Raw genomic sequence first — 68,451 nt, 5'->3', positions numbered from 1 at the left:
ATCTTGCTCCTGGGGGGGCCCCAGCTCCCCCCCAGCCATGGCCAGGCCACTGCTGCCCTCCACCGGCCACTGCCCACCCTGCACCCATGGGTGCTCCCAGGCAGGCTGGGCGCTTAGCCCCATCTCCCGCATCCCGCCCTCCCATGCTGCCACCAAAAGCTGCTGGCGCCGGGGTGGGGGGACCCCACCTGCCCCCCTCCCTTCCCCGGAGACCTCTCAGCACTCACCCCAGAAGCCCCCAGTGAAGCCGCTCCAGGTCCCTTCAGAGACAGCGGCCAGTCACGCCGCCGAGGATGCGGCTGAGCCCGGCAAATTCGTTTCATTTGTAATGGGAGTCAGATCAGAGCTCGCCACGCAGCAACGCCGGCTGGCGCTCCCAACCGCAGGGCTGCGGAGCCTTGGATTCTTCCCTCCTGCAGGAAAAGCATCAAAGGGGAGACGCCGTCCCAGCGCTTCCCAAATTTTTTCCAAATGTTCTAATTACTGCAGCCTCCCACCAGCCGCTGCACTCGCTGGCAGGGCTACAGAAAACAGATGATCAGGAATCAAGATGCAGGGGCCTCCCCCTACCCCAAACCTTGCTGACCCAGGGGACTCGGTCACGGGTGGGGGCACGGGGTCCTGGTCCCAGCATCAGTGACAGGACTCATGCCACCAGGCAGAATTGGGAGGGGAAGAGCCGCTCAAGGGCTCGCTCAGCGTGAAAGCCCAGCCTGCAGCCAGGTTGGGAGAGGAGGGATCTGCACCAACATCAGCACATGACGGGGGCACAGAGCCACCTCCGTGTCAGGGGCTTGGCTGGAAGAGCAGAGCAGGGGTTCCCACCAAACTTCCAGCCAACCTTCAGCACTGAATTTAAGACATTGCCTTGCATTTCCTCTTCCTGGTCAGCTTCCGAAAACTGCCTTCTCTTTCCCAAAATCCTAAGAGGAAGAAGAGGTGCAGGATTCCTGTTTTCCCCTTGTCTGCGCAGGCGCTGGACCAGCCTGCTCGGAGCACGCTTACCAGCTGAGACCACACAGGGGAGACAGGCAGCTTGCTCCGAGACCGCAGCTGGCGTTCAGGCAAGAGCTAATTGCTTATCCAACCCCGGCAATTTTTAGACAGGCCTAACACCAGAAGCACAAGCACGGAGGGAAGTTTCTGCACACCCAGAGCTAGAATGGATTTGGGAATCGCACCTGCAGGTGCAGGGATTTACAGCTCCCATGTGAATCCAGGCGAGGCTGCACAGCCGTTGGGAGCGGGTGGCGACAGCACCAGGGCTGCAGGACGGGTGTCTCCACGCAGGATGGGTGTCTTCACGCAGGGCCTCCTCCCAGCCCGCTGCTCCCCGGGGCAAGGGTGGATTTCTCCGCCGAGGGCTGCGCAGGAGGTGCAGATGTTCACGGTGCAGCGAGACGTGCATCGTCCCCACCGGTTTGAGCCTGGTTGCATACCACCAAAGCATTAAGCCTCACCCCATCCACGGCATCAAATCTGCTGCTTGGCAGAAGCAGCTGGCTGTTTATCCTCCATCCAGCCCAGGAACATACGTGCACCTATTACCAGGACTCATTTGCAGAGGAATTACCTTAGTCATCAATCTCTGCCCACTCCTAGATGGGCACCAAGCTCTCACAGCAGCCAACGACCCCTGAAATCCCACAAAGAGGGTCTTCGTAGGATACAGAGTCCTTTTTTCTCCATCCTTTAGGAAACTGATGGCTTAATCCAAACTCCTCTGCACTCAGATGGACGCAGCCCGGATGAAGCGTATCCGATCCACCTATGAGATTAGATAAGCGAGTGCCTGCACTCTCTCTTCAGGCTGCAGGCAAGGCAAGAGAAATCAGAGGCCAACGGGGGAAAATAAAACAAAGAGCTGCCTCAGATAGCTGGGATCAGCACCAGGCTAATTAGCCCATGCTGACAGCAAGTTCTGGCCAAGCTGCCGAGAGGGTAAGAGGGACTGTGAGAAGGCTAAAAGAGAACGGGACTGTCTCATTCCAACAGCAAAAATAAAATCTGGAAGTTCCAAAGAGGAAAAAAAAAAAGTCAGCACCCTGTCCCCAGGCAGTCAGCATATGGTTTTTTGCAGGAAGATGAAATATTCCCTCCCCACCAACTAGTTTGAAGTTGCAGCCAGGTTTGCTAAAAGGGTGTCCAAGTTTTGGCTTCAGCAGCCAGTAGTGGTGGCACGTCCGAGGTGGGGATGGCAACGGCTCGGAAATCAGGAGTGCTCCCATCACAGCACGTTATCCAGCTGCAAGCATCTCCTGCCCTCACCCGTTTGCTGCGGGCACAGGCTACGTGCACGCTGTAGTTTGAATAAAAAGCAGCTGGAAACAACATCACTTGCTCAAAAATTCCTTTGTGCTGAAATCCCAAAATGCAAAGGGATTTGTGGGGGGAAAAAAACCACATATTAAGCATCACTGTCTGTGGATCTAGATGTTGAGGGTGCTGATAAAGATGCAAGGGACAGAGCACAACAGAGTTAAATGCTGGGGCTCCACATCACCCCAAAAAGCAAAATGTTTTGCACAATTTGCCCTTGTCCTTCCCCACAAAGAGCGATGCTCCTGCAGGTTGTCATCAAGGGAGGGAGAGAGACAGAATTTAACAACTTGATAGGGAAAATCACTCCAGACACTGGTTTGGTGAGAAAGATGACTGTATTTCTGCTCTTACTGTGGTGTCACATACAAGTTATAGTGTGATTTAGTACAGGGAGACACTGGGATACACACAAATGAACCCCGCTGTGAATTACATCATCCCACCGCAGGACCAAAATTTTACACCAAGCGTGCAAACGAAGCATAAACAATGTAAAAATATATTATATATTTACATACACAATCTTTTAAAAAGCTGAGATGCAAGTATAAATTCCAGAGCTAAAACACGTCAGGGAGAAAACGGGGGTTAGATTCAGTGAGCTGTTCGTAGGCAAATTTTACAGTCACAAAAATAAACTTTAAAAATCTCTGGGATAAGCTGATAGGACTTTTGGACATGTGCCCAAGAAAGGAGCCCCTGATGTGCTGGCATGAGATGCCAGTGGTGTGCAGACAGGAAGGCTCGGTAATTTAGTGACAGGCAGGGACAATGTTTCGCTGTAAGGCAGTAGCAGAGCTCCATCAGCCTGACCAGCGTCGGGATTTCTGCGTCCCAAGGACACCACAACCCAGTTATCAGAGCTGGGGCTTGCACCGGCACAGCAAACGTGTGGGCAGTGCTGTGTTGGGGAAACGTAAGACGAGAGATGGCTTATTGAAACGACCAATGCTAAAACCACTTGCAGACTCCACAGTGTGTGCCATGGCTTTGGGCAGAGAAGCGAGATGAGCTATTCCATCCCCTGCCAGGCATCCTGACAGCCTGACGGCAGCAGTAAGGGAGAGTTTAGTATTTAAAAGCCTGAGTATCAATCTCATAAGTAAGCGCATTTCACATTCGCAGCCTTTGTCTGGGTTTAGTGACTCCAGCAGGTCCCCTGGCAAAAGCTAGCTGTAACTTTGGCTTACAAGCTGACCCAAAGATGTTCCTCGATCGAGTTAAGTCACCTGAGGATCTTCCTACCCGAGAAACCGGGGAATGCTATCAATGGGTGTTGTCAAACACTTCCAAAATCCCCTCAACAGCTCAAATGAATTACTGTGTGCTTGAACCACTCATCTTCCAAAGCAAAACACAGACCAGCAAAGGTGTGGATGGAGCCTCCAAGTGGGGAGAGGGATTCAAACACGGTTAAGTCAGAGCACACCGCTAAGATAAGGTAACAGAAAGAACAGTCCGAGATATCCCCAGCAGACAGCTGCACAAAACCGGACTGGGAGTTGTGTGCGGCACGAGAGAAAGCTGGGCTGACAACTGAGCACATAGGACCTTCCACTTGCACCTCACTTGGTCACAAAACCCGGAGCAGGTCCCGTCAGCCGCCCTCCGCCACAGGTTGCCAAAAAGGCACTTCAGGGAAGGCTTCAGCAGCACCCAGGGAAGCGGCAGGACAACCGTGTCTGGGAGACACCTGCCTCGTTCATCTTCCATTGGTCTGCAAGGCAAGGGGGCTTCTCCTGCCTCTCTTCTCACCCACCCAGAGAATTATTCACGGAAGTTGCCATTTCCAGTTTGTAGCAGCCAGCACCATCTGCCCGATGTGGCAAAACACGGGTCTGGATTCTGCCAGAGCAGCAGCCCAAAACCTTTAGCTGTTCTGAAGTACACACAGTTAACAAAGGAAGATGCGAACGCTTGAAGGTTTCAAGCTGCTCACGATAGGTGCTGGCAGGGAGCAAAACACAGGCATTAAAGAGGTCACTAAATCCACACAAGTTTTAGGTTTGTCAGAGCAGTGCCATGCACAGACGAAACACAGAGGGAAGGCTTCGCTGCCATCAGGCAGAAGATGGGCTGGTCAAGCCCAGCCATTTCGAGCACACCAGCCCATGAGTGTCGACCTGTCACCTCTTAACTCACTGCACGAGAGCCCAGCAATTTACCTATGGTTGCATTATGCCGACGGCACTCGTTACAGAGGCTTGCTGGAAGCTGACTCCGGATACCTTTCTTATTTCCGAGTACCATCTCTCCTCCCCTCTCTCATCCTGCTGCCTGTTACAGGGAAGCTGAGCAAAGAAAAGGAAACACAGTGCTGCCTACAAAAGGATTTTTTTTTTTTTTTTAGAAGAATCACATTCACGTTTCTCCAGAGGTTCAGGTAGGTAAGCCTTTGCCCAGCACATCTTCCACCCAAACACCTGATTCTACATGCTACAAATTTGAGCGTTAAATATGGTATTAAGCTCCTTTTTAAAATGATACTGATAGCAGCCAGAATCAGCATTCTCCACCTCTGACAGAGCCTTGAGATGACTAGTGCTTCTCTGCTGCTGGCCCGTCTCTTGGGGCTCATCCAGGCCACAGCAGAGACCTGACTTTGCGTACAATGCGTAAAAAGAAAATACTGGAAGATGCGGGGTACTGGCTGGAAGGTACGTAGGGACTTCTGCCACAAAGAAAGGCTCATCTCTCCCTTTCGCTTTGAGGAGCAGAGCAGTGCAAAAGGAGCTGACTTTCACACAGCAAGGTTCTTTGCCACACACATCTGGGACACCCACATGAAGCTGGTGATGCACTGACAAGGACACAATGTCAGGGTGCTGCATCCATGAGGTATGAACCTACAGCTCCTGGAGGGCCCAGGACTTCCTCCCCACTTAAAAGCTCCCCTGGACTTCAGGGCAAGGCAAAGAGTGGATCTAGGCCTGCTGTGTGTAAGCACGTGGAGTCTTTCACTTCACTACCAGACACAGGGACTCCCAGGGAAGTTACAGAAAGACTAGATTGACATCATTAGCCATTAAATGGTTCAGTAAAAGCAATTAGGAAAAACCCCTACTGCAGACAGACAAACCAAGCAGCACTGGGTGGGTTCCTTCTCCGCCTCTTGTACATCTCTTGCATGTACCATGCCTTTGGGGGGCAATTCAAACGTCCAGCACCTTCAGCCAGGATTGCAGTCCAAGTGTTAGAAGTCACTGAGGATACTGATGTCTGCAAACTCATTCCTGTACCGGTAAGCGTACAAACTGAGCAGGAAGGCCCATTTCAAGGACATGAAGCTCCAGACGCACGACAGGTAGTAGCTTCTGGGATCAGTCAGGGCTGGGAGAGAAAAGGATACAGATACATTTAAAAATCCCGTTTATCCCTCACGCACTCCCGTGAGGAAGAATCCAACTCGGCCCGCCCAGTTCCTGGGAGCTTTTCAGCCTGCATCTAAAGATCCTGTTCTGCGAGCAAGGCTTCATCAGTGCCTTATTCCCAGCTCTCTTGACTCAGACTGTAAAATTTCCTCATCTCTGCCACAAGAGAGTATTCTGGTCACAGTCTGAAGAAGGTCATTATTATCTCTTGAGAGGCAGAGCCTAAGAGCTGTAAGGTCACCCACTTGGCCACCTCAAACTCTCCTTGCGTAGGGCCCAAAGGATGGAGTTTGTGTGAATTCCTGGACAGCAGAAACATGTGGCTCAAGAAAATAACCTCAACCTGCAGTTCTTAATTTCTCTCACCCAGCCTTACTACTGCTCCCTTCTCCCCCACCATGGCAGGGAGAGAGGAAATCTGCACATCTCGGGGGAAAACAGGGAATAAAATATATCCTCCTTCTAAAAATGCTTTTACAAATCGTTGTGACCGACATTTAATATGTAATACTGGTGCACGTCAACCTGTACTGCAGGTCTTCAATACAGTGCTGTGATAATCACACATTAGTGAATGACATGAACAGCCTCTTTAGAGAATCTTTGCAAATGAACACATTTCTTCTTTATCTATTATAAAACTGCCTCTACTTAGGGATTACTTTGAAGTCAAGTGGGTACGGCTCGGCTTTTTGAGTGTGTGTCAGCGGTCTTCATATTTATTTTCAATGTTAAGGTTTTTTTGTTCTAGAGATGTCAACAATTTTGAAATACACTTATATAACCTAATGCATAAAACAATTCCACCTCTAAGTACAAGCTGCTTGGTCATTATTAAGTAATAATTTTTTTGAAGAATACACAAAACAATACTTACTCAGTAAATCCCACTCATTTTATGTACCAGTCCTAAACTTTCCATACATAAATAACCTTTGCAGATGTTCTATCTTCCCCCAAAATTAGGGCTTTCCCTAAAATACCTCCGTTTCCCTAAAAAAACCCAAATTTTCCCAAAACCAGTTTTTCCTCGCATCTCCAAGAAAGGAGGTGACGAGAAATACTTCGTTTTCTTTTTACATTTCTATTTCCAACAATTGCGTACGAGTATTTTCATACCCTTCCGCTAGGCTGAAGCACTCGAATCTCCACAGGGAGTGTATTTAGGCTAAGCCAAGGGCTTTTGGTGGGTTATGACCCCAACACAGCTTGCCGACCACCACGAGTACAGCAACAACAGGACTCTTGGTGGCTATCAGCCCAAATGCAGCAAGCAACAAACACAGACAACTTTTAAAAAAACAAACCCCAAACTTTGTCTCTTTGGTCTATTGCCAAGCAAATACTGGGAGCAATTATGTGAACCCTCCTCAGACAATATTAAATATTTTATAGCAACACAGCTTAATATGCTGACTAAGTGTAGAACCCTGCTGACTCGTGTTTGGATTTCAATATCCTCACCCACCTGCTTTATGAGTCCTGAAGAGACAAGGTTTAAGAGCACTCCCTTTATTTGTCAGAGAAATAAGTAAATTCCAGTTCCCATAGGAAACAATGCTAGAAAATGTGGACTGCCTGCCAGCAGTCCTATAGACCAAGCCTATCAAGGCAGCTATCAAATATTAGAAGATGCCTGAAGGGAGTGGCACTCATCGGGCAGCAGAATTACTCTTGTGTCAGCAAGATATGGCAGCAGAAAATTGAAAGGCAATGGCATTCTTGCAGCCCCTCCCAAAAGTCTCTCAACCCCTCTCAGAAGAGGTGGCAGGAGCACCCCCAGATTCACACCCCAGCTCTGCTTTGCAGGCTCTTCTGTTCCTTCAAATCCAATCCCAGTAATCCCAGCATTGCTAGTCACTTCTCCCAGTTGCCTACTGCAACAAAGTACTTACACTGGTGCTTGGTGATGGCCAGAACAAGGAATGTGCAGAATCCCACCACTGAGAGAGCTGAGAAGAGGATCCCGACGAAGAGGAAGAACCTCAGCCCTTTTAACCAGGTCCTCCAGTAATCCTGCACATACATCACATGCGTGATTAGGGCCCAGAGCGCCAGAACACCTGCTCAATTAGACAGCAAGGGGAATCAGTACCATGCATCACACCACAACGCAGAAAGGTGTCTAATAAATATACATCTCAGCAAAAACCCCCCACGAAACGCCAAGGAACACTAATGCTTCATGGCCACGTCCCTGGCAAAGAGAGGGGAAATGGCAGAATAAATGGCTGCCTGTGCAAGCATCGCCCTCCACAACCACCCCCGGCCCCCTCCTTTTGCACGGGCTTTACGATACAGATCTTGATTATGGGCTGGCACAGAGAGGACTTCATTCATTGAATGGATTCTCCCCAATAATGTGTTCGTTTTCCTGGTTTGGATAGACCCATTTAATGCATACTCAGCGCAGTTTTATTTAATTTGCCATACAGCTTTCAGGACATTACACGTGGCAAACCAAGCACTTGGCAAGAATTCGCGCACCTCTTCACAGAGGCCAGGCAGCCCCTTTTACAGATGGAGGCGATGATGAAGAGCACCACTATATAACCACTGATTTTAGACACCTTAATCAAGATATACAGGGCCTGTTCAGTACTTAGCGTTTCACATCGTGTCTTTTAGCTCCAACGTCTCTCTAGTTAACTTCATAAAGAGTCCATTTATACAAACCCCCTCCAAACACTTCAAGCGTTTCAAGTAAAGGGGTGTAGCGGTTCAGCTCCCAGATGATTCCGTCATGCAATTCCCGCTTATGGCAAAGCACGCTCACTAAGTGTTTAAATTAAGGTAGCCTAAATCTAACTCTGTACTTTTGGGTCTGGCCCAAAACGTCTGGATTACATAACCAGACAAATATCTGAGCACATACAGTTTATATACATACTTTTTAAGAACAGCCAAATTCCCTAAGGCTTTAGTAGGCACCGAAAGGCATTTCCCTAAGCTTAGGTGACTCGTCCATAACCAAGTTCCAATGCCCTTGTCAAAGGGGAGGGAACAGGAGGAAAAAAAAGGGATGAAAGCATCCAAGTAACAGCTGTAAGCAGTTTCTGATATAGGGAAAATCAATGCATCCTCCCCTAATCTTGTTCTAAAACCTGCTACCTTTTCACCACGCTTCAGAAAAAAATTAGAAGAGACACTCTATATAAGAACTGTCCGTTCACGTGCTTAAAGCCTGTCCAAGTTTTTATAACCCGCCAGAACAAGGCTGCCTGTCATTCCCCATTACACAACCCCAACTACAAGCAACATCACCAACTCCAATTATAGCAAGCTGTTCCCCTGTTTAAGCGGCAGCGCTGAAGAGTCTGACTAAATCTCCTTAAGCCGCTAACTCAACCTATAGTTAGTGCCACTTTACAGACTTAAAACATTTGACTCATTTTGGCAAAGACCTCTGCGGCACTTCTGAAATTTGAACCTCCGGTGGTGCAACTAACTGGCTTGTATTTCTCCTTCACTGCCACCTCCTTTCCAAATTTTATTTTAAGGGCAGCAGGGGGGAAAAAAAAAAGTAATTAAAAAAAAATGACACCACTGCTAAAATACCAGGCTGCTTTAAATGGTACCCTGCAATAACACAGACCTCCCTCTGCGGCTACTTCTCAACATCAAAGGAAGCGAAAACCAGCCTTGCCCACTACAAGATAAACATTTTAATACTAAGGACAGCCAGAAGTCTTGCCAGAGCTCATTTGTTACTGGATACGGTCATTATACACAAAGCTTCCCAAGGCTTAAAAGAACATATTATAGCACAGAGGAAAACAACTGCGTCAAAACCGACAGATGAGCAGAGCCCAGAGTCGCCCTACAAACCCCTGGACTTGCTTTGCAGCTCCCACGCAGCTTTCAGCTCATTTCTAGCAGGTTTTCTGACCTCGCCGGCCACACGGACAATGGATGCACTGCCGGTGCGCATCAAATGAAGCTAAATATACACAATGTCAGTTCCAGGCTAGACAGGAGAACCCTGGAAATGCTTTTTGCCTCTTCAGTGTCTTGGGATGGGGCAAAGCAAGCTAAAATACCCTCTGCAGTGGCCCACAAAAGAGGTGGGTGGAAAAAGGACAACCTTCAAAAGAAAAAACCCATAAAAGCGAAAGCAAAAGCACCCAGGGTGAACTAAAAGCCCAAAGGTAAGTGCTGATTTCCAGGACAGATGAAGCTCACAGACTTCCTATCACAGCAAACAGGGAAGACAGAATCAGTCCATTACTTCTCCTGCTCAGACCTGCTGTACCTAAGCAGCATCTAAGCATGTTTTCTGTCTCCAGGCAGTCAGGATTTTAATTCTGACGCTCTTGTCAAGTCAGCTACAGATACTCCTTTTCCATGACTGATTCCACACAGGCTACCACTACGCAAGCGTGCTAGAGATGACAAAGCTGGCGGAAGATATTTTGGAGCTCTGCAGATGCAGAAGATCATAATTGCATTGGCAATGCTATTCAAAAAGCCTGCCACAGGATTTGGTGGAAAAGCCTATCCCTCAGCTTGCTAAATCACCACTTCCTCGACTTCGTATTACCTTTAAGCTTGTGCCCTAGCAAGGTCAACCCACATTTAAAAAAAAAAAATTAAAAAAATGGGGAACTTGGATTTTTCAGTCAGCAAAACAAGCTGCTTCCCCCCCAGGCGCTTTCCAATGACTTGGCACAATTTATTTGAACTGCTGAGTCAAGCTGCTGGTGTTTCCACGCCAAAACTGCTGCCGATGCTCTGAAAGGTCTCTGTGCCGAGAGCAGAGGCAGCGCGTGAGCTGTCACTTGATCTTCTCCCCACTGCCGGGCCTGACCCTGCACCTTCCCCTGGCCCTAAAGCCTGACACAGCACGTGAAAGGAAGCTATTTGGCAAACTGTTGCGTTCGGTTAATTCTTAACATCTACAGTAACTGCCTTATATGTGACTAAGCAAAAAAAAAAAGCCTCCTGACAACTTCACCACGTGCTGAAGGACTGAGTTTGGTCACACGGTTATTAAAGACAGGGTATCCTTTTACAGGCAGCTCAGCCAACATCATGTTTGTTACCACACGAAACAGAGGGGAAAGGAGTCTCCTCCAGCTCCAGCCGTACGTTTGTCTCTTTCCCTTACACCCCTACAGCACTCAGATCCTTTGGTGAGGCTATGTAGCTCGCAGAGAAGTTCATTTTCCTTTTTCCTTTTTTTTTTTTCCTAAAATGGCAGAAAAGCATTCCAACAAGTTAAATCATCTCACAACACTGTCTGAAAAAGGTCAACGCTGGCATAAAAAACATTGGCAGTACACATTCAGGGACAGGTAGGAGAAATGAGAACAGGACTTGCTTTTTCAATTGCTTAATTTGCTCATCCTGAGCTTGTGAGATCATACTCGGATGGGCAGCGAACCCCACCAGTGCTGCTCAAAACTAGGGAACAGCCACAAAAGAAAGCAATCCCACCATCCAGGTGTTGACAAACGCATGTGAGTAGAAGGGGCATCCCAAGCAGGACGAAGCTACGTAACAGCAGGGCATGGCAAATCAAACTCCTTCTGAACACACGAGGAAAACGAACAATTATTACAGGGAATCTCATTTAAGCAGAGTATATTGCTAAAGAGAGTTATCACTAACCAAATGCTTAAATACATGAAAACATGTACCTTTGCTAAAAACTAAGCTAACTGCTTATCTACATACAGCATTCAACAGGAAAAAACCCACACTATTTCTAACTTACTCCAGAGGAAAAGTGTCCGTGAATGCTGGAATGGAGCCTTTGATTCATATTTAAATTCAAGTGAAATTGGGTTCAGCAAAAGAAAAATCACCTCCTGTTCAGCAATACCCAGAAGCTAAGTGGTGAGAAGAATAAGTTAGTTGTATTGCTTTACAGACAAGACTTTTGTTATCACACAGAGAAACTAAAAACATACTAGTACTTTTAATTAATGTGAAATCTCTCACTTTGTAGACCTTGAGAGCAAAAGGTTTGCAGGTTTAGTACAAACACATTAGCTATATGTAGGGAACAGAAGAACAGCTAGCTCATTCAGCTGTACAGCGGAAACAGGTTTTACTGGAATAGGAAATAAAGGTTCTGTCTCATTTGAAGTCTGGAATGATTAACTGCAGGACCTCCAGTTTTTCTTTTTCACCTCAAGCGATTCCCCCAAATCCCCTCCTCCTCCACAACCGCAGTCGTATTCTCCAGGGGAATCCCACTTTGCACAGAAGCAAAACCTGAACCTGCAGACGCAGGCCTGGAGCAGCAATGGTGCTTGTCAGCTCCAGTTACATCGCCCGCTTAAAATAGCATCAAAAATGTCTTGCATCCATTTCAGAGCAACATTTGTCTTGGTGGATTTACCCCACACATCATGGTTGGAATGACCCTAAAGTAAGAGCTGCTCAGTAAGACACAATCAAGGGATTTCCGACATAGAGCAATGAGAAAGTTACCTCTAAAGCAAAAACTAATTATCCCAAGTACACAAAGCTCCAGGAAAAGGAAACTGGCCCATCAAACAACCATGAGTGCATCTGAAACAACAGTGACAGGCAGGTTTTTTTAAACAGAAGTTAACAGGTATTTTGACAAGACAAGCTCATATTTAAAATACAAAAACTTACAGCATACTTGGAACAAGTTTAAATAGATTCTAAAAGGCAAGTTCAAAAGCAGGCTCACCCTCAGCCTGTAAGCTGGTACAGAAAAACACTAATATCTAAATATTTTGATAAGCCCTTTCGAAAGTTTGCCATACTTTAGCTCAAGCGAAACAAAACCTTCCCTTTCTCCAAACATAAAAACAAAAACTGTGACAAACAAAAGGTTTTCTCAGACCCCTGCTCATCACTGACTGATTCTTCGGTCCCAGCAAAACAAGCTGCATTGTTGAGGGGGAATAACAGCCCAGCTGCCTCCCCTGAGGTCAGAGCAGCCAGAGGCCAAACGTGTCAGGCCACGTTTGCACGCCGCGGTAGGACACTGTGTACGACACGAATGGGCGTTACAGATTCTAGGAAAAAACAGCAAATATGCAAGGGAGGCCAAAAACCCAAGCAAACACACACACACGGAAGCTGTTCTGCAATGAGCATTCTTATTCCAGCCTTCTGAAGCTCAAAACGCGTCTTGATGACGGCAAAGATGATGACAAACAAAACAACAATAAAAATGAAAAAACAGTATTAAAAACTGCTTGCACAGTCCTGGAAAATATGAGGTCTACGGTGACCAATTAGAAGACTTTTTTTCAGAGTGCTTACAAAGCCTTCAGTCATTTTCCATCTTAAAAAAAAAAATCTTCTTTTATAGGCTCTATTACTCTAGCTGGAGCATTAGAAATACCTACTCTAAAAGGATCCTGCGCTTTGCCAACCTAAGTTCGTTTTGCCATTTCTAAGTTTTAAAAACTTTGCCTTGTCTGGTTGGTTCCCAGAAAGGGTAAAATGTTTTCTTCCGGGAACTAAAGCCAAGCGAGCTCAGCCTCAGCTGGTTTTGGAAGAGGTTAAAAACGGCTTTTCTTGAACAGCTCTTCTGCCAAAATAGCTGGGGATCAACACTGAAATATTTTAGGAAAACAGCTCTCGAAGGAGAGGAGTCTTTGGAGTATTCTAGTGAAAACTGGTTCTCACTTGGCAAAACGTCCCTCTGGACACGTGCAATCGAGTGCTTTACTATTCCAGGGCGTTTCGGTGCGGAGGAAAGCAGATTGGGCCGCACACGTGCGAGAAGAAAAACCTGGCATTTCAGCTGGCTGTTCAGCACCCAGTCGGTCTGCTCAGCCATTTTCAGAGGCAGGAAACAAGATTTACAGATTTCAGATGCTCTGTGCCTCTACCATGCACATTTCAGATGAAACCAACATCACATTTTCCAGCACATCAGCAGCACTTAGGAGGGACTCATTCGCTCCTCGTAACTTAATTAAATTGTGATTAAGCACAAGCCACGTGCGGTCTTTTCTGTGTTTTCTGTTAGTGCACTTTCCCTCCCTTTTCTCCATTTCTTAAGATGACGGACTAAAGCAGTCACAAGCCAAACCTTAATCGAATGATACGTAGCATTTTATATGCAAACCTAAACATTTAAGAATGCTTTACTCCATAAATGCAACGCTTTTTGGCCGTGCTATTCCAGCCCTGGATAGGGAACAAGCCAATTTGCATAAATGTATCCAGTATATTCAAGTTAATTAGTTATCAGAGTCTTCAGAGAATCACTACTTTTGTATGCAACAGATACTGTGTTCAGCATAAACTAGCTTCTACTACTTTCACTTATCGGATATTTTTAAAGTGTCAGAAAAGTACATTTTGTGTTTCATCTTCTTTGCAGCTGCTTTAATATCTGGTCCACATTATATTCGCAAAGCACAAGCTTTATATTTTGCCAGAAATATCTGAGCAGCTTGGAAACAGCCAATAAAATCTCTTTGGAGCAGAAAAAAAACCCCTCTCTTTCTATTAAATTTAAAAAGAGAAGATACATACACAAGAACATTAAAAGCCACTCAGGAAAGGGCTGGATACATCCTGAAAACATTTAATTGCTTTCTTCTCTTTTAAACTGCCTCTGGCAGAATGAAAACATCCAAGAGTTGCTTAGAGATTCATGGCCTACTTAAAAAAAAAAATATTAATTTAAGGCAGTGAGGGGAGAAGGTCAAACATACAAACAAGCAGTAAATTATAAAAGCCACTACGACTAGCTCAAAATTAAGTGGCAAACCACCGAGACAGCCAGTATTAACTCAGGAATGACTTTCTGGGTCCTGTGATTAGTCAATTAAGTTGCTGTCCCTCAGGTTATCAGAAGCACTTGGTAGGGTGTTTCTGCTTAAAACAAGGATATGATACACGAGGTCTGTATCTGATTTAAGATGATCCCAAAATTCCCAAGTATGCATGCCCAGAGGCATATTTAAGATTTTGAGGATTAGTGAGTTGATTTTACTAGGCATTGGGGGGGTGGGTTATTATTATGAAAGCCAGCCGGAAAGACTGGAAAGGTCGTTTGCTCGGCACCTTAAATTACATGCTTCTAGTTTCATAACTAGAGGTAACTGAGGGCTCTAGTTACAGACTCATCAGTATGTGGCAATTTTCCCTCCACAGAACTTTAATACTGGAACTTGGAGTAAGTAAATACCTAAGTCTTTACTTTAAATTACAGGAAGTGTATCGGAGCAAGTGAAAGCTAGCGCAAGCAGCAGTGGAGGGCAGATTTCAATGCAAAATGTAGCAGGAAAGGTTCTTGAGGAGATAAGCAAAAGATAAATAAACTGATTACAAAGAGAAAGATACAGATTCCTAACGAGACAGGAATCAGTGGGACTTCTTACAGAGAGGAAGTATATGGATAAACATCCTAAAACCCATGTCCCTGACAAACCAAAGGCACATCAACAAAAGCTGCAGCAGGCTGCAATCCACCTCCCCAACACAGGCAAGAGAAAAGCAACGACAAACGCACAGGAGGTGATGGGAAAACCAGAAAGATAGTTAAAACTAGATAAGCATGTACAAACACAGGCTCGCAGAGAAGGCTGGCAGGCAAAGCCTCGGCTTAATAACAAGGAACTGCTGCAAAGCTGCCAAATACACCAGCCTAAATAATTTTCTGCCCCCCACACACACAGTGTCAGAGCTCCCAGCCACAACCAGCCCAACCTGCAACTCACACTCAGGTGCTCAGATTGCTTTTTGAAGCTTCTGAATGAAAAAGGCACATATGGGCCAAAAAAAAAAACCCCAAACCAACCCATTTGTGCTAAAGACAGTTAACCCACCCAGTACGGCAAGCACACCACCAGCACCGGGTTTTGATTTCACGAGAACACCAGCTGCAGCAGCGCACACACTGAGCCCCAGCACTTGAGCTGTCACACATTTTGGGGGAGAAGCCGTCTTCCTGCATTATGTTATCCTGTACAACACGCAGAAAGCTGCAACAGGTTTATTAGCAGACTAAAGGGCACAAAACACTGCCTTTGCAGTGTCTACACGGCGGAAAATTTCAGAAGGTCACCCACTTCCTTTCCTGCCATTCTCTGCCCGTAGAAGTAAGCCCTAGTTAGTGTATTATGATAAAAAACAAATGATTTAATGAAGTATGCCAGAAACAAACCCAGTGAACGCCCTGCCTACCTGAAACTGAAGTATCCACAGTGTCTAAGCATAACGCAAACCTCCTACACACCATGATTTTTCACTTCGAACAATCTTACTTCAGCAAGTAGCCTTAGCTTCAATGCATGGAAAAAACATTGCGCTTTTTTTTTTTGGCTACTCCTGCACGACTAAACATGCACCCACTTAGCTCTACCCATGCAGGCTCCTATGTGCAGGACGTGAAACGCCGATTTGTAAAGGCTAGCAATTAACTGAGGGCACAACTTGACTTTAACATCTGTCTGGCGGAAGAATGAATTTAAAAGGTCCTCCCCATACATGAGTGGTTATATTCCCACTCCTTCCTGGCGCCTCCATCACGGGGATAACAATACTTGTGAGACAGCACACTATATGTTCTCAGTTCAGGGGTGGGAGCGTAAAATAAGTGTCTCATCTCAAATGTCTGGAGTGTATTTCACCTATTGAGACAGTGAGGGGATACAAAAGCGAAGCAGAAGGGCAGGAAAAAGCAGCCATGAATTTAAGATGACAGGAACCCCTGAAATCAGCTCTAACACCAAAACATACATTTCTTAATCTGTTTCTCAGGCTTTCTGATCCCGCTGTGATTCTACCTATAGGCATTTCACACATGTTTGAGAGCACACGAATTCCTAGAGCCCAACCTAACAAATGACCATTTTTTTTTTATTTTGTTTCTTACTTACCTTGCTCCTTGTTATCTTAACTAGCTTGAATTACCTGGGAATTAACCAGCACACAAACCTCTTCCTTCTCCCAGCAAACAATAATCTAAATAACTTCAGCACAGAAAGTACAGGATGGTTCCTCTCTCTGCTTTCTCACCAAACTCCTTCTAGAATGTGGACTTCCAAAATTCCTCTGTGAACACAAAGGCAGCACGTGCATGCAGCATAGAATATTACTTGTTATTTTCTTGTGCATTTCTGAGGTACAATGCTCCAACTTTCCTCATGCCACCTAGTAAAGCGAGATACACATGTTGGAATTGCTTAATTCCAGCTGGAATTAAAGCTTTTTGGAGGGAGGGGAAGCAGAGAGAGACAACCAAAACCCTGTACCTCACAGCTGCTATGACAGCACAGCAAATACTGAGAGGTACAGGGGAGCGTTGGCTTTGCCCACAGACCAGAAATGAGCCAGACTCTTTACAAAAGTTTAATTTCACCTTCTACTCTTCCTCCCAGTGTTTACTCTTACTCAGCCAGAGAAACCCGTGAGCTGCTGAGCTGACAAACCAGGAGAGGACTATGTTCTGCTCCAACTCAATCATTAACTAAGATCCATAACTGATGCGGGCATCTGAATCTCACTGATCTCAGTGGATGTTAAGACGCATTTTACAGCTTCTGGCCTCTACAACAAGTAGCCCAAACGCCTATTTCAGAGCATCTGGCACAGATGCTTTCAGCAGGTATAAACGTCAGGAGGCTGGTGTTTTTCTTTTCTTTCCTGAAATTACAGAGCACACGTAAATAGGGGTTGCCAGACCAAAAATTTGCTAGGAAAATCAGCAAAGCCTTCAACTGTAACTTTGAAATACAATCCCCTCCTCAGTAACAACGCTGGCTAGTGTGTGGGGCTTACTCTGATGCCACACGCAACTTCAGCCTCAAACTTTCAGAAGCTCTGATGCCACACGCAACTTCAGCCTCAAACTTTCAGAAGCTTTCGCTCCGCAGCACTGCGAGTTATACAACACCATTAAGTAACGCTATTCCACCACAAACAGCAAGTTTGCTAGATTTCCTTGCAAAAACCTTCTTGGGACCAGGGAGAAGACTGGAACGATTCTGTCTTCGCTAGCCAGGTTATAAAATACACAAATTAATTGCCATTTTCCTCAGACCAACGCACCCAGGGCCCCGCGGCCTGGCGTCAACGCCATCCCGCCCCGGCACCGACTGTTGCCCGGCTCCGTTTTCAGGCCGCTCGGTGACTTCGGGCGAGGCAGGGGCAGGGCCCGGGGGGGCACCGGGGCTCACCCGCCCTCACGGTGCTCAGCGCGGGGCCTGCCCCGCCGGGACAGCGCTGCCCGCCCCCCGCCCCGTCCTCGCCCCAGGGCCCACCCGCAGCAGCGCTGAGGCGAAGGCGCCCACTCCACAGCCCGCCACCCCCAAGGGAAAGCGCTCCTCGCCCGCCCGCCCGCCCCCCCTCCCTCAGCACCCACCGGCGGGCCCCGCTGCGGGAGTCACCTCAGGCGGCAGCCCCCCCCCCCCCGCCCCGCAGCCCTCCCCGCGCCACCTCGTACCCGAGAGCCCCCCCGCCGCCGCCGTGGCGGGCTGCCGGAAAGCCGGCGCCAGGCTCCAGGTGAAGAAGGCCGAGAGGCCCATGAGGGCGCCGGCCGCCGCGTAGGCCAGGCGGAGGGCGAGCGCCCGGCTCACCGCCATCGGAGCGCTGCTGCGCCGCCGCGCCGCCCGCCGACAGCCGGCCCCGCCCGCCGCCCCGCCCCGCGCCAGCGCACCCCCTGGCGGCCGGGGGGACCGAGGCGAGGCCCCGGGGTGGGGCGTGAGGACACGGGGGGGCACGGGGAGGGCGTGGAGGGTGTGGGGACACGGGGGGACACGGGGGACGTGAGGACACGGGGTGGACGTGGAGGGTGTGGGGACACGGGGGGACACGGGGGACGTGAGGACACGGGGGGACACGGGGGGACACGGGGGACGTGAGGACACGGGGAGGCACGGGGTGGACGTGGAGGGTGTGGGGACACGGAGGGACACGGGGGACGTGAGGACACGGGGGGACACGGGGGGACACGGGGGACGTGAGGACACGGGGGGGCACGGGGTGGACGTGGAGGGCGTGGGGACACGGAGGGACACGGGGGACGTGAGGACACGGGGGGACACGGGGGGACACGGGGGACGTGAGGACACGGGGAGGCACGGGGTGGACATGGAGGGTGTGGAGACACGGGGGGACACGGGGGATGTGAGGACACGGGGGGACATGGGGTGGGGACACGGGAGGGCGTGGGGACACGGGGGGACACGGGGTGGACATGGAGGACATGGGGGGCGAGGGGACACGGGGGGACATGGGGGACCTGAGGACACAGGGGGCCACAGGGTGGACATGGAGGACGTGGGGGGCATGGGGACACAGAGGTGGGGACACGGGGGACACGGGAGGACGTGGGAGGTGTACGGACACGGCGGGCGTGGGGGACACAGGCGGACATAGGGGAATGGGGACACGAGGGGGTGTGCGGACACGGGGGTGGGGACATAGGGGACACAGGAGGACACGGGACATGGAGGCATGGGGGGGTGGGGACACGGTGCCTGAAGGTGTGGAGACATGAGGGGACATGGGGACACTGGGACATGAGGGACACAGGGGACACAGAGGCATGGGGAGGTTGGGGTACAGAGATATGGGGGGACACAAAAGAGACATGGAGGGCGTGGGGACACAGGGGACATAGGGGCATGGAGACACAGGTGGACATGGGGGACATGGAGGCGTGAGGAGGTGCGAGCACGGCGACACAGGGGGGACATGAGGAAGACATGGAGGGCATGGGGACACCGGGGGTTGGGGACACAAGGGTGGGGAGACCGGGACATGGAGGCATGGGGGGGACGCGGGGATCATTTGGGGACGGGGCCATGGGGTTAGGTGCGGGGACGCAGGAGGCCTGAGGACACGGGGACGCTGGGGGATGGGGGAGCACGTGGGGTTGGGGACGTTCTCTGGGCGGCTTTCGCTTCCTCTCTCAGGGAGTTCTCCTTCTTCAACCAGCACCATCCTGCTCGGTTGTGGGATTGTGGTTTGGGGACACCTAATAAAAGCTCTTGAATAGTTTTGGGGCTTTTCTGTTCTCTTTTTCTTTTTCCCCCTTTTTTTCTTTTAACCTTTTTTTCACTTTCTGAGCTGCCGGCTGGGTTTGGCTGCGCTTAAACCCAGGGGGAAGAAACTTGCAGCAGGGATGGAGACAAGAATGGGCTTTTTCCACCTATTCCGAATCAATTATTAATTGCACTTATGTAAGCGGCGCATCGTCTACCACTCAAGGACGGCAGGGACGGATGCTCTGCCCAGAGCCTTGGAATCCATTACTTGTTCTAGTCCAGCTCATAAAGTTTTTTCCTTAATTTTCCAGGTTTAGTCTCTACCCAGATGATCTTTCCAGGCCTGGGAAGTGCAGCTTGGCTGCTGTGACCGCACGCAGAGGAGTCGCTGCTCTAGATGGCAGCAGCCTCCTTCCCTTTCAGCCTGAGACATCCCCGAAACAACATCTCCCCTTCTCTCCTTCACTTCATCCAGCGAGGTCTTGAAAACCACCAAGGATGGAGTTTCTCCGTGTATCCCATGTGAACCTCTCTAATTTCAGCCTCCTGCTGTGAACCACTATGGAGAACCTGGCTCCATCTTCTCAATAACCTCTTTTCCTTGTAGGTGCTCAAGGTTGCTGTTATGTGACCCCAAGACTTTTCTCTTCTTTAGGTTGAACAAGCCCCATTTCCTCAGCTTCTCCTCATGGAGAAGCTCCAGCTTCCAACCACGCTCCAGTCTCCAACCGTCTTGGTGGCCCTCCATTGAATTCGCTCCAGTTTGTTGATGTCTAGATCATATTGGTGGTCCAAAACTGGGCACAGCATCCAGTTGTGGTGCAACGAGCGCTGAGTGGAGGGGAACAAGTGACAAACCATCGGAGAACATGGAGAGGACATGGAGGAGCCTCGTGTTTTGGAGGACGCAATGATGAGGACAGTCACGGCATGTCTGCAAAGGTTGACGTTCATCAGGGCTGAGAGATGTGGTTGAGGATTCAGCTCTGCCGGTTCAAGAGCAGGTCATGGGACCTAAGAGCGGAGAAAATGTTTATGCAGTGTGACTGACCCGTGAAGCCTTATCACATTCTTGGCTGAAGAATCGGAAAAATTCATGGGGGAGCTCACCGCAGGGCTCGGAGGAGAAACGGCATTTCTCGGACTGCGCCGTGGGATGTTATTCCGCGCACACCTCACGCCTGAGGTGCTGAACGCGCATCAGTCACGGTCACTGGTGAAAACACGAATAATCTTGCAGCTCGTTTGGGTTCAGCAACGCCAGGTCTCAGCCTGACGCATCCCGGGGCTGAGCACGGTCCTCAAAGACTCGGTGACATTAATAAAACATCAGGTGCCCTTGGGATGGATGGCTGCAAAGACCTGCTTGTCCTGGGTGCCCTTGGCTGGGGGAGGGACATGCTCTTCATGGGGTTTTTAGCATAAAAGCTTTGAGACCTGCAAAAAAACCCCTTTCGTGACGCCTCCTGCAGCGATTGCAGGAATTCAGATGCTGCGTGCACATACCTGACAGTGCAATAAGCGGCGTCAGCAAATGCCAGTCAGCTATTCTGTGCCAAAACAGGTAAAATCAGCTCCATCTCTGTTCTCTCTGCCCAGATTCCTATCACACCTACTTTCCGCCAATTACCCAGCAGAAATTTGGAGACAGCTTCTGTACTGTCATCCCAACTCTGCTGAGTCTGCCCGAATGGCTGGTGCCAAAGACAAAAAGATTTTGTGGAATAATTTTTTACAGGTAGAAAACCACTCTGACCTGATCAGAAACAAGAAAATCTGTTTTTTTGTAGGTGGTCAAGGTTCAAACGGATCATTTAGGGAAGATCGGGCCACAGCAGAAAGTCATCCGGAAGGATTTGGGGAGCTATAATAAGGGGAGCAGGTTTTGGGGAGCAGGTCTATCACTTAGACTAACCTCAGAGATAGTCACTGTGTTTTTTAAAAGGCTGCGGGAGGTATCTGGAGATCACAAGTGCGTAGATCTGTCTCCAGGATGGCTGATGGGTTTGGGAGACCTTGGGCTGTTCCCATAGAAAAAGCAGGACATCGATGTGGGTAAATACCAGGAAAGAGTAAATGCTGCTTTGGAAAGTGGAATAAAGTGGCCTCATGGAGGTAATGTACATTGATTTCTAGAGAAATCCATTCTGTTGTGCTCCTTCACCTTTGCTGATGGGAAGGAAACAACTCTCCTGCATTAATAACCATCCACCAGACGAGTCTCGAGAGCCGGTGGGAGATCGGCTGCTGGGTCCCCCCAGGCACCCAAGTCTGTGTCGGTGCGTCCCAGCTCTGCGCTGGGCACAGGCGGGCGCGAGGAGATCCCGGAGAGCTGCTGGGATACGGGGCAGGTTTGGAGGATGGGTCTGCCGAGGAGCTTGGCTCAAGGGTGCAGGTGCCAGCTCTGATGCGTGATAGGACTCAGGAGCAGCGTCGACGCACAGAAATGCGTTGGGCTGCAGCTGATACCAACCAAAAGGCAGTGAAGAAGAGAGCAGCATGTGCGTCCCTTCATCAGAAACAGGATGAGAGTGGCGATGCTGTTTGCGATAGGCACCCGGGAGGGGTTGACATCACTCTTCGTAGGCTGCCGCCGTGCAGACGTGCGTGTCTGGGCCAGCCGGCGCTGCGAGAAACGGGCACTTCGGGGCATGAGTCACCTCGTCCCGAGGTAAAGATCTCGGCCAGCTCAGGAGAATCATGCCCAAGAAGCAATTGCACCTTAAATCCCTGCCAGCACCGTGAAGACAAGTCTGGCAGCAGGCAGGAGCGTGCGCCTCAATGCTTGAAGAGTCTGGTTTGGGGCAGCGATCAGCTTTTTGATCAATTTGGTGTTATAGTGCAAAAACATGTTGATATCCAGGTGGAAAGGCAGTGCTACCTGGATTAGCATCCCCCCAACACCCCCTCAGCAAATGGGATTCTCTCCATCCACGGAGCAACCCCAAATCTGCGGGAGGTAACGAGAAGGTGAGTGTGCACGGAGGTGCCCGGGGGTGATCAGCCTATAGGTCCTCCTTCCCTGCCCAGGAGACATACGCAATCACTGGACAAGAGTCCTGCACTGTCTCCAGCTGACCGCCAGCTTTTTGGGGATGCTAAACTAGAGGAGATGTGGTTTCCACAATCCCCTGAGCCTCTGCATCACCCCCGTCCAGGACCGTGTCCGTTCTTGGACAAGATGAGTTTGGAGCATCCTCAGCCAAGCGGAGGAGCCGGCAGTCACCGACACATTGGAAGCAATAGCAAGCTCAAGCTGGCCTCGGGATTAAGATGATTAGAAGCTGCTGGAATTTGCATGGCCTAATTAAAGATTCACTGAGCAGACAGAATGAGCCGGAGCAGCTAGCCCAGCGCTTGCTCCGCGTTTCCCCACGGGCTGCTCTGGGTCGTGTTGCAGGGCAAGATTCACATCACGCGCTTAGGGAATCCCTGCTCTCACGGGACCGGGTGGGAGCTGTGTCCTCCAGGCACGTGGGGACACAATAGCCCTGGAGAAGGGCGCAGCCGGGTGTTTTAATGCCCAATTTGCGGCAGAGCTGTTCGTTTTGCCTTGCGAGCGGTCTGAGGCTGAGTTAAACCCAGCTTCGTGTCCCGGCTGACCGCGGGGAGAGCTGGAGCCACGGGCAGGGGAGGGATGGCTGCCAGCCCCCCCACAGCTGGCAGAGACCTTTTCCAAGCAGTTTATGGCTGCTCCGCATTAGCAGGAGCCCACGGCAGCGGCTGCTGCCCACCCTGGGACATCCCCACCCCGGGACATCCCCACCCGGAGCAGCTGTGGGTGGCCCTGCTCCGAGGGGTGGAAACATCCGAAGGCGGATGAGATGGAAATGAGCAAGCGGGGAAAGGAGGAGTAACCGCTTCAGATGCGAATACAGACGTTCCTGTTCAACAGCTCAGATTTGGCCTGCTTGCATTTCTCAACCTAATGATATTTTTCCACCTCTCGACCCAAAACGGGCTTCCCGGCTCCTTGGCACTGCCCACAACAGCGGGCAACCCCGGATGGTATCTTAATGTTGCAGAGATTTGGACCTTGACCCTTTTCTCCACCTCCGGCACCTGGTGGCCAGGTTGCCCGGAGCAGAGTCTTTCTCCTGGTTATTGCTCCTGCCTGCAAAGTCACAGCAACAGCTGGGAAACAGCCGGATTTACCGGATGAGGGATCGCCTTCCTCCTCCTCCCTCCGCCCCGCGTGCCGTAGGTGGGAAAGCTGGATGGTGGCTGGATCTGGGAACAAAAGGAGGAAAATCATTCGACATGGGGGTAGCCCTGTTTGTTTTCAGAGAGCTGGAAACGGGCTGGTATTTTATCCTGCTCATCTCTTGAGAATTTGTCCTTGAGGCTTTTTTTTTCTCCGTTAAAGAAGCATTTCATATATGGGAATAACTGGGAAAAATAATGATTTGGAGCCTGTGAATGTTAGAGATGCAAAGGCAAAAGGAAGAAGGAAAAGTTAAGGAAACGGGGAGGTTCCAGCCCTTCCTGGTTCGAGAGAGGGTTACAAATGCTGCCTTAAAATGGCCCTTTGGGAAAAACTATTGTTTTTCCTTCTCCTCTCATTAATCCTTCCTTAACCACCCCCCCGCAGCTGCCTGTCAGCTCCTCACGGTCTCCACGGGCTCCCACCCGACTCTGTTCACTGAGAAACCCACAGTAATTCAATTTGCTGGTGCTGGGTCTCGGGGACATGGTCCTTCAGATGCCACCGAGCCGCCGTGTCTCAGCGTCTCCCCGCCTCGGCATTTCGGTGTCCTGGTGATTCGGTGTCTGTCCTGGTGATTTGGTGTCTCAGTGACTCAGTGTCTCTGGTTTGGTGTCTCCTCCGTGGGTCTAAAGGACTTTGTACGGCAAAGCCTCTTAATGTGAACATTTCCAAGGGGCTGCAGCCGTCGCGCGAGCCCGGCTGGGCTGAGCCGTGATGGAGCGGTGCGTTTGCAGCAGGAGAACTGGCCCTGGGTCTGGTTTTCCTCCTTAGGTTGGTCCACGTCCATAGATTAGACCTGCCTGGGACCATCCTCTGCACCGAGACCCGCTGGCGCAGGGGTGCTGACATCCACGCGTGATGGACTGGGTTAGGGCCAGGGTTAGGCTTAGGCTTAGGTTTAGGGCTAGGGCTAGGGTTGGGTTTAGGGCTGGATTTGGGTTAGCAAATGCCCCTTTGCCCTCCGTGCGGGGCAGACGCGTGCCTTGCAGGTCTGCAGACCTGATGGCCACTGCTGCCCGCGCACCCCTGCCTGCCCTCCCCGCATCGCACCGGCACCCGCCTGCCTGCAAAAGGCAATGCAGCCCAGGACTTAATTTAATCTTTCTCCTCCCATGTGAAATCTGCCACTTCTAGAGCAACCGTAACGCTAATTGTTCGTGATGTAGAGATATTTTGTCTGCGAAGGGAGGTGAAAGCCATTGTTTTCTGGCGTGCTGATGATAAGCCCTTGCTGGATGCAGATCTGAAGTGTTTACAGCTCTTCAGAGACGCAAATCTGGGAATCATGTTTCAGGAAGACTTGGAAGAAGCAAACTGGGTATGGAAATACCGGGAGAACAAGATGCATCACGCTCACCAAATGATAATTAAGGGAATATGAAATGCAACAGCCTGGGAGACTGAAATCTTCCTTCCCAAAAGAGCAACATCACTTCATGGCAGCATATTCCTGCTCAAGTTACAATCCAATTGATGGTCCTCGTGGCTATAGTCACCGCTAAACGACTATGGCTAAAATAATACCTATAGCTGTTTTCTTTTCAACAAAAAAAAGCATACGATAGCTTGCGTTAATTCCAGAATAGCTGCTAATTCCGTACCAATTAGGAGATAAAACGCAGAAGCGGAACTGCTTATTAAATCACAAATCATGCAGACTAAATCCGAAGATTATTTAACGCCAAGTGTTTCAGTAAGACACTTGCAAAACTGCATTGGAATAATAATGTCACTGTGGAAGTAGTATTAATCAAAGTAATGAAAATATAAATTAGGAAAGGCTTAGCCAATAAAAAGGAAAAATATATAGTTTGAGGAAAAGAAATACATAAAGTAGCTACATTAAAGAACAAACCAACATGCTTAGAGTGCAGTAATTTAAAGCCATTTTCCCCAGAATCGTATTTTCAACACCGATTGGTTGTCTTGTCCTGGTAAGCCAAAGAGATGATAAATATAAAAGATTTCTTCTATAACCATCTGCCAGCAAATACACTCATCAGTGATGCAAAGAGTTCAGCCATTTCTTCTTCAGGTTCTTCTGTGCAAACGCACTAGACCCTACCACTGATTTTCATGAAACGACACCAAAATAGGCGGTGTAATGGAAATAGCAGCTTTTAACTCGTTCTACCTTTGGGAAACGGTCGCAGGAGGGGAGGCAGGTTTCAGCATTTTGCTGCCCGGTGTATCTGCGGTTCCTCCGATGCCGCGATTCGGCATCTCCGGGCTCCACCAGGTGCTCGCAGGATGCTCGCAGCTCATCTCATCTGCCGCTGGTTTTAATGCCAGGCTCTGGCTTGCTGCTGTGCCAGCCTGGCACGCCGGGCACGGAGGCAACCAGATGCCCTGAGTTTGCAAAGAGACTGAAACAGCAGCTCCGGAAACCCGTGCCCATCGTTTCGGGGCGAGCGAGAGCGTTGTTGATGAGATGTGACCCCGGTTTGCGAGCACATCACTAAAACACTTGCAATTAAATAATCTTGGGAGTAGCATCCCCATCTGTAATTCAATAAAGCAGTTCTGGGTCTGTAGATTAGTGCCCGATTGCTGCAGAATTAATTTCTGCTCCTCAGCCAGCACAAAGCTGGGTCCGAAAGGCGAGGACACGCCGTCCTGCCATCCCGTATGTGCTTGGGGACAGCAGGAGGGAGCTCGATGGCTCCTCGTCCCGTGGCTGGCCAGGGGATGGTGCAGGATGCAGGGACGGAGGAGGCATGCAGCGCAGTCAGGAAACCGAGCCTAAACCCAGGACTGTTTTTTCAGCCAGGAGAAATAAACCCCATCCTTGCACGGCCAACGAGCAGCAGAGTCAACTGCTCAACCCAAAGCCATGCCACCCGCCTGTCGAGGCTGCACCGCAGCCCTGCGTGCAGCTTTCTGCCCAGGCTGTCGCACGCTGGCACGCGCAAACCCATCGCCCCGCTCCCGCGAACACCTGAACCCCGACAGCCGCCCACCGCGGCGCCGGGCTGGCACGGCTCCACCGCACGCAGGGGGAGTCCCCCGAGAGCTGCCGGCCGGCGCGGGTACCCACGCCTCGGTGGGAAAGGCCAGCCCTGGAGCTATAAAGAGCATTAGCCTGACATCTCACGAGCTTTATTCAGCGCTGACACTGTGCGTTTGCTGCTTTTCCCACAGAAAGCCGGGGCCGGCCCGCTGCGTTCCTGGAATGCTATTTTATCCCCAATTTGATTTACGAAAGAACCCAAGAGGAGCCTGGAGATGGAGGGGGCTTTAAATTGGCCTCGTAGATCTTGCAGGCGCAGGGGAAAGGCTGGGAAAACACCCCAGAAAACGCCTGGAGAGGCTTCTGGGGTGGGCTAAAGGGGCCAAAGCTGTCAGCGGTCCCCTCCGCGGGGACCCCTGCCCTCAGCAGAGCTGCACCCCAGCCCCACGGCAGCACCCCCCAATTTTTCCCCCTGCGCATTGCTTTCGCCCCATCCTCCCACTCCTCAGCATCCCCCCGGCACAGGCTATTTCTGCTGCCACCTTTATTTACGCTCAGCTATTTAAAGCTTCAAGCTGTGGGCAACGTCTGGGCGCTCGCCCTGGGAATGCCAAGTCCCTCAACCAGGGAAACAGCCCCAAAATACGGCCGCTGCCCCCAGCCCCGCCGCTGACTCCACCACCGAGGGAGACGGCTTTGCCCGGTGCCCGGAGCTGGGTAGCCGGGGCTGCGGCGAGCCCCGGGGAGCAAACGCCAGCCCTGCCTATCACCCTGCAAACCCTGCTCTGATTTACAGCCCTTGGGAAGGGGCCAGGAAGGGTTTCCCAATCCTGCTGATGGGCTTTATTGTAGAGATGCCGAGCGGGAGCGCTGGCCACGACTCCCAGACCTCGGGGAGCTTCTCATCTCCCAGGGAACAGGCACATCTTGCTGGAGACTCGGCTCCGGGTAGCTGCCGCTGCGGTCCCTTGGTGATGGGGGGCGGCGGGTGCATGTCAGGGCAGCCCTGAAATTAGTGATTTGTGCTAACGAACAATGGGGAGGCGACCGGCGGCAGCGAGCCCTCGGCTCCGGCGCTGCAAGGGGGGACTCAGCCTGCCCGTGGGGGCTGAGGTACCCGCGCCGGGGGCACCACCGCCGGGCAGTAAATCGCAGGGGAACGGGAGGTGACAAAGCGACACTAAATCATTTGTGCTTTGGACTACCCATAAAAACGGGAATCTTTTTTTTTTTTTGCCAAAACACGGGCGATAACAGCTGTTCTTATGAATTACCAGAGTCCTGAAACACACAGATCAAAGCCTGGAGGATTTTCTTAAGGGATGTGAACCGCTCCCAGCACATGCCACTGAAGGTCTGAGCACTGATGAGATTTGAGGGGTCAAACAGCCATTTGTACCGACACCAGTTTCACTGGGAATGATATGGGAGCAGCAGCCGAAAACTCTCCCTCTGCAAAGTCACCCGGCTCCGGCAGCTCCCATAAGCTGAACACACTCCGCACGAAAGGCGCATTTCCACGGGGCCCAGCCTGCCTGCTCCAGGAGATTAATTATTACTCAAGTGCTGATAAAATGAGCAAGTTAAATACAGCGATGAAGAGTTAGATAAAGCAGGGCTGCTCTGTTTGCATTTTATGGCAAGGCAGGAGCTCTCTGCTCGAAGCTAACCAGACTCGGGCAGCTGGTGCAGCCTGTTGGAAACGTGTCCCTGCGGCCGGAGCCGGTGTCCCTGCGGCCAGAGCTGGTGACCCGGCACGCTGGCTGGGCACGCGGCTGCGGCACAGCAGCAATCCTCCGGCATTCCTGTGCCGGGTTTGCACCTGTAAAAGCTGCAGGGGAAGTGCACGGGTGCAGCAGCAGCCGGGGATGTTGGATGCCAGGTTTTTCCGTGCCTAGCAGAGGGATCCTGTTCTGGCCAGTACTGGCCCGGAGAGCTCAGCCATCGGATGAGCGACATCCCCCAGAGCTCAGCGGTACCCCTGTGCCGTACGTCGCTGACTCCAGCGAGGGTACATCATACAGCGTTGCTGCGTGACGCTCTCACGCCCCGTCCCTAAAGCATCTTCGTGGTCCAGGAAAGACAGGACACTGGGCTGGATGGAGCCAGTTCAGGGTTTCCAGAGCTGCCGTCCCTGCAGATGCTGGACTGCGCACAGGCCCATGATGGGATGCTAACGCCCGATTTCCCAAGGGATTCAGACCTCCAGCAACACCCACAGCACACAGCGCCCATGGGGTCCGTGGGGAGGATTGCCACCCCGGCTCCCCACGCACCGGCCTGCTTCCCGAGCGAGCAGGGCTGCTCTGCGCCATTCCCTGCCAGCGCAGCTGCACCAGCCACAACCTTGGAAAGTTTTCTAAACTCTGCCGGGACTGGGAGCCGTTCCCAGGAATGCAGGGTGGGAGGAAGCAAGGAGACGGCAGCAAAGGGGCAGGGAGAACGCTTTGGTGAGGATGGTGGGGCACCCTTCATCGCTGGGTGGATCGGGTGGGGTGGGGTGGAGTGGTGGAAGCATCAGCCAAGATGCAGGGAGAGGGAGAGGAACCACCCGCCGTCCTTGGTGGGGCCAAGGCAGGTGTCACGTCCTCGGCGCGTTGTGCTGCATCCGCACACAGCCGCTCGGGTGGGGCTCCCCTGGGGAACCGCCGCTCCAAGAGCCTCCTCCTTCCTCAGACCTCTTCCTCCTTCTCTTAATTGGCTCTAATTTGCATGGGGGGGGCATGTCTGTGCAAGGCAGGAATCCCTCGCCCATGTCAGCAGAGAGCCAGGGGCCTGTCAAAGGTGAGCGGATCCTTGATGTGCAAAGCGCGAGGCAGCCCAGAGCGCTTTCCATCAGGCCGGGGAACTTTCCAAAGGTTCCTCCCTGCAGCAGCCGAGCCAGCATCCTCTCTCGGCGCAGCGGCGAGGCCGTATCCTGGCCTGCTGCCCCGTGAGCGCTTCCATCACAGCACCGGCTCCTTGAGAGCAGGAGCAGCTCTCAAGACTCGCTCCCAGGTGGGCTTTGCCAGCCAGCAACAGGCAGCAGAGCAGGAGGGAGGTTGCTTGAACCCGGAGCTGCCTTTGCCAGCACCAAACTCTCCTTCCACGACCGCCGCTGCGGGCTGCGGCAGGAGTGGGCTGCAGCCAGGGAGGTTTCCTTTATTATGGGCTGCAGGGGCTGGGAGGGGCTGCAAAACGCCATGCTGGGAGCGCAGTCTCATTTAGTGCGAAGTTTGTGCGTGTTGCGCACCTGATGGCACGCGGAGCGGATGGATGCCGGGGAAATGACAGCTTCGGAGCCCTCCTGGGGCCCTCGGTGCGGCGCAGGGGAGATGCACACGTGGGTGGAGGAGATGCACACGCAGGCAGATGCACACGCGGGCAGCGGAGGTGCACACACAACTCCAAGGGACAAGCTGGGACTCGAAGCGAGAAGCCCCGGCTCGCTGGGACAAGGCGCTGGCACAGCACTCACAGCCGTGTTTTGGGGCAGACCCTGTGCCGCCATCCCTATGTCACCTCCCCTCCACGGTCTGTGCCCGCAGCGTGGGGCTCGGTCCAGGGCTGAGAAGGGATAAGCTTTCGGCACTGGTGGTTTCCTGGGAAAGGGGAGTACATTTCATGTTTTAAATGCAGAAAACACCCCGTGAGAAGGGCCAGGAGGAGCCTGCATCTCCCGGGCACGGTCTGCAGTGCACCCCGCTGCGCCAGGCTTCAAGACAGGGGTGCAGAAGATGCATCTTTTGCAGCAGAATAATCAAACGGGAACTTTTGTGCCCATTTCTACAGTGTCCCGAGTCCCCAGGTCATGCCATCCCCATCCAAGCCACCCATGTCTGCTTTGTCTGTGGGGCCTCAGCTGGGAAACTGGACCAGCAGCGCTACAGGATGGGGAACTGCACCACTGGGCACTTTAAATGCCGCTTGTTGAAGTCTTTTCCAGGCAGCACCCGGCCTCATCCAGCCCCTGCATTGCTCTGCCTTCCCCTGCCCAGCCGGGACCCGCTCAGACCAGTAGCCATACTGGCTTGCCAGTGAAATGGGCTGGGAGTCCTTTAGCGAGACTCCTGGGAAGGATTTGCCCAGAGGATGGTTACGCAGCAGCTCCCTGCTTTGGTTTGGAGATCCTGAACCAAATAACCGCACACGAGAGCGGACTCCAGGCACAGAATATGTGATGACAGATCTCGGCGCGAGACTCTTCAGCGCCGTAATTGCGCGTGGGTGGTTGTTGCGATCCCCGGCTGCAGCAGAGCGCAGCGGCTGCAGCAGCGCCCGAAGCCTCAAGGTCTCCAGGAAAATGCTTTTTCTGCCTCCCAGCAGATGGTGGGAGGAAGGATTGCTGTCCCTGTCCTGCACGGCTGCTCAAGGATTTGCCCAAGGCTACGTGGGGTGGCCCTGAGGAGTGACAGTCCTGGGGACCCTGGCGTGACCCCCAAAGTCCCTGGGGTGCCTGATTAAAAGAGGAGGCAGGAGTGCATCAAGGATGCATATTCAAACTGCTTGTATCCAGCTGACATGTCTCACCGTTTTGCTGGTTGGGGCTTATTTAAATATATATATTTCTAAATCTTTTTTTTTCTTTTTAAATTAAAAAAACCCAGAGTTTATTTCAAAAGTAAAAGTTCCTTTTGGCAGAAACCCCTTTCTTTTTAGCCAAAAGCCCCAGCACAAGCACTCCCAGGACCGCTGGGCCACGCTCCAGGTCTGCTCCTCTGTCCTCCCCGGTCGGAGGCTTGGGGCCACCTCCCCAGTACAAATCGCCCCCCACTTTCCAGCACCTCTGTGCCCCGTTCTCCCCCCACCATGCTGGGACCTGCAGGACTGGGCAGGGCTGGGGGGTCCCTCTGGTTCCCCAATCCCCAGGATCTTGGTGGGGTGTGCAGGGGCTCCTAAAGACACCCCGATCCCCGGGGTGTTGGTGGGGTGCTCAGGGGAATGTTAAGGGCTCCTAGAGACACCCCGATCCCCGGGGTCTCAGTGGGGTGCTCAGGGGAAGGACAGGGGCCCCTAGAGACACCCCGATCCCGGGGTGTTGGTGGGGTGCTCAAGGGAGGGGCAGGAGCTCCTAGAGACACCCCGATCCCGGGGAGTTGGTGGGGTGCTCAGGGGAGGGTCAGGGGCTCCTAGAGACACCCCGATCCCGGGGTCTTGGTGGGGTGCTCAGGGGAATGTTAAGGGCCCCTAGAGACACCCCGATCCCGGGGTGTTGGTGGGGTGCTCAGGGGAAGATTAGGGGCTCCTAGAGACACCCCAATCCCGGGGGTCTCGGTGGGGTGCTCAGGGGAGGGTCAGGGGCTCCTAGAGACACCCCGACCCCCGGGGCCCGGGGGGACGCGCGGGGCTCGGGCTGGACGGGGGTCCCGCCGGTGGGGGTGCGGGCCGGGCCCCCCTCCCGGGATGGTCCCCAAAAGGAGCGGGGGGTCCCGGTGCCGCGGGCGGGGGCTCGGCCCGTGGGACCCCGGGGCGGGGCTGCGGGCGGGGTGCGCCGTGCCCCGGCCCCGCTCCCGCTCCCGCTCCCGCTCCCAGCCCGCTCCCAGCCCGCTCCCAGCCCGCTCCCAGCCCGCTCCCGCTCCCGCTCCCGCTCCCAGCCCGCTCCCAGCCCGCTCCCGCTCCCAGCCCGCTCCCAGCCCGCTCCCAGCCCGCTCCCGCTCCCAGCCCGCTCCCAGCCCGCTCCCAGCCCGCTCCCAGCCCGCTCCCAGCCCGCTCGGGGGCGGGGCGCGCCCAGCCCGGCGCGGCGGCGGCGGCGGCGCCGAGCGCGTCCCGTCCCGGCCCGTCCCGCCCCGAGCAGCGCCGCGGAGCCGCCGCCGCAGCCGGAGCAGCACCGGGCCGCGATGGCTTCGCCCCGCCGCGCCGCCGCCGCCGCCGCATGAAGGTGCGCGGGGCCGGGGCGGCGGGAGCGGCCGGGGAGGCGGCGCGGCGGGGCCCGGGAGCGCCGGTAGCCCGGAGCCGGCGGGGCAGACGGCGAGGCGGGCTGGAGCCGCGGTCCGGTGGTGCTCGCCCCCCCCCGCCGCCCCCCCCCGGGGGGCCCGGGGCTGACGGTAACCGGCTCTCGGTGCTGCTCAAGAAGATGCACTTGTTCCGGAGCTCCAGCTACGAGATCCGGCTGGAGGGCGAGGGGCGCAGCCTGCCCCGCATCCAGGGCATCCGCTGGGTGAGTGCGGGGCTGGGCGGGACGGGACGGGACGGCCGGGGGACCCCGCCACCACCGAGAGCCCCGGGGGACGGACCCCGAGCCGAGGACCCCCCTTCGCTGATGGCTTTCCCCAACGCCCCGCTCGGCATCCCTCCTTGCGCCGGGGGTCTGCGCTTGGCCAGGGTTGGGGTCCGGTGAAGCCGCCGCAAGAGCCAAGCGGGGCCCCCCAAGGCTTGCCGTCGCCTCCGGCCCCGCGCCCCGAGCAAGGCTGTGCGGGGCAGCTCTGGCCCTTCCCGGCCTTCCCGACTTGTGATCCGTGACCCGCGTCCTGCTTCCCGCTCGTGTTTGCTGGGAGCGAGGCGAGGCGTGCAGGGAGCGAGGCCAAGCGTGCAGGGAGCGTATTTCTGCAGCCGCCTGCCCAAACCCCTTCTCCAGGCGGAGCTGGCAGCCAGGCATGAAATGAGCCGGGTGCTATTGTGCTCCGGCGCACGGCGGCCGGGCAGCGCACCCCAACCTCGAGCGTGTGAACAGGAAAGACCTTCCCCGCGGCCCTGCGGCACACGGGGTTCAAAACGTTCCCTTCCCCGCCAGGTCAGGGCGTTTCTACAAGAGAAACTTGTCGCTTGGCAGCGGGACGATGCTCGGCATCACGTCCTCCCTCCCCGGGTCTGTGCCGTCCCCTGGCCAGGAGCTTCTGGGGTCTTCTGGGGGTCCCCGGGGTGTAAAAGGCACCCGATCCCCACTCTCGGTCTCCTCTCTGTCCCCTTTGGGCTGGGACGTGGAGCCTGTTCACCTGCCCCGGCTGAGCTTCGTGACCTTCCCCTTCCCACACTGCTCGACCTGAGACAGACGTTTTTAAAAGGAAATTACTTTAAGGGAACAACCCCCCTTTCAGCATTTCTATGCAGCGTGCAAGCTCCTTCACAAATAAGAAAACTTCCCTCTCTTTTTTCCCCTTTTTCCCAATTTTTTTCTCCCCAGAACTTTTAGGAACTTAATTTTGGGAGGTTCTTTTGAGTGGCAAAAAGCCAGGGAGGTCGGGAAAGCAGCAGGCTGGAGCATTACTCTGCTAAAGTGCCGGACTAGGATAAATCTGACAAAATCTGGCAGCGGGGTGGCACCTGCAGCGTGGCAGGAGTGTCCCTTCCCCAAGTGGCTCCGCCGCGTGTGGGGACAGCCACCGGCCGTTTGAGGGGAGCAGATCTGATCTTTGCAGGGAAAGGGGGTGTTTTCCCCACTTTTTGCAGGTACGAAGGTGCTCCCAGTGCACCCGTTCCTCGGGGCAGGTACGGGAGAGGTGGATGGCAGGGAACCATGTGTGCCTTGGAGCAGCAGTATTGTCCCTTGTCCCCATCGCTGCGTGCCTACGGCTCCTGGAAACTCCTCCTCGCGTGGTGTCTCCATCTCATCCCTCCTGGGCACCTGTTTGCCTGATCCCAGTGCCAGCATATCCCTTCCAGCTCTGCTCCTTGCCGCGAGGCTCCAGCCCAGGCTCCCGTTCCCTGGCATCAGCGGGACATCGCAGCCCGGCGTCCCCAAGCAGCTCCGTCCTTCACCCTTCCCAAAGTACAAGTGCCACCGTGCCGGCTCTCGCCGCATCCCTGGAGAGGACGGAGGGGACAGAGCGGGTCCCCCAAGCCCCCCTCCCTGACGAGGCTCCCGGGGGGACGGCAAGCCCCTGGCTGGCTGCCGTGCCTTTTGAGGCTGCGGATGGGCGAGGACTTTCTCCGGAGCCGTAAAGCCTGAAATAACTCCTGTTGTTTTCCTCGGGATCCCAAACAAAAGCAGTGCGCGAGCGCGGAACGGTCGCTGCTGGCCTTGGCCGGCCGCCCGCCGCTGCCGGATTTCTGGAGACAGGCAGGATCTCAGCGCCCGTGTGTCCCGTAAGCAGGAAGATGGAAAGAGGCAACTCCTTAGGAAGCTGTTTGGAGACGGCGGCCGTGATGCTGTGACAATTAGGCAGGGGGTGAGGGTGGGGAGGGCATCCTGTGGGTCCAGACCCGGGAGCTGGGGAGCAAGGATGCTTCGGGAAGGGGTTTTTGGGCCCAGCCATGAGATTTTGCATGTGGTTCAGAGCTGGTCTGGCAATGAGAAAACCCCAGGAGGGAGAAATCGCTCCGAGCACTCATCCTTGGGCACGGTTTTTCTCAGTCTCCTTCGGTGTCCTTGTGAGCGCAGCCTGGAGCAGGACCGTGGCACGTCCTGGCTCCCTGCCTCAAGGACAGACCTCACTTACGGGGTGACGGCAAAGGCTGTTTGGGGACCGGAGCAGCTGGCGTTCGCACCCGAGGGGGTGACCTGGACCTGCGGGTCCCACGGGAGGTAGCTCCGCACTCCGGCCGCAGCCCAGCTCCTATTTGCAAACATTTGCTCTGCAGTTGCCGGCACGTTTCCTGTTCCACGGGGCGGTCACAAGGCTCAGGAAAGTTTGCAGAGTGAGTAAGTCACGATGTCCCAGCCTCAGCAGCAGCATGGCCAGGTCGGGAGAGTCCCCAGGGACCTGCTATGTTCCCGGAGCCGCTTGTTTTCCATCCGCTCCCCAAACCTCTCCAGCTGCGAACTGCTGGGGGCAGGTTGGGGGCTCAGGTTGTCCGGGCTGTCCGGAGGAGGATGGGGAAGCCCAGGGGTATGGAAAGGGCTGGAGGAAATGAGGGAACAGCCTGAGCCGGGCAGGGTGTGAGCAGGCAGGGTTTGGGACAGGCGAGCAGGCAGCACAGGGCAGAGCACCCATCTGAGCACCCATGGGTGGGTGTCCACCTCCATCACCCTGCCAGGGCTCTTCCCTTTCCCCTCAACTCCTGGTAGGTGGTTTTGTCCTTGAATTCATTTGCAAAGAAGGCTTCTGCAGCTAATTACTCCTGCCTTTGGCTTCCTTAATTGAGGCTTTCATCCGGCCGTCCCTCTTGCTGGGGTTGCTCAGACCTTCCCAACCAGCCCGGAGCCAGCAGATCCGAGGAGGACCTGGCCCAGATGATGCTGTGTTTTGAGTGCCCACCACCTCCACTGCCAGCCCGGGGTGCTGCAGACCCCTTACCAGCCAGAAATAAACTGGGGAGACCACAAAACCTTCCCCTCGAGGTGAAGACACCCCAAGGAAGGATGGCTCTCACCCTGTCTTGGGGTTAACGCTCAAAGTGCATTAACTGCCTCGGCCGGGGCAGCGCATGGAGAACAGGTCTGACGGGTGCTGGGTGCTCTCGGCTTCCCCCAGCCTGTGGTTTATGCAGCACACGCAGCCAGGATGAAAGGTTGTTTATTCAGGGCCATGGCCATGCGGGAGCCCTCGTCCCTCTGGGCAGCGCCTGGATGGGAGCGCGGACACCTTTGCACCAGGATTTTCCCTGGAGCATCCCCTTCCCCAACGGGAAAAAACTGGGGGAAAAATAAGCACAAGGATTAACAAGCACCTGCTGGGGGGGATATCCAGAGGGATGAGTGGTCATGGAGAAGCTGAGGACTCAAGCGTGGCCCGGCAGGGATTGGCATCACTCCCGGCGGAGCCAAACCCGACCCCAGGTTGTGCCGTGGCGGTCGGCAGACGGTCCATCCCGGATAGTGGGGACCCACTGCGGGGCCGCGGCTCAGACCGGAGACAGTCCCCAGCTATTCCCGATGGTGTGATGACAGATCGCTCCAGGAGGGACTCCCTGAGCCATTTTAGGATCCCCGAGCTATTTTAGAATCCCTGAGCTATTTTAGGATCAGTAAATGGCATAGACATTAAAGAGAAACCGGTTTAGAAAACAGCGCTGGATCAACTCATTGCGTGCGGATTTAAGTTAAATAGAGCAAAAAACTCGGTGCGTGACGGGGGTTTTCCAGCCCCAAAGGGCACGTTTTTCTCCTTTAGGCTAAGGGAGCGCTGAATTGCCGGTAAACCGCGTGTGCTGTGGATCCTCTTTTGCTCTCTTCCTACTGACACCCATCCCACTATTTGCGTTTTTTTACAGCTGTCAAGGCCTGCGTTCACATTTTCGGTCACCACCATGGGCTCCTGCTTGAGCTCAGATCCCCTGACCATGAGCGAGGGAAAATCTGGCTTGTTTTCTTCTGTCTAATTTTAGGCATGTCTGTGTTGAATTTTACCCGCTGCTATTTCCCCATCCCCAGCACATGCTCAGTGACTTTCTGCCTCGCTGGTCCATCGTTTCCAGGATCTCCCTTAAAATCCTTTGGAAAAACAGCTTCACATTTGCCAGCTCCTTGGCACCAAGGGAAGCGCGAGGTTACACATCGCCCGTAGCAATTCGGCTTTTTCGCTGCCGAGCTCCTCTCAGCGCCAGCGACCGCCACGTCCCGGTGGTTTGTTACAGCTGATTTTTCAGGATTTATTGCCTAAGTTTTTCTGGCCATGCTGCGATTTGAGACCGATCTCACGACATGTTGCCTGCAGGGAAGGGTTCGGGCACGTGCTCCTCATGGCTCTCTGCTGCCCTCGTTCTCCATGAGAGCTCTTGCTCCTCATCACCGGCCCTGGGACAGGCTGGCCATCAGTCCGCTCCTCGGTGTCCTCTGCAAGCTGATCCTCCAGCTCTCCAAGACTTTCTTGGGCCGTTCCCATAACCCGACGGAGTTTGGGATCTTTTCCGTGCTCTTTATTTGGACCTGGCTTCAAAGCTGAAGGAAAACCTGCAGGCTTTGGACACCTCTCCCTCCCCTGGGGCTGTGCCAGCTTCCCCAGGTCTTTCTGAAGTCCTTCTCCTCCAGCGGCAAGCTCCGCGTCTCAAATACAATCTTTGATCCCTGTTTGCAAGGATTTTACTTTTAACTTCCTTCTTTTATCTCCCAGCTCCCTCATTTGAATGCACTTCCCTTTCTGAAGTTAAACATAACGGCGGGGGGGTTCTGGGGGTTAGGTCCCCGGTACACATGTCTGTTTTCAGCAAGGATGGAGCAGAATAAAGGCTTTGCCTTGGTTTTAGGCGATCAGTGCTGGTGAGCATGCAGGGATGCTCGCCTCCTTGCCTGGTGCAGAGTGGATGGGGCTGAACTGTGCCTTGGGGGAGCCAGGAGCCCCCCTGGGGTGAGGGGGGGGGCATGGCAGAGACCCCACGGCCATCAACCCCCTTCTTTTTCATTTTCCAGACCCCGCTTTTGGACACTGAATCCACCCTGGACTATGGACACAGCCTTACCCAGGTGGGTGGGCTGGGAAAACCCACAAGGACATGAGTTTGGGGAGGTGGGAGAGGGAGAAATGTGTGTTGAAGGCTGTGAGGGGTGGGGAGCCAGGGCACCCCCATATCCTGGGGTTCTCGGCTCGGCTCTGGGCTGCTCGCTCCCTTAGCCTCGGCCATTCCCCGGGACGGGTGATGGAGATCCCAGGGTGCTGGGGTGGGTGTGCAGGTGTATCACACCTTGGCAGGGTGTTGGGGGCATGGTTGTCATGCCAGGTGTCAGCTCAGTCAGGGTGGGTGCCTTGCCACCCGCGCCCTCCCCACTTCCCCCACAAGCCATGTAATCCCCTTCTATCCCCAGGCATCCTCGGAGAAGATCTGGCGAGCCGGGAAGCTCCTCTTCATCCACCTCACCAGCACCCGCCCTGGCCTCATCCGGGACCACAAGCATCACCTGCGGCACCACAGGTGGGACGGCTGGCACCCCTGCCATGCCGGAGGCACCGCGGGCTGCCGAGGACCCCGGCAGCGCTCCGAGCGGGGCAGGATTCTCCTGCCCATCCCAAGCAGAAGCTCACCTGGGGTGCCGGGTGCCGCAGCCCTGTTTCGGGGCCGGTTCTTCTCACGCCCTCTCCCCTTGCAGGCAGTGCTGCTCCGGGAAAGAGCTGGTGGACTGGCTGCTGAGCGCCGGGCTCGCCGTCCAGACGCGCAGCCAAGCCGTCGGCATCTGCCAGGTGCTGGTGGACGGAGGCGTCCTGACGCACGGTGAGGGCAGGCGGCGGCAGCCCCCGGCACGGCGGCGGGGTCTCGCAAGGCGAGGCTAGGTGCACTGGGGGCTGCTGGGGTCTCCTGTGGGTGCACGTGGTACCCCATGGGTTTCCCATGGGTGCACGTGGTACCCCATGGGTCTTCCATGGGTGCACGGCCGAGCTCATGTGCGCTCTCCCCCCGCAGTGAAGCAGGAGTGGCATTTCCAGGACAAGGACACCCAGTTTTACCGCTTTGCCGAACTGGAGCTGAGCCCTGAGCCCGGCGCCAGGCTCCGGGATGCGGAGGAGCTGCTGGAGGCACTGGCCTTCCTGGCCCAGCTGGGTCCCGACGCGCTGCTCACCATGGCCCTGCGCAAGCCGTGAGTGGTGGGGTGCTCCTCAGGGGCTGGGGGGACGTGGGGGTGACCTGAGCATCTCTTCCATGGCTGTCAGACTGGGGAGAGAAAGAGGCTGCCTGGCCAGGGGGTTGTGCCTGGAGAGGGGTGTCTGTGCCCCGGGACGTGGCGGGGAGAGGGGGCACGGACGGCTGCTCACCCTCCTCTCCCCTCCCAGGCCTGCCCAGCGCACAGAGGACGAGCTGGAGCTCATATTTGAGGAGCTCCTGCACATCAAAGCCGTGGCTCATCTCTCCAACTCGGTGAGCGCGGCTGTGCCCTGCTTCCCCTGCGGTGTGCATGTCCCCCCCAGCCTGCTCCTGGTCCCCAAATCTTCCTGCATCCCATCGCTTCCCATCTGGGCATCCTCTCCTGGCCCTCGCTGAGCATCCCTGGGCCCCCTTCCCACCCCATCCCACCTGCGCACGCGTGTCTCCTCCTTGCTCGGCTCCGGGCTGGGGTGACCCTAATGGCAGGTGCCTCTTGCCGCAGGTGAAGCGGGAGCTGGCGTCCGTGCTGATGTTTGAGTCACACCAGAGAGCAGGCACCGTGCGTGAGTATCGTGTGCCCCAGGAGCCGTGCAGGGCTGGCCGGTGCCCCAGGAAAGGGATCCCAGCCCAGGGAGGACGGCTGGAGCCATTGTCATCGATGCGGATGCTCCTGCTGTGTCTTCGTGGAGCAGGGATGGAGGGGACCAGAGCGCTCACTGCGTTCACCTGGGCTGGGGGCTCGGGATTGGGGGGGTGAAGAGGGATGCTTGGGGGCTCCCCTTCTTCAACTGCTGGACGCAACCGTTTCCCCTGCAGTGTTCAGCCAAGGAGATAAAGGCACATCGTGGTACATCATCTGGAAGGGCTCGGTGAACGTGGTCACCCATGGCAAGGTAGATGTGTCCCTGCACAGCAGGGCTCTCCAGACACCCCACGTCACTGTCCCCCGGTGGGGATGAGGGCTCCCACCCCTTCCCTCACCCTCTGTGCCCCCCCCCAGGGCTTGGTGGCCACCCTGCACGAGGGGGACGACTTCGGGCAGCTGGCGCTGGTGAATGACGCACCCCGCGCGGCCACCATCATCCTGCGAGAGGACAACTGCCACTTCCTCCGCGTGGACAAGCAGGACTTCAACCACATCCTCAAGGTGGGCAGGGGGCTCGCGGGGTGCTGGGTCCGAGCCGGGATGCACCATGCATCCTCCATGGTGTTGGCAGGGGAGGACACTTCTCTGCATGCCAATATGGGATTTTTGGGGTGCAACCAGCCAGACGGATCCGAGCTGAGCTGACGGCCGGTTTCTCTCCCTAGGACGTGGAGGCCAACACCATGCGCCTGAAGGAGCACGGGAAGGTGGTGCTCGTCCTGCAGAAGAACCTGCAGAGTGGCAGCAGCCAGCCAGCCACGGCGCGGAGCACCAGGTGACAGCAGCCTGTCCCCATCCCTCCTTGCAGCCATGCCGGCAGCACTGCCAGCCGATGCTGCCCGTCCCCTTGCCTCCTCTGCCGCTCTCTGGCTGCCCTTGGAAGAGTCTGCTGGGAGGACCATGTCCCCAGAGCGGGAACAGGGATGCCGGGCCACGCTGACCAGCTGTGTCGAGTGGCCCGGTGGCCCGGTGTGGTGGCCCTGCCCACAGCTGGGGTGCTGCGTCCTTCCCTGATGTGCCCAGTGCTCTGCCTGCCAGGTACTTGGTGATGGCCGGGACGCCGGAGAAGATCCTCGAGCATCTGCTGGAGTTCATGAGGCTCGACGCCACGCTCTACGACCCCGTGGGTAGGTGGGGGGTCCCCCCCCGGTCCAGGGACCACATCCCAGAGCCATCCTGAGATGGGCAGGGGGCTGGGGACAGGGTGCCGGCAGGAGGACCAGCACCGAGCGGGGCTGCCTTCTTCCTGCTGTTCAATCCCAAAAGCTGCTCCTCTCACCCTAAAATCCCCCATCGAGGCCAGGAGAGGGAGGCAGCCCCAGGGCTGGGAGCATCTCCTCCCTCTTCTCCCACATCCCTCCACCTCCCTCTGCCTTCCACGAGGAGCAGAGACGGGAGCCAGGAGATGTCCCCAGCGGGTAAAAAATCAGAGCTGCCGAGCTGGCGTCATCAGCGGCTGCCTTGGAGTTAACTCGCTGCGAGTGCCGCCCTTCCAGTGCAACCCTTTAATTTTCTTTCATTCCCCCAAAGCCGGCAACCTCGCCAGCCCTTCCCGTGCTGTTTAGCAGCAAAAAGTGACCCGCAATAAGCACGGTCACCATGGGGGGAGACCGCAGACCAACCCCGCTTGGGGCGCGGGTGACCCTTTCCCGGCCAGCCGCACTGCCTGGCTGTGACCGCCGTGTCCCCAACCCGCTGGGTGCCGTGAAGGGTGAATGACGGTGGTCTCTTGCAGATACCCTGCTGGGGGATTTCCTGCTGACTTACACCGTGTTCATGCCGACCTCACAGCTCTGCAGAGCTCTGCTGCACCAGTATCCTTCTGCGGCTGGAGCTGGGGGGGACCGGGCTCCATCCTACGCCGCAACAGGGATCAGCACGCTCCGCTTGGTCCCTGTCACCCCAGTGGGACCTCAGGGGTTGGCCAGGGGAGCCCCAAATCCCCCGGGCTCTTGGGCACAGGGCATATCGCCGTCTCCCACCCTGTCCTGGGTGCACGCGTACAGGGGTCCCTGCCCGCTTTCCGCCACCCGTGTTGGTGCCCTTGACTGGTCCCAGTTTCCGCGCGGAGCTGCTGGAGGGCTCGGAGCAGGAGAAGGCCACCTACTCCCTGCACAAGCGCCGGAAGATCCTGCGGCTGGTGAGCCAGTGGGTGCTGCTCTACGGGCGGCTGCTGCAGGGCGACCGCAGCACCACGGCTCTGCTGCAGGTACCGGGAGCGGGGTGGGGTGGGGGATTGTCCCCGGGGGGGTCTGGCCACGGACACCCCGTGCTGACCACCAGGCACCTTTATCCCGCAGAACCTCGCGGACCTGGCGAGCCAGGACCCCCGCCTGGGTGGGCTGGTGCAGGAGCAAGCGCAGGACCGCCGGCGGCCCCGAGCGTGAGTCCCCCGCCGAAGGAGGGGTGTCCCCATCCGAAACAGAGCCTGACTCTGTCCCCCTGTGCCACCGCTGATGCCCATGTCCCCGGATCCTGCACCCCTTGTGTGCAGGGGGATTGCATTTTTCATCGGGCTGAGCTTTCAGCCAGCAAAGCGATGCTTGCCAGGACTGGGGGGATGCCAGCAGCTCTCGGGCCACCTTGTCCCCAGCATGGGGGTTTCCCAGCCACGGGGAGGGTGTCAAACACTACCGGGACTCCCCAGTGCTCCGTGGGGCAGGGATGCTTGGGGGGCTTGGAGGTGGCCTGGATCCTGGGGGCTGCAGGACCCGGTTCTGCCTCCAGCGTGAGATGTAGGCTGTGGGGCTCCAACACCGCCTTTCTCCTCTCTCTGCAGGCTGGAGAACGGAGACGGCAGCGTTTCTCCCCAGCCCAAGGTAGGGGCGGCCCTGGGGGGTGCCAGGGCGGGGGGCGGAGAGCTGGGTCACCCCTGCCCTCTGGGGACCCCCAGCAGGAGGGGTGGCCGGTGGGGTGGTGTCCTCCCCACTCTCTCCCACCTTGGCCACAGGCTCGGAGCTCGGTGAACTGGCTCGCAAGCCAGGAGGAGGCGATTTTGGATAGCAGCTGTGCCTTAAGAGCCCAGGACAAAGGTATGGCCACATACAGCAGGGACTGTCCCCTCCCCGGCAGCTGGGACGCTAAAGCCCTTTCCCCTCCCCGCTGTAGTGCCCTACGAGATCTACAGACCGGACCACTCGTGCCTGATCACGGTGCTGCCTGTCAACGCCTCGGTGCGGGACGTCCTGCGGTCCCTTGCCCCCCGGCTCGGCCGGGACGGGGAGCTCTTCCTGGTGAAGGTGAATTCGGCTGGAGGTGAGCAGGCTCTCCCGGGGATGCCACCGTGCATGGGCTGCCACCGTGCCATGGTGGCAATTGTCCCATGCCCAGCCAGGATCTGGTCCCTTCTTTGTCCCAGCACTGACCGTCCTCTTCCGCAGATAAAGTGGGGCTGCAGCTGGACGCCGTGGGGGTGTTCACGGCGCTGGGGCTCAACGAGAGGCTCTTCGCCGTGAGTGTGGAGGAGCTGGGCAGCCTGGTGAGCATGGGGTGGGGGGGTCTCGGGGATGGGCAGCACTGGGCTGACCCCCCAAGTGGGATTTGGGGCAGCGGTGCCTCCATAGCAGCTCAGGGTTGGGGGTGTCTATCCCGGGGAAGGGGCTGGTGTTGCCTTCCCTGCTGCGGCGGCTAATGGCAGGAGGGGTTGAGTGTCCTCTCTCCTGTGCACAGACCCCCCACCCTGAGCAGCTGGGCCCCCACGTCGGCTCCTCAGAGACCCTGGACCTCATCAGCTCCAAGGACCTGGCCAGCCACCTCACCGACTACGACTGGAACCTCTTCAAGAGCATCCACCAAGTAAGGCCAGCACCCGGACCGGGGCGGGAGGTGCCTCCAGGGTGGCTCTTGGGACACCCCTCAGCCACCGCCTTGGGCTTTGCAGGTGGAAATGATCCACTACATCATCAGGCCACAGAAGTTTCACGACGTGACGACGGCCAACCTGGAGCGGGTCATGCGGCGCTTCAACGAGCTGCAGTACTGGGTGGCCACGGAGCTGTGCCTCTGCCCCGAGGTGGGCAGGCGAGCCCAGCTCCTCCGCAAGTTCATCAAGTTGGCCGCACAGTGAGTGCCTCGCTGCCCACCTCCTGGTCCTGCGAGGACGGAGCCGGTGGTGGCCTCCTCGCCTGACTCTGTCCTCGCCTGCAGCCTCAAGGAGCAGAAGAACCTGAATTCCTTCTTCGCGGTGATGTTTGGTGTGAGCAACACGGCCGTCAGCCGCCTGGCCAAGACCTGGGAGGTAACCGCCTTTGGGCTGCTGCCAGCCCTGCGAGGTCCCCCCGGGGCTGCAGTGATGGATCTGGGTCTCCTGGCTTGGGCAAGGGTGGCCCGGGTGCTGGGGTCCAGTGGGGCAGGTGGAGAGCAGGAGGTGCTGGGGGTCTCTGGGGGTGGGAGAGCTGGGGTGCGGGTGCCGGTGACCCTCCCTCTGCGCAGAGGCTGCCCCACAAGATCCGGAAGCTGCACTCGGCGCTGGAGCGGATGCTGGTGAGCGCAGCCCCTTCCCACCCCATATCCCCCTTCCCGGCAGGGTTTGTCCCTGCTTCCCAAAAGGTGCAAGGTCACAGGGGGGCCGTGGAGGTGCTGCCCCCCACCTTTTCTCCCCTGCACCCATGGCAGGCAGCAGCCAGGGCTGTGTCCCCTGCCTGCCCCATGCTGAGGTCTCGCTCCGTCCCCAGGACCCATCGTGGAACCACAGGGTCTATCGCCTGGCCGTGGCCAAGCTGAGCCCCCCCATCATCCCCTTTGTGCCCCTCCTTCTCAAAGGTGGGTACCTCGGCTTGGGGGCTGCGATGCCTTTGCTGGGGGTGCAGGTGGGAATGGGTTGGACCGGGGTGGCAGGGACCCCTTTGGACGCATCCAGCCCTCCCCAGGGACCAGGAAGCCAAATCTGATCCCCAAATCTGCCCCCCTCTGCAGACATGACGTTCATCCACGAGGGCAATCGCACGCTGGCTGAGAACCTCATCAACTTTGAGAAGATGGTGAGTGGGGCGGGTTGGCTCCCCATGGACCCCCACCTTGAGGGACCTGCCGTCCCCCCGGTCCCCTGGGATGCAGATCCAGAACATCCCCGTGGTGTTAGCGCAGCCCCCCCGGCAGCCAGGACCCCTGGCCGTCCCTTCACGGGGGGCACGGGGCAGCCGCTGCTGAAGCCGGCGGGGACTGTGTTTTACCAGCCTGGGAGCAAAGTGGGGCCAGGTGACAGCAAGTGACCTTTGTGCATTGCCCACAGCACATGATGGCAAAGACCGTGCGTGTCCTGCAGCGCTGCCGCGGCCACGCACACGGTGAGTGCTCCTGAGTGGGGGTAAGGACGGGGCCGGGCACCAGTGCTCCTTTGGGGCTGAGGCTGAGCTCCTGCTCTCTCTCTGTCTGCACCCAGCTCCGCTCTCACCGCTGCGAAATCGCTCCCCGCACCGGCCGGAGGATCCCAAAGCCGTCAGGATTTCCACGTGTACGTCTGTGGCTCACCCATCCGCCCCCCCCAACCCTGCGCTGGGAGACCCCCACCCCTTGGGACTACACGGGGCCACATGAGGCCAGCCCAGGGGACCATGCACCCTCCGTCCTTGCGGGGTGGGGTCCCGCGGGGACGTTCCGAGGGTATCAGCCTGGCTACAGTGGGTGAAGGCTTGTCCGGGTGCTGTTGATGCCGCGGAGTACCCAGGGATGGAGGCTGAGCTCCCTCTCCTGAGTGGTGCAAGCCCATGGGTCGCACACTGCTGGCTGGAGGCACCAGACAGCAGCTCCTCCTGCTGAAGAGGGTGATGGAGTGCTTGCAGCATGTCTGAAGCGCTCTAGCTGTTAGGCAGCCGGCTGGGGCATCGCTTTGCCCCATGGAGCGAGTCTGTCCCCACTTGCTCCCGCTCCTTCAGCTCCAGCTGATTCCTGGAGGTGATGGAGGGGATCCGTGAGCCAAGGGAGAGGTGATGGAGGGGGATCCATGAGCCGAGGGAGAGGTGATGGAGGGGGATCCATGAGCCGAGGGAGAGGTGATGGAGGGGGATCCATGAGCCGAGGGAGAGGTGATGGAGGGGGATCCGTGAGCCGAGGGAGAGGTGATGGAAGGGATTTCAATGAGCTGAGCAAGAGGTGATAGAGAGGGATCCATGAGCCAAGCTGGAGGTGATAGAGAGGTTTGATGAGCTGAGCTAGAGGTGATGGAGGGGATCAATGAGCCAAGCCAGCAGCAGTGGAAGCGGATCAGTGAGTCAGGCGAGAGGCAGTGAAGGGGGATCCATGAGATGAGCCAGCAGTGATGGAGAGGGTTGGCAAGCTGAGTTGGAGGTGACGGAGGGGGATTGGCGAGCCCAGCTGGAGGCAAGAGCCCAGCCCTGATCTCAGCTCTCCCTGGCAGGCTCGGAGCAGTCCCTGAGCGTGCGGAGCCCCGTCTCCACCTGGGCATACCTGCAGCACCTGAAAGCCATCGACAGCCAGAAGGAGCTGCTGCGGCTCTCCCACGACCTGGAGTCTTGATGGGGATGGAGGGCCAGAGGGGGCCCGGAGCAGGGATGTGGCAGCCTGTCTGTCGGCAGCGGGAGCAGCCCCGTGGCTCTGCTCCTGGTAGCACCAGACATGGGGCTGCGCTGGAGCCGGCCAAGAGCAGCCTCTGCTCGGCCGTGCCGCTGGCTGCAGGTGCCAGGTCCGGCACCACAAGGCAGCTGGGAGCCCGTGTGGGCTGCGAGCAGGCAAGGGCCACAGACAGCGGAGTGAGCAATAGAGGTATTTTTGTATGCAAGGCTGCCCTCCCCTTTCTTCTCCGTGCAGCAGCCCAGACTCACTCCCTGCACCAGCCAGGGGGGAGGAAGGAGCCCTGGCTGCCCTCCGATGCTGCCCGCCCTGGAGGGACTCAAGCCAGAGCATCCTTACGAGCAGGGAACACCACGTCTGTCTCCACCGGGGTGCAGACACCCAGGCTGAGCTCAGGGTCTGGCTCATGCTGCTGTGCTGCCCCACAGACCCTGGGGGCAGCCCCAGAGGGGACCTGCCCTTCCCTCTGTCCTGTGTGTCCCATGGGAGGTGCTGGCTGCATCCCCTGTCCCAGCCTCTGGGAGCTGCATGACCCCAGCAGCCACAGTGATAGTATCTTGATCCCCCCAGGACTGTTGGGGCTTAAACCAGCCCATGCTGCCAAACCTTGGGCTAATCACAGCCTTTTCCATGCCTCAGTTTCCCCATATGGATGGGGGGCAGGAATAGCCACGTTACAGCCATGGCGCGGAGGCAGGATGGCATCCATCATGGAAGGAAGCTGTGGTGGCCTCGTGATGGAGATGGTGATCTGCTCTGGCTGTTCCCAACCCATGACCAGTTGCTGCTGGGCCACGAGCAGGGGTTTCGGGGAGATGTCTTTGAAGGAGGCAGAGCTGACGGACCCCAGGGGTGGGGACCCCCACCCCTCCCCTCAGAGCACCTCTGTACGCACACCGAACAGTTTTAGCAATGACCTTCCCAATGCTCTGAGCAGGCCTGGATGAAGCTACGGGGTTCAGGGGAGATCCCACATTGGTACCAGCGTGCAGGGAGGCTCGCAGCCCCCAGCAGGTCTGTGCCCCAGCCAGGACACCACGGAGCCACAGCACGGAGCCGCAAGCCAAAGCCCCCCCAGCCTTGCCCCAGGTACGGCTGGGCTACAAGGGACCAGAGCACTGCTGCGTTAATCACTCTTTTCAGTCTCGCCATGCAGATGAAAGGGTTGCTTAAAATAAAAGTTCCCATCACACCTAAATAATGTTTCAAGCGATGCAACCAGTACGAGACGGGATGCGGGTTCCTTGCAGCTCCCAGCACCAGGTCCATCCCAGGACCCCCGGGTCCCCCCCATGCAAAGCTTGGCTTTGTGGTTCTCTGCAAGGCAGCGGGTGGCTGTCCTTGATGGGGACCAAGTTTTAACACCTGGAATCTCCCAAGTTTCCAACTCCAGCTCCATGCATGGTCCCAGCAGCCAGGCAAGCCAGGGCGAAGCAGAGAGGCGGTGGTGATTCCTTGGCATCTGGACCAAAGTCGGGCAGCCCAGACCTCCCGCAGTCACCTTTCCCAGGATGTTTGCCCTGAAGGACCAAAGGAGCCTTGAAATGAAAGAGCTCATGTGTGGGGAAGGAAGGGTTAAACCAGAGTTGCACATTTTCCAGATGTTTCTGGGCCTGCAGATTACCTTCAGCCCACAGGTTGGCTGGCCCGGTCGATGGATGTGTCTCAGGGCTTTCCCTTCCTCGGCCGCAGGTGGGATGCTGGCCCTGGCTTGGCTGGAGAAATCTCCACTCGAGTGGAAAAGTTAACCCTTGCCTGGTTTTCCCGGCGCAGGCTGTGAAGAGCATCCTGTTGGGGAGCTCACCACGGTCCGTGCACCTCCACAACCTACAGACCTTATCCTCCACAAGCTGTGTTTTCCCTAGGAGCACACGTGTGAAGGTCCAGCCCCACCAGCAATTCCCATGGAGCCGCAGAAGCCCCATGCTGTCCCGAGGGTGAGGGGAAAACCTGGAGAAATATGCTGGAAAAGGGCAATGAGTCCAGGGGGATGCGGAGAGGAGGATGGCAGGAGGGGATGGGGATGAAGCTCGGTGTCGGGCAGCCCTGCTTGTAGAAAACACTGGACTGTGCAAAAATAAGAGGCTGGATGCTTGCCTCCTCCAGCAAGATCATGGGTAAAGCCAGGGTCTGGGTGAGGGTGTAATGCAAGGGGTGAAGAGCTAACGGCATTGCTGGGCACAGGAGCGAGCGCGGCTGCCCGGCTTCCCCTCCCGCACGGCCGGGGCTGGCTGCCGCGGGGTCAGCGCGTGGGCAATTCCCGTCTCCTCTCCTCGGCTCTAATGCAAGAGCGACATGGAGCCAGCCCCAAGGCGCTTGACTCACCGCCCTCCTGCAACACCCCTCATGGGCGAGCGCCCTGAACCGGGTCACAAGGTTCGGTGACAGTCAGTGACGCTGTCCATCTGTCACCAGTGACCGAGTCTGGACCATGACTCGGCACACACTTACCTGCTTTTGTCCCTGGACCTGCAAACCATGGGACTGGGCTAGGAGAGGCAGGTTGTGCCCAGGAGGTCGGAGGGCTTTGGTGCCTGCAGGTCCAGCACTGCTGGAAGGAAGAGGTGGGAACAAGATGGGCTGGACCACGGGGGTGTGCGAGGACGGCAGCTGGGGAGTCCTCACACTCGGCCACCAGCTCCTGGAAGGTGTGGCTGAGAAACAAGGACAAACACGCTGTTCCCACATCTTTGCTGGTGGAGCTGACGCTCCCAGTTAAGCCCAAGGCAAAAGGCATCATCCTGCACGGTGAGGCTGGGAAAGCAACCGTCAGCAAGAAGAGATGGGCTCCACCTCCATCGTCCTCCGTGGTGGGCATGCAGCTCCCTCACCGAGCTCTGCGGGACTCGCTCCATCTCCAGCCGCTGCGGCTCCTGCCCTTCCCGGGCATCTCAGAGGAGCAAGACAGATGCATGATGGCTGCAGCCATCCATCCAACGTCCAACCCCACTGATGTGAGCTCCTCACCCCCAGCAGGGCTTGAGGCACAACCTTGGGTTGGGGAAAGATTGGCTTGTGCACGAGCCAGCTGACGGACTCGACAAGCAGCTTCAGCACAGGGTGACACAAAGATGTCAGAAAAAAGAAGGCTGCTCTCGGGGAGGACAGGTCAGCAGGGTCACCAGCCCAGGGCGGAGGGTAGGAAATGACTGAAGGGTGAGAAAGAAGCCAAACCTGGTCCTTATTACACCAAATGCTGCTCTCCTGTGCCAGCTAATGCACCCCGGGGAATTAAGGCTGTTGCAATGCTGCTGTGTCGGCAGGAAGAATTGCAGGCAGCTGCTGCCTGGTCCGCTGATAGAGGTTAGAAATGGCCTCCCCTTGGCTCAGGCAGTGTTTGGAGGTCAGTCATCACCTGCCGAGGTGGAGATGCCCAGGGAGCAATCCCCTCCTTGGTGGGCAGACCCTGTCCTGGACCTGCTGCTTCTGGTGATGAAAGCATTGGGAGCGTGGCCGTCTGGCAGCCACGGTGGCAGGGAGCCCAGGAGAGCCCGGGGCTGTTTACCGAAGCTCCAGGAGCTCCATGGGATCTTCCATGGGGACACACTGAATTGAGCCAGGGTTGACCCTGCTGTGGGCAGGGAAGAGGCTGGTGACCACACCAAGCATGGTCTGAGCTCCCCTTTGGCATTACCCAGGGCCGTGGGGGCTCCCTGGAGAAGGGCAGCCCCACGCAGGGTGGGGATGGACCAGCTCTGGGCTTGCCCCAGAAGTGAGAGCATGCAGGGATAGCTCACAAAATCTACTCCCTGAGCAGCCTCGATGCTGAAGCCTGGCTTGTGGTTATGTCTTGGGGTTTCCTTGTGCTGCTGGAGGACCTGGAGGCTTCAGCCGAGGCTGTAAGGGGGGGCACAGCCTCCAGAGGCAGCAGCTGAGGAAGGACAGATCACTACCTCCAATGAACCGGGGAGCAGAAAGTTGGCCCCAGTTAGCACCGGTTCTGCGTTCCATGTGACGCATCGAGGGACCAAGCTGTGGCACTGATCACCAGCTCCCATCTCTAATGGTCCTGCTGGGCTCCGGGTGGGCAAAGACCCTGCCGAGAAGCTTTCCCTGCGCTCCTCAATCACCCCCGGGGGTCATGCACGGGAGGAGTGGAGCAATACTGGGATACTGGATTTACCAGCCCTCCTCCCACTCCAGGCAGCCTATAATTAAGCCGTGCGCATAATGAGTTTTGGCAAAGTTTGGGTGCAGCCTGCCCTTGAAGTCTTTGGTGGCATCACGCTCCTCCCTCTCCTCCGCGCTCCCAGGAGAGCCACATATAGCAGGGAGCGCCAAGGAGCACCGTCATTCCCAACCTGCTCTCCGGGACACTCCAAAACACCCAGCCTGCCGTCTGCGGGACGATGAAGACCTGGATCCTCCTTGTTGGGGCAGGAATAGCCCTGGGCTGCGTGTCTGGCAGTGAGTAATGGAGCCTTGCTTTGGCAGAGGGGCTAAACCAGCCGGTGCATCCGATGGGAAGGGGCCAACGATGGGTTGAAAGCAGATGGTGCTGAGAGTGCTGGCGCAAGCCAGGAGCTTGGCTGTACTGGGGCAGCCGGTTCCTTGCGAGGTTGGATGCAGCAGAGCTTCACAGGGGAAAGGGTGAGGGATGTTTTCATGCTGGAGGGCTTCCTCGAGCTCTGGGGGACTCAGCTGGTGATGAGGATGGTTTGTCCTTCTCTTTGATGGGTTGAGGCTTCCCTTGGTCTTTAGCCTTGTCCACCAGTTGCTTCCTGGTCCGTCTTGGTGGGCTTTCACCGTGCAAGCCCGCCTTCTTCTGGCTCCTCTATCTCCCCACGCTGGGGGAGGACGAAGGGAAATATTTCTCTAATACCTTATCCACAATCCCCCCGTGGCCGCTGGAGGTGAGCGGAGGAGCCAGTCAGATGCAATGGAAAATGCAACGTGAACTCGGGTGTTTTGCCCTTCACGACTCTGGGGTTGTTATGAGAGGAGACAGGCTTGGAGAGGTGATAAGGAATATCTCTCTTTAAGGCAGATGCTGCAACAAGGAGTGGCTTGTGGGCAGCAGGTTTTGGTTCCCGGTTGACCAGGATTCTGCATGTGACTAGGTGCCATCTTCTTGCACAAAATGTGAGCTGTGATCTATTTGCAAGAAGGGAGTTTCATCACTTCTGATGCTGCCAGCAGGCTGTATCTGATATTTCGGAAGCAGATGCCTCCCCTCAGGATTAATGGTGAGGAGTTTTGCAAGGCCCGTGCAGAAGAGGAGCTGCTTCTGCTGCAAACCAGCCGTTGGGTTGCCCTGAAAGCAGGAGGATTTGCCATGGTCTCATCTTGTTTAATGCAAGTGCTAAGTTATCCTTGCTTGAAGGAATAACCGGGCTTGCCGTGGCTGGGAAGCTGGGCAGCTTCGTTGGCTTGTTTCGTGGTCCGTCCTCGGCACACGCTTCGGACCAGAGCTATCAGAGCATCGCCCTGATGGACCTGTCTGAGCTGTAACACCTCCACCATGTAATAACTTCGCTTATCCTTGGCTAGGCAGGACAGTGGTGGGAGATTTTGTCTGATTATCTCACAGACAGCTTGCACCCAGGGTTATATGTGGTTTCGGGGGCCAGGAGCACGTAACTAAATACTTGGGGAGCTCAGACTATCAGTAGCTCTCTTGCTACAAGTTGATTTGTCCTTCAAATGGGCCCTTTTAGAGGCAGGGTTGATCTTTGGTCTGCGTCTGCACGGCGCAAGCGAGGTCTTGAGTCAGGCCAGGGACTCACGGACGCTGCTCTGACACGAGCCGTAACTCATGTTCATGTATTAAACCGAGCTGAGAGCTGCCGGGAGGGCTCCGTCATGTCTCGGCCGTTTCCCCACACCTTGGTGAATGGAGCTGCTCAGGAAATAGCCCACGTTTTCTCTGTCAAAACTCTTTTGGCAGAAACGAAAATGAGTTTGTTCTTGTCCAAACAGCCATGCTCGGGGAGGGATGGATCTGGCTGAAGAGCTAAAAATGAGAAAGAAATATTTGTCCGGCTTTGTTCAGCCAGAAAATATCTACTGGCTGGACCAGCCAAATAATGACTGAGTAGCTGAGTGTGGATGCGTTGTGCTGAGCACTGCTGGCCATGTCTTTCTGCTCCGGCCACCGTCCCTTGGCTGCTCTGCAGCTATTTAGGTTCATGCCTGTGTGAGGAGGAGCGAACACCCTCCTGCAGCCGTCCCCCGTGTGGGGAGAAGCCTCGGCACCCCGCAGCTGAGCCCTGCGAGAAATGGGGCGATGCTGAGCTCGCACCTCCAAGAACTCTGCAAGACTCAGCTGAGTCACCGCACACCCCAGTATCGGTGCTTTGCTGCGACACGCTCTGGCAGCACGTGCCCCGGGACCAGGCACGTCTCAGCGGTGACTTATGTGTGGGCAGTTCCTGCCTTGCACAATCCCTCCGGGAATGCTGCTGGAAAATGAGCCTGGATGCGTGATTCAGGCTGGCTTATCCCGACTTATGCTGCTTTGGGAGCAAGAGGGATGCCATCCTGGGGACAGGGATCTCAGCTGCCAATCCCATTAGAGCTCTAGACCTGGCTTCTCTGCTGCGTTGGCTGGTGAGACCGGGGTGTCTGGGCACCGAGAGCATCGCTCGTCACCCAAACCATGGGATGCCCCTTCCCTCAGCAGCCCTTTCCAGTTCTCCCTGCATCAGTACGAGCACAGGTGGGACTAAAGTAGCACCAAGGGCGGATGGCTTCCAGGAGCATCTCGAGCAACCCCTTCCTACTAACGCCCCTCTTGCTATAAAGTGGATTTGGGGAAAAGGACCTGGTGGCAAGAAGCCAAAAGCAAGTCAGCGGTGTGCCCTTGCCGCGCGGTCAACCAGCCTGGGATGGGTTGGCTGGTGGGGCGAAGAGATTCTTCCTCTTTCATCAGCATATGTGGGACCTTGATTGTGTGATTCTGAAAAGCACAACTCATTTGTGTGAAACACCAGACAACAGAGCAAGCAATGTGGGTGCAGAGAGAAGCCAGCCAGCATGACAACTGGAGGTCACTCTCATCACTGCTGTATCAGGATTTGCCCCGAGGGCATGTTTCACCTGCCGGAGTTCAAGGCAGGCAACCCAGCGGTGTTTAAGATATTGCGTGATTGCAGGTTTGCAAGGGAAAGCAACACCCTTTCCTCCAGGGATCCCTTTACAGGCTGGCAGCTTGGTTGGGACATGGCTTCTCAGCACGTCCTTGGAGATGGTCACGTTCCTGGCTGGAGCAAAGGGATGCCGGGAAAGCCGTGCCTGGGCTGCCTGCTGTCAGGAGCTGATGAGCAGAACGGAGGATAAGGCACCATCCCTAAGCGTGCAGCCTCTGGGCTGTCTCTTAGTACAAACGTCTTGGTCTCCTACAGCCCCTCTTTGCTTGACGGCAAGTGTTCATCACCCAAGACATGGCACTTGCCTTATTCAAAGCACAGCTTGAGTTGCCGTGTTATTTTTAGCTTTGCCACCATATGTAATAAAGCACATGCTCGACGACACATTTATCGTATAAATAGCTCAGGAAGGAGTTCCCAGTTTTCCCAGCACCGCAGAAAGAGCGACGGTTGGGTTGCAAATAAGGGTGTCTGGAATGTGGCACTCCTCCTTTGGCCCGGAGACTGCGGGACCTGGGGCAGTGCTGCTAAGCCTGGCATTAAAAGGGTGAATCAGAAGGCGCAATTAATGGTGGGGAGCCAGGAACGTGTTTCCTGGTGTGAAGTGGCCCTGACGTGGTGGACATCCACGGCCGAAGAGGAGTGACCCATGGTGATGTGCATCCTGGAGATTCAGCCGGTCAAAATGCCACCCCTTAAACGCTGACAAAGGATCCCAAATAGCTCCAGGGTAGGAGCTTGGTCCTTCAAGCCCTCCCAGGAGGGGAGCGTGGACAGAAGGCAGGATGCTCTCAGGATGCGGGCTGGCTGGGGCGTGGTGGTCAGTCCGTCCTGCGGACCACACTGTTGTTTCTCTCCCCCAAAGACCTGTACACGGCCCCCGACTCCTGCGAGGGACGCTGCGAGGAGCCCTACAGCGAGGAGGACGAGTGCCACTGCAACGCCGAGTGTGAGAGGTACCGCAACTGCTGCGAGGATTACTACAGGCACTGCCGACCCGGTGAGCATCCCCGGCTGACAGGGGGGACTGGGGGGGCTGCTCTCCCCTGAGGCTGCCAGACCCAGCTGTGGGGTGCAAAGGGGTTGGCTGCAAGCATGTGTCCGCATGTGTTGATGCACATTTGTGTGCGTGGTCCTGGGCAGCCCCCAGCCCGTGTCTTCATCACCCTGAGCTCCTTTTCCTTTCGGCTCCGTGCAGGTGGAGAATGGGCCGAGGAGGCAGCTCACACCCGCGGTGAGTAGCTCCGCTTCTGAGCAAGGGGCGATAAACCACCACCCGGTTTCACCCCACGTGCCTCAGGGCAGCTCGCTCCTCTGCCGCCCGCGGCTCTTGGGGGTCGATGGCATCGGGGTGTCACGCCAGCCGCTCTGCCTGTCATCGCTGAGCAGACGGCACGGTGAGAGCCCCAGCATCGCCTGCCTCTTTACCAGCAGCGTTATCTCCCTTCGCCAGAGCTGGGGGAAGCAGGCAGGCATGGAGCAGCCAGAGGCAGGGGCGAGCTGGCGTTTGCATCCCCTGGTCGCCACGCTCCTAAAACGTGGGAGATAAGAGGGGACTGATCCCAGCAGCAGTGGCATGCCTGGGAGACAGGGACTGATGCTTCCCAGCTCACCCAGTGCTTAATGAAAGGCTCCTGTGCCTGCAGCCCTGTGGCCAGCTCGTGTCCCCAGGGTGTGGGGTTGGTGTGGGTTGGGACCCCCTTGCCACCCCGGCACCCCTTAACCCTCCGTGCTGAGCACCCAACTCTCAGGGTGTCCCAGGATCGTGACCCCCGTGCATCGATGCAGCATCGGGTGCCTCATCACCCTCACTTCTCCATGGGCGGCTAATCTGCAGCCCTGGGAGCTGCTGCTTGCTCTTGCCAGCCCCCTGCCTCTCCTTGCAGAGGGTTTCTCCAGGAGCTGGGATGCCATCACCGACGAGGACCTCCTGCACGTCTCAGAGCAGCTTTACAGGGCGGATTACAACAAAGCCCGGCCAACCGACATCGCCATTAACCCCCAGTACCAGGCTTCCCCCGACGAGACGGGTGACCAGGAGGACCGCTCCCCGCAGCCGTGAGTGTGCACCGGCATCCTCGGGGGGTGGCCAGGGGCCACCACGGCGGAGACCGTGGCAGGGTGCAGGGCTGGTTTTGGAGGGGACCTCTGCTTCCCTGCTGAGCACCGGATCTGCTCTCTCCCAGGCTCTACAAATACGTCAACGAGGAGCTCTTCTCCAAACCCACCTACGCAAGCTTCATTAAACTGCTGGACAACTACCAGAGGGCGACTGGCAGGGAGGAGGACGTGACGGCGGAGGAGCTGAGGGAGCAGGACAACTTCCTCAAGGAGGTGATGAAAACCGAGCTCATGAAGAAACTCTTTGTCTTCCTCCACAAAAAAAGTGAGTGTGGAGTAGGGCAGTACTGACCAGGGGGAATGGGGTCCCTGGACATCGGGCAGCCAAAAGGAAAGCCTCAGCTGGGTGGGAGATGACCTGGGAGGATGCAGACTGGAGGAGCATGGGAGTGGGCTCTCCAGAGCTGCCAGGACATGGGAGAATTGAGCAGGGCAAAGCTGAATTGTTCCTGTGGGAGAGGACTGGGATAGGGCTGGGGGAGCCCCAGCTCTGCCTCTCCCTGTGCTCCCATCCCGGGACACTGCTCCCACCTCTCCATCTCTCCACGCCGCCTTGCCTGCAGACCGCTATGGCTCTGAGCAGGAGTTTGTCACCGATTTGAAGGAGATGTGGTTTGGCCTCTACTCCAGAGGGAATGGCGAGCAGGACTCCAGCGGCTTCGAGCACATCTTCTCAGGTAGAGCCCGCACCGGTGGGAAGGGGGGTGCCGGGCGGCACCGGGCTGGAGGGCTCACCCCAGCATCTCCCTTGTGTTTAGGGGAGGTGAAAAAAGGGAAGGTGTCTGGATTTCACAACTGGATTCGCTTCTACCTCCTTGAAAAGCAGGGCATCGTCAACTACTTCAGCCACAACTTCGATGGGCCGGTAAGTGATCCCGTGGGGTCCACGGCCAGCAGCGCCGCACCAGCCGGCAGCATCCCGAATCGGCCACGTCCCAAACGGGGTGAATCAGAAGCATCAGAGATGCTCACCCTGCCACGTCCCCTCTGCCTCCCTGGGTGGAGCCTGGGATGGAGGCAGGGAGGGAGGTCCAGAAAAGACGATGTAATGGGCAAAAGGGGCTCCCAAACAGCAAGCGAGAGATTTGAGACTGGGGGGCTCTGTCTGGCGGCCCCTCAGACCAGCTGAAAGCTGCTCTGGTTCTGTCCCTGGAGAGACTGTGAGGATGCCCAGCTTCATATGCAGATGGGCTTTGCTTGAATTCCCTGCTCTGCTGTACCCGGAGCCAAGCAGAGCCAGGGATCTGATCCCTGAACCCCCTTTCCCTAGTGGGACACCTACCCCGACGTGCTGGGGCTGCAGTTCAGCTGGGACGGCTTTTACAAGGAGGTGGGCTCTGCCTTCATCGGCTGCAGCCCGGAGTTCGAGTTCGGGCTGTACACCTTGTGCTTCATCGCGCGTCCCGGGAGGGCGTAAGTACCGTACCGACAGCCGTCCGTCTGTCCTCTGGCCGTGGAGCCAGCAGTGCCCTCCTGAGCCTGATCAGCAGCCGTGTCAGCCCCTGAGCCCGGCACAGCTCTGGGGCATCGTGGGTGGGGAGGGCTGGGGCTGGAGCAGCGCTGGTGTGCGGACACCAAGAGCACCCCAGAGATGCGATTGTGGGGCTCCAGGATGGAGCAAGGCTATGACCCGGGCTGTGTCCCCACAGATGTCACCTGAGCCTGGGTGGCTACAGCCTCAGCATCCAGACCTACGCCTGGACCAAGTCCACCTACGGCAACGGCAAGAAGTACATCGCCACTGCCTACGTGATCTCACCCTGACACTGGGACGAAGGGGGATGACTGCAGCCCCGCTCTGGGGCCCTGGGCTGCCCCATGCCAGGGGCCCGCGGCACTGGGCAGGACTGGTCCTGCTGTGGGAAGCGGATGGCCGCACTGCAGGACCAGTGCAGGGTACCGGAGGAAGCTGGGCAGGACGGCAGTGGCTGTGCCCTGCGCGGAGGCAGCGAGGGGATGGAGGCAGCAGCCGGGGCACCCCCCAGTCCCGTGGAGTGTCGTGTTCCCCCGTCACAGCAGACGAGCAGGGGGAAGGGAAGGACTTGCACTGGAAAGTAGCACCCGAGGAAAATAAATACCGACCCTGGACGGAGAAGTGTTTCATTCCTCCATGCAGGAGCTGCTGCTCGCCATGCCCACTGCCCCGTGAGCAGCTCTGTGCCAGGGACAGGGTGGGTGCTGGCCCAGGGTGGGTGTTGAGACCCCAGAGTGGTTGTTGGGACCCTTGGGTGCTGCCAGGGCTGCATCCAGCCCATGGGGTGTAGCAGGATGGGCTGCACACCCTCCCCTTCTTGCTGCACAGCCTCCAGCCCTGGAGCTCGCTGGTAAGGCTGATGCAGCGAGGGACATGGAGCAAAGCCTGTGCCTGTGCTGATGACATCCCCACGAGCCCTGCCCGGGGTGGGGGAGAGGGTGGGGGGGCTGCAGGGCTGCAACCCCCTCATTCCCTGCAGGCAGCCAGTCCTGCAGCCACAAGGTCGTACTTGCAGCAGCGCTGCAGCCTGTCCCATGGGAGGGCACCCCACCGGGCAGCTGGCTGTTTTGGGGGGGACAGGGGCTGGCTGAGAGCCCCCAGGACTGCGGCAGGTTAACAGACAGGAACATCATCCTCATTTATCTCCACTGCTTCCAGGGAGCAGCCCCTCGTTGCCATGGGTCTGCTGGTGTGGGACACTGGAGGGGTGAGGATACTGGGCAAAGCGAGCTCCTGCCAGCCAGGGTCAGTGCCACCACTTGTGCCACTTACAGTGGCACCCAAAACTTGTCCCCTACCTTCCTTTATCCACCCCTGCACTCAGCTTCTCCGGATGCAGCGGGCTCAGCCTTGCTCCCTGCCATCTTTGAGCCCCGGGGAGCTTCTCCCAGGTCCTGCCCCAAGGAATTGCCCCACTGGGGGACTGGGAAGGCAGCTGAGCTGCTAGCCCCTGGGTGTCCGTCCCAGAGGCAGCCTCTCCCTGCGGACCATCACAAGGAAATTAGGGTCTGCGGTAGGTGCATCCTCCATCCTCACCCAGCTGTGCTCTCTCCAGGGGCCGCAGGTCCCCAGAGACACCCCCCCCCCAACCCCGCACCCAGAGCTGGGGCTGCTCAGGGCTCCAGGTGCTTTTCTCAGCACTGCACTCTGGGGGACAAACCCAGAGTCCCTTGGGCAGTGGGACAGTTTGGCGGTGGGACCCCCAGGACGACACCCACCGTAACTCCATTCACTGCCCCCCAGGCTGGGCCAGGGAAACGATGCTCCACGCTGAGGAGAAGACCCCTGCCAGCCCCATCCCTGCCTGACGATGCCAGCCCTACCCAAGAGCTTCCCTGAGGCACTGGGACCCCATAACCCCCCATGCTCAGCCCCCTCTCCTGCTTACCCCCCAGATAGCGGACAGGACAACCACCAGCTCTGCTTGCCCCCCCTCTCCCCTCCTGCCTGCACCCCCTGCGTTGGCAGGGCAGGCAGCAGCCCAGGTCCCAGGGCGGAGATGCTGCCGCAGCAGCTCCCAGGCAGGACCGGGGAGATTTGAGCTGCCTGACAGATGGCCGGCTGCAACAGTTCCTGGGGAAGGGGTGGGAGTCCCCGCACCATCTGCCAGGGGTCACAGGTGACCCCCAAACCCCGCCGCGGGGGATGGGGGCATGCCAGAGCTTGATTTATAGAAATGCACTGGGAAACTGGGAAAGAGGCGGTTTGGGGGGACCCGGAATGGGTGCGGGTCCCCTCCCTGCCATCGGATCCCTTCCCGGCAGCGTGGGCATTGCTCCTCTCCCGTGCCCGGGAATCGGGGCGCAGCAGGGGCTGATTGCAGGAGCCGGCGGGGTTAAGCTGCGGGTTCAAGCGCTGCAGGGCAGCTCGGGGCCCTGGCCAAGGCGCCTTGTGCCAGCTGGTAGATGCTCTCACGGCGTGGCGGTTTGCAAGGGGCAGACTGCATGGGACAGATTGCACGGGGCAGGGCACAGCCCAGCTGCAGGATGAGGATGCTCCAGGCACCTTCATCCTCGCTAGAGCCTGATCTGAAGGTTTGCAGCAGAGCTATCAAGAGGCAGCGGGTGGTTGCTGCTCGCTGCAGGGCTGCACTGGTGCAGGACCCCATTCCTCCTCCTGGTTCTGCATCCCTCAGCCCACTCCCATTCCTCCCCGCCTGCCCGCCTTGCCACCAGCCTCCTTGATGCCAAACCTCTCCGTCTAGAAGGACCCCTGTGCCCCCAGACATCACAGACGGTGCCAGTTGCGCCCTGCAGTTGCTGCCAGCCCCGTGCCCAGGGCTGGGAAGCTGCTTTTGCAGCACCCATTTCTGGGGTGAACGAAGACAAAACCTCGCAGAGAAAGGTCACCCACCCTGGCCCAGGTTGCTGCCGTGGTGGTGGGCATAGCACTGGGGGACTGGCCAGTGCTTGGAGATGCTCAGGTGATGCTGGGGAGCTGCTCTGCACTGTGTCCGCATCCAGAAGGACCCCCCCCGAGTTGCAGCTAGCCATGGGGGAGCAAGGAGGGACAAGGTGAGCACTTTTCTGGGTATCTGCTGGTTTGCTGGATCCCCTGCCTGCATCAGCTCAGGGTGTAGCGTGTGAGGCAGCAGCCTGCCAAGGGCAGGATGCTCCAGGTCCTACCCAGCCGGTCAGGCCAGGCAGACCAGAGGGAAGCCAGCCGTCAGTGGGGCCCCCCGTACCCCAAACTCCCTGCCCGCTGCTGGCAGAGACACAACAGCATCCTCCGCAGCATCACCCTCCATCCGAAGGACCCCCAGTTCTCCCCGGAGCCAGCACATCCCTCCGCATCTTTCTTCCCTCGGGTCCAGCTCCTGGGACAGGCTTTCTTTGGCCAAGGGGAGCGGCGTGGTGGGACCCTCCGGCTTCACCCAAAGTGTTGGGAAATCAAACAAAACGAGCGGAGAAGAAAGGGAAGGGCAGGAGAGGGGTGGAGAGGAGGGGCAGGTGTCAGCAAGCTGCCTCCAGCCATCTGTTGCCAGCTCGGGGACTCCAGGGCCCCCCCAGCTCTGCGCCTGACAGAGACAACGCTCACTCTCGGGGGGGGACACCGCACAGCCGCATCCCCCACCTGAGTGCAGCCGCGTTGGGGAGTTTCGGAGGGGGATGCCGGCCCTCCCTCCGTGGGGCTTGCGGGCTGCCCGGGTGCCTTCGCCACAGCTGAGCTCACGGGGAGGCTCAGGCGACCGTTACCCCCCGCTCCCTGCATGGAGGGAATATTGGGGTATCCCCTTGGCTCCCCCCAAAACTGTCTCGCTGGATGTGCCCCCTCCTTGCACACGGGAGGGGTGGGTGCAGCGACCGCCTGCAAACCAGGGCCAGGGCTTGGGCTCCTTCATCTGATCCGGGCCAGCTGGACCGAAAACCTCCAGGCAGTGTCACTTTGTCCCTGCAGTGGAGATGCTCCTGACTTACACCAATAGTTGGACAACCGGACCCTGGGCACAGCTCTGCCGGTGTGGTTTTGAGCCGCTAGCACAAGCAGGGTGTTTTTCCCACATTTTCCCGGGTTTTTCCATGATCTGCTGGGCACAGGGAACCGGGAGGAGGAGAAATGAGAGGCTGGACATTGCAGTGTCCATCCCCTGCCCTGCCAGCCCAGGAGCAGCAGTGCTCCGTCCATCCCTGGAGCCTGGTTTGGGCTCCCTACACCCAGGTTTATGCAAAGCCAAGATGAACCACACCTGGATGAGCCGGCATGCGGACGCTGGGGCAAGGAGGGCTTCCCTTTGAGATGCCTGGCGTGCTGGGAGACATCCCCAGGGCTTCCAGACCCAGGCTCCTGCGGAGAGGCTGCTGGAGGCCAGGCGGGACACTCCGAGCATCTCCCAGGACACTGCATGTGTGTGCCCGAATCATTCCCCTACCCCTGGACAAGGTGAACTGCCCGGGGAGGGGGGGAGAGGCAGGAGAGGTCCCCCACGTTTTGAAGGAGAGATGCTGAAAATGCGGGGTCCTGGCTGGAGGGATGCTCTATCACCCACAGGTCCTTGCCCCAGCTCATCCGCTGGGTCTCACCTTGTTGTCACCCTCGGAAATAGCTGAGCTTTCTGAAGAGATCCCTCCAGGATTTATCCTGGCATGGACCACGGCAGACCGGTGTTACCACTGAGGGCTCTGGACAGCCGCAGCCCTGGGTACCCTCACCAGCTCCCAGCCATTAGAGCTTTTGCAAAGTGAGGATGAAGAGGGTTACAGCTCCATCTGAGCCCTCATAAGGCAAAGCCTGCTGCATTATATCCTAATCCGAGAGGCCTTGGGGACCGTGACTCTAAGTGGAGGCTCTCTAATCCCCTCCCGTAAACGATACGGCACTAACTACCCCGATGGGACTCTGGCCACATCTGGTAGGAGAGCCTGCCGGGAGTGCCCAGCTATACCTTTTGCTAAGAGGATGAGGATGCAGAGGGGAATATGCTAAACCATTTATGCCGCGGGCACTTTTTCATCCGCCACGATCAGATGTCCGAGCTGGCAGGATGGGATCTCCATCTGGATGTACAGCCCTGGCCCTCGGCTTGCTCCCACACCCCGGGCAGCATCCCTCCTCGCTGCCGGCCGCTGGAGAAGCACCGCTGGGCTACTCCTAGAAAAAGCCCGGTGTGGATGTGGCCACCTCGTTTTGTCAGGGCTCATAAAGGGGGCAGAAATGCCCCCCGCCAATGAGCCCCATGCTCTGCCCCATCCTCGGCACGGCTCAGCGCGTGGCTGCGATGCTCAGCTGTAAGGTGAAGGAGATGCTGTCCCGCGTGTGGGAAACACCGAGGTGGCTCAGAAACCCTCTGTCCCAGCCCTGAGCACAAGTTAAGTGAGAAAATGGCCCGGAACAACCCAGCCCACGCTTGCACGGGGGGCTCCATGAGCAGCCGGCTGGAAGGGACCCCAGGGCAACGACCCCCTTCTCCCCCAGCCCACCCCGGGATGCAGCAGAGATGGGTCGAGTCCTGCGGCGGTTGGCGTAGGAGGCCAGCCAGGGTTTAGGTACGGTAAATCCTCTTTTTACAGTGATTCATCCTGAGGACGAAAAGCGTGGGGGGAGAGCAGAGCCCCCCCTGGAGCAGCCGGGGAGGGGGCGCGGGCATCGCTGGCAGCTGGGCTGGGGGTCCACCCCCGGAGCAGAGGTTAATGAGCGAGCGGGGCCCGGAGCCGCCGCGGCAGCGGCCGTTAGCCCATATGGACACGCGAGTGGCGGCGGCAGCGGGGGGGATTGGTGCATGCCGGCGTCCTGCCCCGCGTTTGGGGTGGCAGAGCCCCCTCTCCTCTTGTGCTGCCAAAAGTCACAGGCTTAGGTCGTTGATGCCCCAATCCGGAGCTGGTCCCCCCATCCCTCCTGCATCCCTCCTGCATCCCAGGGATGCTCTTCCCAGGATCAAATAAATACCACCAGGGAAAACCAGGACCACAGCGTGTCACCCGGGGGGGTCCAACACCCTGCAGGGCAGAGTGTGGGAGAACTGCGAGGGCCACGCACCCACCGCCGGCACTGCCTCCATCCCGGCCGTGGCATGGCGAGCGGGCAGGGATGCCTGCGCTGCCGGACCACAGCTGGGTCCGGCCGTTGGAGAGGCAAGCCGAGGTCGCGTCCGTTGCCCCCGAGCTTCAGCTAACGGCCGGGAGTCCGCTGGGCCCCCTCCGCACCTTTCTTCTGCTCCCCACGGGGATGCCGAGCAGCCAACTGTTCCCCGCAGAGGCTGGCGGGCTGCAGCCCGGGCTAATCCAATCCATCAGGGGGGTAATGAGCTATGAAAGTGCGGATTCAATTAAGGGGGATTGCGACGGAAGGCAGAGCCCGGCGGCAGACGGAGAAAGGAGCCCGCTCCCCTCTGAAAGGGTCCATCTGTGCCACCGTGTCCCGTCTTTGTGCTCCCTGAAAGAGGCGGCGCGGCACAAAAGCAGCCGAGTCCCCGCCGGGCGCTGGCGCTGCACAAGAGTCCAGCGATCCCGGCAGCCCTGGGGGGGTAAACTGAGGCACGGTACGGTTAAGGGAGCAGCTTATGGCACCTGTGACAGGGTTTGGAGGGCAAAAACGTGCACCCAGCTCTCTCGGTGCTGGTTGCAAGCTCGTTTGCAGGTGATTTAATTTTTATTTGTGAGTTAGGTGAGTTTTGTGTAGGGCTGCTTGCCTGGGAGATCTCCTCCCAACAGCCCAGTGCGGCTGCTTGCTCAGGGCCCTCTCCAGAGCACGGGGGGGCTGTGGGAGGCAGGACGAGCCCCCAGCTTTGGGTTAGTACTCAGGGTTGGGCTGGTCCTGGTGCCAACTGCCTTTCGGTCCCCATCCCATCGCCTGGGGGGACTTTGGGCTTTCCTGAACAGGGGACATCCCAGTGTCCCCCTCAGCCTCCAGGTTCCTCCAGGGCTGACACCAACTTGGGCATCTCGTGGGCACGCGGACGAATCCGGCAAGCTTAATCCTTTGCAGAAGCCCATATTGAGTCACCACACAGGGGGAGAGGGAGAATTGGAGGCGCAGGGTTTGCTGGGGTCAGTGCCTCAGTTTCCCCCTCTCCAGGAAGGGCTGGAGGAGATGGCAGTGCCGTGGGTGGGTGCGTGTGGGGTCTTCAGCACCTGCCTGCCCTTGGCTCACGTCTCCGGGACTCCTCCTGCATCACTTGGGCTGGAAATACCCCCCGAGGCCTCTTCATCTGAGAGGCTCCTGCCTGATTACAACTTGGGAGGGATTGGGCCGGGGACGAGTTTAAAGACGGGATTATTCCTGTACAAATTCTGATTAAACTGTCCCCAAACCCTCCTGCTACAAGATTAAGCCGAGCTCTAATCTCGCCCGAGCAGCAAGACTTCGTCAATAACTCCAAATCTCTCTGCTGTTAGTTTATCTGGTGGGGATTAAGCTGGGAGGTTCCTGAACTTGTATTATAATATTAAAAAAAACAACCCTCTGTGTGTGTGTGTGTGCTGGCCAGTGCGTGACAGCTGCCATCTCCCACGTCTCAGCCAGGGACGGGGCTGAATGAAACGCCCAGTGCCACCCAGATGCCAGCGTGGGCTCCGGGGATTGCCCAGCGCTGCCTGTCCCTGCCCAGGGTTGTCTGTCCCTGCCCAGGGTTGTCTGTCCCTGCCCAGGGCTGCCTGTCCCTGCCTGCATTGCTGCCAGTCCCACCGGAGCCGTCCGGCCGCCGGGATGGGGCGTGCAGCCCTGGTCCCATCGCAGTGCAGCAGCGGTGCTGCCTGTTCCCGCAGGCTGACTTCGGGATGTTTCAGGTTGCCAGCCCTTGCCGGGAGCCCAGATCCTTGTGCGCAGGAGAAGTGCCGTGCTCTGCTCTCGCAGGACACAATTTACCACCCCAACGGCAGCCTGGCCAGTGACCGCAGCCCTCAGCAGAGCGGGCTGTGGGATGGCTGTGGGATGGCACAGCTTGGGGACGAGCAGCCGCGTCTCCACGAGCTCTTCTGGTGGCCGTGGGGGGTTTCCACCCACTCCGCTGCAGCACCAGGGCTCAGGTCCAAGTGACACCCCAGGAACGTCCCTCAAACAGGACCTCTGAGGCTTCCAGACCAGGGCGGACGGTGGGAGAGGGGGAGAAGGTTGAAGTGCTGCATGTGACATCCTCCGAACGGAGCTTGTGGTCCTCCCTCACCCCGGCCACCACCCTCTGCATGCCCAGCCGGGGTAAGACTCAGTTCATGGTGGAATCTGCGTCCCCTTCTCTCTGCATGGTCACCACGCTCTGGCTCTGCTCTGGACACCGAAGAGGGGCTCAGGAAGGAGGGGGACCCTGCAACAGGGGCCCTTCTGCTGCTGGAAGTTGGCATGGGGTTGGTATTGCCCAGGTACCGATGGGTTCATCAGTCAGGGATGTCCTGAGACTCCCCAGAGTCCAGGGGAAGGGGGATGACACCTCTCCCAGCTGCATGACAGTCCCTCTTGGTCACCCTGAGCTCCCCTCGGGATCAGCCCAACCCACCAGGACGCACACCAGCACCAGGGTAAGACCATGAGGTCCCCCACTATGAGCGGGACCCTTTGTCACCAGCAAAATCCCTTTGGGTGCCAGGAGGACCCACCTTACCTTTGGAGCCAGCACAATCCCTGGATCCCATAGCAGGGTGGGGACGGGGAAGGCTGGGAGAGCCGGGATGGCCCCCTGAGGCGAGGGATGCTCCAGCGCTGGCCGTGGCTGGACCGAGCAGATGCCGGGGGAGCGTTTCCCCTAATCCCCTGGACTGGTCCCCACTGCGTAAACACTCTGTACAGCTTTGCAAACAGATTGAACCACGGCTGATCTGGAGCGCGGCAAAGAGCTTAGGGGCTCGGTGGAGCCAGCGCTGGGATTTGTGCGAATTACCCGCCCCGCGCTGGCAGGAGGCTCTGGAGGAGCCGGAGGGATGGGAGTCCGGTCCCATCTCTGCCAGGCTGGGAGGGATGTGGGAAGGGGACCTCGCCCTCCCCTGGGTCCCCTGGCCTGGGCAGGGTGCAGGGGGTGTAGGAGGGTGGTGGGACAGCCACGGATCCCGAGTTAGATGAGGTGCAGCCTTTGAAAGCTCGCAGGGCATCCCAGCCTGGGACACGCTGCGCTGCAACTAAGGCTGGACAGGGTCTTCTCCCAGGCACCCATCTCCACAGCACGTCCAAGGGGATCGATCTCCCGTGCTGTGACATCGCCCAGTTCCACGCTCCAAGGACCTGGAGGGTCGGAGCCACACGCACCCCGCTCCAGGGCTTGGTGGGATGCTGGACGGATGGTCTGGAGGATGCTGGATGCTGCAGGGATGGGGACACCCCGTGCACAGGAGTTACCCACCTGCACAGCCGTGTCCAGGAGCAATGGCACGGACTCATGGAAAGAAGAGACTGGTCCTGAAGGCTGCAAACGTGCAAATGATGGGTTGGTTTGCAACACATGGTGTGAGCCTGAGGGTCATGGCTTTGCACAAGCCCAATTTAACCCTCGATGCCTGTTGGATGCAGACAAGCTGCATCCTGGCACATCCCAGTTTCCCCATGGTGCCACCACATTGATCCTCTTGGGACCGCGCATGGCTCCTGTCCCACCAGCCAGCACTAATCAGCAAGAAAGTTAGTTGCCAAAATCTGATGTTCCCAAGGGGGAAAAGACGATTAACTCAAGAATCAACAGTCTGATATTTCGGCTTAGTGGGAAAATCCTCGTGGTTTCCCAAGCTGGCCACATTAGGAGCTCAGTGGCTCACAGTGTTATCAGATTACAAACAATATCAGAATTACAGCTTTTAAATCTGGGGTTTAAAAAGACTTAGCAATTATACAGCTCTGGGCACTCGCACCCTGCTGTGGAAACCAGGACAACTTGGAGCCAGGACCCTCAGAGTGCAGAGTTGCTCCCAACTGTGGATTTTCCATGGACACCACCACCGTTGACCAAGCTGTGTGCCCGGCTGGTGCTGGACACCCCTCCGCTGCCATGGGAATGCCTCATGTGGGATGGGAGATGAAGCATCCCTGCCCTGGGGTCTTCTCCACCTACCCAAGGAAGGACAGTGTAGGAGGATGTTCCCAGTTGGCCTTTTCAGCTCTGATGGTCATCCTTCATCTTGCATGCTCCCCAGCTGGCTTTCTCCTTCCAGTATCCTTAAAAAAAAGAGTCCTGGTTTTCAGCCAGCTCCCCCAAGGATGGGGCTGGCTGCTGGGGTGCCAGAGAGGGGCTGGAAGGGCTGCTCTGCCACCCAAGCTGACCTCCACATGGGCCCAGACGGAGACCCTGGTGGAGTTAAAACAAAGCTTTAGGGGTCCAAGAGGTGTCTGGAGCTCTCTCTGCTCTGCACCCAAAAGCGATGCTCACCCAGCAATCGGAGATGCTGGAGCACGAGGTGACGATGGAGCATCAGAGGCTCCCGATACCTGCTCCAGCCCCCTTGGTCCTTCTTTCGGGAGAATGAGCACCCTCCAACCTGAGCTGTGTCATCATGCGGGAAGGGGGCAGTTTTTAACAAGGGCTCCTTTGTCCTGGATGCTAATTAGTCATTAAGGCTGCATAAGTGCAGCTGATGGACTCCACTGGCAGGGCTCAGCTCCTGGGCACCCACTCGTCCCCAGCGTTTCTGTGGGTCCTCACTAGGGCTGGCGAGAAGCGGCGCTGCCTCCCCAGGAGCCCTTCCCAGCACCCCGACCCTGCCTGCCCCGTCCCCCCCGGCTGTGGGACCTCTCCCAGCCTCCCCCCGCGCTGGGAGGAGGTGGGGGGCTGTGGGGACCTGCCAAGGCATGGGGTGGGGAGGGCCCCCACCTGGGCCACCCAGGGGGGCAGAGGGACCTGCCCCATCAGCTCCCAGGCTGTGTCGGTGTTGGGGAGCATGTGGTGCAGCGAGTGCGCCAGTTCTCAGCTCCTCGCCATCACAGCAGCCTCAGCAGTGCCAGCCAGCGGAGCCACGACCCCAGAGCTCTTCGCAGACCACTCACCCTACATGCACACGCAGAGGGGTATTCCCTCGCCCCGCACACACGCATACCGGGGGCCAGCTGTGCTCTCGCACGCCCGTGCACACACGCAGCCCCGTGGGGGCCGGCGCGGGAGCAGGGCAGCGTTTGCCCCAGCCTGGCACAGCTCCCTGCCCTCTTGGCACAGGCTGGGGCTGCTGGAAGGGGCGATTCCCCTGCTGTCGGGTGCACAGGCGCCCGGGGGACCTGGCACCGAGCAGGGCTTGGCCACTGGCCAGCGAGCAAAGGGCCAGGGGGGACCGGGGAGGGGGGGACCGGGGTCACAGCTGGACCCTGGGCACCAGCGGGCAGCCAGCCGCTGCCCTCACCCCACTGCTCCCAGAGCATCGTTGTGAGGGTCACGCTGCCATCAGGTGCGTGTTTGTGGGTGTGTGCACACGTGTGCGTGTCCGTAGGTGTCCGGGGTGTGGGTGTAAGGGGGTCGTGTGGGTCCGTGTGCACGCGTGCACAGTTGTGCACAGCCGTCGGTGTGGGACACAGAGCTGTGCAGGAGGGTTGTGAGTCTG

General features: G+C 57.2%; 3 protein-coding genes across 3 annotated transcripts; 2 read left to right on the top strand and 1 right to left on the bottom strand.

Moving 5' to 3' along the window:
* Positions 1 to 2,663: 2,663 nt before the first annotated feature.
* On the bottom strand, positions 2,664 to 18,223 carry SLC48A1 (solute carrier family 48 member 1). The gene is made up of 3 exons (XM_059832911.1): positions 18,085 to 18,223; positions 7,589 to 7,756; positions 2,664 to 5,652 (listed from the first exon to the last, which is right to left on the bottom strand). The coding sequence occupies exons 1-3, from the start codon at positions 18,221 to 18,223 to the stop codon at positions 5,516 to 5,518; spliced, it is 444 nt and encodes a 147-aa protein (XP_059688894.1). The 3' UTR covers positions 2,664 to 5,515.
* Positions 18,224 to 32,821: 14,598 nt separating this feature from the next.
* On the top strand, positions 32,822 to 47,174 carry RAPGEF3 (Rap guanine nucleotide exchange factor 3). The gene is made up of 27 exons (XM_059832861.1): positions 32,822 to 32,923; positions 37,991 to 38,044; positions 38,384 to 38,490; positions 38,666 to 38,787; positions 38,977 to 39,151; positions 39,345 to 39,429; positions 39,659 to 39,719; positions 39,973 to 40,049; positions 40,157 to 40,303; positions 40,468 to 40,577; positions 40,841 to 40,929; positions 41,538 to 41,616; positions 41,861 to 42,011; positions 42,103 to 42,185; positions 42,582 to 42,621; positions 42,753 to 42,834; positions 42,911 to 43,057; positions 43,183 to 43,280; positions 43,472 to 43,606; positions 43,716 to 43,864; positions 43,949 to 44,039; positions 44,234 to 44,284; positions 44,476 to 44,563; positions 44,717 to 44,781; positions 45,033 to 45,087; positions 45,183 to 45,254; positions 46,158 to 47,174. The coding sequence occupies exons 1-27, from the start codon at positions 32,840 to 32,842 to the stop codon at positions 46,274 to 46,276; spliced, it is 2,616 nt and encodes an 871-aa protein (XP_059688844.1). The 5' UTR covers positions 32,822 to 32,839; the 3' UTR covers positions 46,277 to 47,174.
* A 3,505-nt stretch (positions 47,175 to 50,679) lies between these two features.
* Positions 50,680 to 57,303, top strand: ENDOU (endonuclease, poly(U) specific). Its single transcript, XM_059832907.1, has 9 exons — positions 50,680 to 50,737; positions 54,284 to 54,418; positions 54,617 to 54,652; positions 55,305 to 55,476; positions 55,605 to 55,804; positions 56,103 to 56,216; positions 56,298 to 56,404; positions 56,810 to 56,952; positions 57,189 to 57,303. The coding sequence occupies exons 1-9, from the start codon at positions 50,680 to 50,682 to the stop codon at positions 57,301 to 57,303; spliced, it is 1,080 nt and encodes a 359-aa protein (XP_059688890.1).
* The last annotated feature ends 11,148 nt before the right edge of the window (positions 57,304 to 68,451 follow it).

This window comes from Gavia stellata, chromosome 36 (assembly GCF_030936135.1).
Source record: "Gavia stellata isolate bGavSte3 chromosome 36, bGavSte3.hap2, whole genome shotgun sequence".
Lineage (NCBI taxonomy): Eukaryota > Metazoa > Chordata > Aves > Gaviiformes > Gaviidae > Gavia > Gavia stellata.
Note: the sequence above shows the minus strand (reverse complement) of the source record. Positions and strands in the feature narration are given on the sequence as shown.

Bases quoted from the DNA above. Each gene is read 5' to 3' on its own strand.
- ENDOU (XM_059832907.1), top strand. From the start codon at position 50,680: ATGAAGACCTGGATCCTCCTTGTTGGGGCAGGAATAGCCCTGGGCTGC. The intron at 56,217-56,297 runs GTAGAGCCCGCA...CCTTGTGTTTAG, and splicing joins CTTCGAGCACATCTTCTCAG to GGGAGGTGAAAAAAGGGAAG. The intron at 56,405-56,809 runs GTAAGTGATCCC...CCCTTTCCCTAG, and splicing joins GCCACAACTTCGATGGGCCG to TGGGACACCTACCCCGACGT.
- SLC48A1 (XM_059832911.1), bottom strand. From the start codon at position 18,223: ATGGCGGTGAGCCGGGCGCTCGCCCTCCGCCTGGCCTACGCGGCGGCC. The intron at 7,757-18,084 runs GTACGAGGTGGC...CTAATTGAGCAG, and splicing joins GGCGGCGGGGGGGCTCTCGG to GTGTTCTGGCGCTCTGGGCC. The intron at 5,653-7,588 runs GTAAGTACTTTG...TTTCTCTCCCAG, and splicing joins GGCCATCACCAAGCACCAGT to CCCTGACTGATCCCAGAAGC.
- RAPGEF3 (XM_059832861.1), top strand. From the start codon at position 32,840: ATGCACTTGTTCCGGAGCTCCAGCTACGAGATCCGGCTGGAGGGCGAG. The intron at 44,040-44,233 runs GTAACCGCCTTT...CCCTCTGCGCAG, and splicing joins GCCTGGCCAAGACCTGGGAG to AGGCTGCCCCACAAGATCCG. The intron at 44,564-44,716 runs GTGGGTACCTCG...CCCCCTCTGCAG, and splicing joins TGTGCCCCTCCTTCTCAAAG to ACATGACGTTCATCCACGAG.